Source organism: Oncorhynchus gorbuscha, linkage group LG10 (genome assembly GCF_021184085.1).
Source record: "Oncorhynchus gorbuscha isolate QuinsamMale2020 ecotype Even-year linkage group LG10, OgorEven_v1.0, whole genome shotgun sequence".
Classification (NCBI taxonomy): domain Eukaryota; kingdom Metazoa; phylum Chordata; class Actinopteri; order Salmoniformes; family Salmonidae; genus Oncorhynchus; species Oncorhynchus gorbuscha.
Genome location: NC_060182.1, coordinates 87059749 through 87120696, shown reverse-complemented (window position 1 = coordinate 87120696; position 60948 = coordinate 87059749). Strand labels below are relative to the sequence as shown.

The 60948-nt window shown below is 45.9% G+C and overlaps 2 protein-coding genes across 2 annotated transcripts in view; one reads left to right on the top strand and one right to left on the bottom strand.

The window, feature by feature from the left end:
* The first annotated feature begins 11143 nt into the window (after nucleotides 1-11143).
* Nucleotides 11144-34689, top strand: LOC124046674 (cysteine-rich protein 2-like). The gene is made up of 8 exons (XM_046367315.1): nucleotides 11144-11312; nucleotides 28196-28290; nucleotides 30090-30147; nucleotides 30425-30556; nucleotides 31642-31710; nucleotides 31902-31996; nucleotides 32517-32574; nucleotides 32902-34689. The coding sequence occupies exons 1-8, from the start codon at nucleotides 11270-11272 to the stop codon at nucleotides 32967-32969; spliced, it is 618 nt and encodes a 205-aa protein (XP_046223271.1). The 5' UTR covers nucleotides 11144-11269; the 3' UTR covers nucleotides 32970-34689.
* Nucleotides 34690-51305: 16616 nt separating this feature from the next.
* Nucleotides 51306-60948, bottom strand: part of LOC124046672 (cysteine-rich protein 1-like) — a 21343-nt gene continuing 11700 nt past the window's right edge. The window contains exons 2-5 of the mRNA XM_046367314.1: nucleotides 54038-54132; nucleotides 53152-53209; nucleotides 52049-52102; nucleotides 51306-51601 (exon numbers count right to left, since the gene is read on the bottom strand). Coding sequence (XP_046223270.1) covers nucleotides 52059-52102; nucleotides 53152-53209; nucleotides 54038-54132 — 197 coding nt within the window. The 3' untranslated portion in view covers nucleotides 51306-51601; nucleotides 52049-52058. The remainder of the gene's footprint in view (nucleotides 51602-52048; nucleotides 52103-53151; nucleotides 53210-54037; nucleotides 54133-60948) is intronic.

Genomic DNA, 60948 nt, shown 5'->3' with positions numbered 1-60948 from the left:
TCTGTCCCGAGCTGCCCCTCAGTCACGAGCTGCCCCTCAGTCCAGTGGGGATCTGGGTGAGGACTATTAGGCCATGGTCGGCGGAGAGGGTGGATTATCCCAGGACGCGAAGGGGAGGAACAAGGACATTAATGGAGTGGGGTCCACGTCCCGAGCCGGAGCCGCCACCATGGACAGACGCCCACCCGGACCCTCCCTATGGTTTTGATGTGCGTCCGGGAGTCCGCACCTTAGGGGAGGGGGTTCTGTCACACCTTGGTCATATTATTTTGTGTTTTTGTTATATGTTTGGGTAGGCCAGGGTGTGACATGGGTTTATATGTTGTTTTCGTATTGGGGTTTGTATTATTTGGGATCGCGGCTGATTAGGGGTGTTGTATAGGTTTGGCTGCCTGAGGCGATTCTCAATCAGAGTCAGGTGATTCTCGTTGTCTCTGATTGGGAACAGTATTTAGGGAGCCATAGTTTCGCTTTGTATTTCGTGGGTGATTGTTCCTGTCTTTGTGTAGTGTTCACCAAATAGGCTGTAATAAGTTTCACGTTCCGTTTGTTGTTTTTGTATTTAGTATCAGTTATTTCATGTACCGCGTTTCTTTCATTAAAGTCATGAGTAACCAACACGCTGCATTTCGGTCCGACTCTCTTCCTTCAACAGACGAACGCCGTTACAAGGATGAACCAGACTTGTGGAGGTCTACCATTTTTTTCTGAGGTCTTGGCTGATTTCGTTTGATTTTCCCATGTTGAGGCACTCAATTCATGTTGAGTTTGAAGGTAGGCCTTGAAATACATTCACAGGTACATCTCCAATTGACTCAAATGATGTCAATTAGCCTATCAGAAGCTTCTAAAGCCTTGACATAATTTTCTGGAATTTTCCAAGCTGATTAAAGCACAGTCAACTTCGTGTATGGAAACTCCTGACCTACTGGAATTGTGATATAGTGAATTATAAGTTAAATAATCTGTCTGTAAACAATTGTTGGAAATGACTTGTGTCATGCACAAAGTAGACGTCCTAACCAGACTTACCACAACTATAGTTTGTTAAAAATACATTTGTAAAAACGAGTTTTATTGACTCCAATCTAAGTGTATGTAAACTTCTGACTTCAACTGTATCAAACCAGTTGCCATGATAAAAGTGTTTTGTTGTTGTGCAGTTTCCTCAAACAATAACATGGTCTTTTTTCTGTAATAGCTCATGTAAGTTGGACACTGCAGTTTAGATTAACAACAATTTGAGCTTTCTGCCCATATAAGACATGTCTATGTCCCGGAAAGTTAGCTGTTGTATACAACGTTTCTAGTCACATTATTGCATATTGAGCAACAACCAGTTTTTGGTTACTCCATGAGGATGGTGTTATTTAATAGTTTTGACGTCTTCACTATTATTCTAAAGTGTATAAAATATTAAAAATAAAGAAAAACCCTTGAAAACCCTTGAGTAGGTGTGTCCAAACTTTTGACTGGTACTGTATTTATTGAATATTATATGAATCCTATAAATTGAAAAAGCCAATTTATGTGCAATCAAATAGCCTAATCAAATAATATTTCAACAAAATAATTTAAATCATATTTCTTGTGCTTTTTGAGATGGAACAACTATCCTTCAGAAACCCTTTCATCAGTTTCAAGAAAAGATACATAGGGATTAACCAACTTGCATATGTCACTGATATTGATATTGAATTGACCATGGCATAGAGCATTATAAAATTCATAGACTGGGTGGGGACTGGACTTGTGAAACCGGATGAATGTGTCTATGTAAAGTCTGGCTCTTAAGATTAGGTGGGGACTGACAGACTGGGAGAATGATGGAGACAGTGAAATATTTGGCAAAAGGAAATTGCCCCTCCCCCTCCCTCTCCCTTTCAGTTGCCCAGTAGACAAGGACACACACACACCCCAGCTGCTTCGGTAGCCAAGGACCACCATCTTCATCTGCCCTTCCCTGCAGGGGAATCCACCCCCTGCCCAGTCCCCCTCCTCTCCACCTTCCAGCCTTCACAGGAGGAAGACATGTGCCAAGTACACTAGACAGGAGCAGCCTGGACTAGGACACACAGGCCTTCCATGTCTTTTCTTTCTTTGTGGGTTGTAGTCTAATGCCTGTCTTTTCTGAGGGTGTATCTAATACATCTCCATGTTCTTCTACTGATCAGACAGTTGAAACCAAGGTCGACTGTCTCCATCTCCCCCTCCCTGCGGGGGAATCTACACACCCTCCACAGCACAGGAGGAACAACATGTGCCAAGAATACCAGGCAGTAGCCAACCAAGACCCGGACAAGTCCAGTTGGAGAGGCAACTGCTACAAACCTCCTCCAAGGGCTGCTCAGTCTTCACAGAGAAACCCAGACAGTTGGTGGGGGAGATGATGGTATGTGCGGTGTATGCTGAAAACTATGAAGTTGAGACCATGAAAACGGTATGAAATGCAATGGCACAGCTATCAATGGAATATGGAATTAGAGGCTCCAATATAGAATTGACAGTATCTTATTCCCGAATTCCACGTCTGTCTTTTTATTGGCCATCACCACACCACTAGCCTTCCAAAGCTGTGATACTTCAAAGTCTGGCATTTCTCTGCTACTTCCATGTCTTCTGGTTACACAGTACACACCCACACACATTTCAAGAGTTGCCAACCATTTTCATTGGATGTAGCTGGCCTCCTCCTAGTTCCGATGCTAAATGATGTAGTCACAGACTGTAGACTTATTTATTGTGTGCCCAGACTACCTATACTACAGCGTTTCACATGCATGTTTCCTTGCTTGTGTCAAGTGGAACAAAACTGTGAATAATACTAGAATGTGACTCGTCATCTAGTTTTACTGGGACCTAAACAGTGTAAAAACTAGGTTCTGTTTGATAATTGGAGAAACACAGCCTAGTCCTTGTTTAACCCTGGCTTTCTGGAAAATATCTGAAGCGTTTTTATTATTTCTATTAGAAAACTGTGTATTGCCATGGAAGGGCCTAGAGGGCGAGACCTCCTTGCTTAAGCAAAGCAGATATTGTTCCCGATTTAGCCTGGGAGTTCCCGGCAGCCGAAGATAGCTGACAGATTACCAGTATGTCAAACAGAGCAGACACTGAACTATCCTTTCTCTCTCTCTCTCTCTCTCTCTCTCTCTCTCTCTCTCTCTCTCTCTCTCTCTCTCTCTCTCTCTCTCTCTCTCTCTCTCTCTCTCTCTCTCTCTCTCTCTCTCTCTCTCTCTCTCTCTCTCTCTCTCTCTTCTCTCTCTCTTTTATTCTCTCTTTCTCTCTCTCTCTCTCTCTTTCTCTCTCTCTCTCTCTCTCTCTCTCTCTCTCTCTCTCTCTCTCTCTCTCTCTCTCTCTCTCTCTCTTTTTCTCTCTCTCTTTCTCTTTTTCTCTCTCTCTCTCTCTTTTTTTCTCTCTCTCACACACACACGCAGCCATGTCAAACAGAGCAGAGACTGTTTTGGTCAAAGCCTTTTTTCATGCTTTTTCATAATTTTTTTATTATGTTGGTCTGCTTTATACAGTCATTCTTGAACGATGTACGAGCAGCTTATTATATGAAGATTGTCCTCAATACGAGGTTCTGCATATTCCAGTCTATCTCAATCCAAAGGCAGCAGCTGCCTGCTGCCTTCCTGCCTGCTGCCTGCCTTCCTGCCTGCTGCCTGCCTTCCTGCCTGCTGCTGCCTTCCTGCCTGCTGCCTGCCTTCCTGCCTGCTGCCTGCCTTCCTGCCTGCTGCCTGCCTTCCTGCCTGCTGCCTGCCTTCCTGCCTGCTGCTGCCTTCCTGCCTTCCTGCCTGTTGCCTTCCTGCCTGCTGCCTGCCTTCCTGCCTGCTGCCTGCCTGCCTTCCTGCCTGCTGCTGCCTTCCTGCCTGCTGCCTAACCTGCCTTCCTGCCTGCTGCCTTCCTGCCTGCTGCTGCCTTCCTGCCTGCTGCCTGCCTTCCTGCCTGCTGCCCGCCTTCCTGCCTGCCTGCTGCCTGCCTACCTTCCTGCCTGCTGCTGACTTCCTGCCTGCTGCCTGCCTGCCTTCCTGCCTGCCTGCCTTCCTGCCTGCTGCTGACTTCCTGCCTGCTGCCTGCCTTCCTGCCTGCTGCCTGCCTTCCTGCCTGCTGCCTGCCTTCCTGCCTGCTTCTGCCTTCCTGCCTGCTGCTGCCTTCCTGCCTTCCTGCCTGCTGCCTTCCTGCCTGCTGCCTGCTGCCTGCCTGCCTTCCTGCCTGTTGCTGCCTGCCTTCCTGCCTTCCTGCCTGCTGCTGCCTTCCTGTCTGCTGCCTGCCTTCCTGCCTGCTGCCTGCCTTCCTGCCTGCCTGCTGCCTGCCTTCCTGCCTGCCTTCATGCCTGCTGCTGACTTCCTGCCTGCTGCCTGCCTGCCTTCCTGCCTGCTGCCTTCCTGCCTGCTGCTGCCTTCCTGCCTGCTGCCTGCCCGTTGCCTGCCTCAAAAGGCTGCATCCTTTTTGCCTGACGACTCAAACGGAATTCTTCCATTGCTCTATGTTCGCCACGTACTTCAGTCAGACTGACATCATTGAAGTTGTTTGTGTGGTGAAGTCAAAATGAGGGGTGTTGTACAAAACAAAGTCATCAGTGACTGGATCATCTACAGGTATAACCAATCAGAGTATCAAAGCCAATGATACATTTTCAAAACGCTGCTTTACCCACATGTGTTCTGGTTCTGTGCCAACCCATCAGTTTCTGGGTGTAACGGTCGTCCTCTTCCTCTCCTGAGGAGGAGTAGTAAGGATCAGAGGACAAATGCGCAGCGTGGTACGTGTTCATGCTCTTTATTACAACAAGCAAACACTGAAACAAAACAATAAACGACACGTGAAAATATCAACCGAAACAGTTCCGTGTGGAACACACAGACACAGAAAATAAACGCCCACGACACACAGGTGGAAAAAGGCTACCTAAGTATGATTCTCAATCAGAGACAACTAACGACACCTGCCTCTGATTGAGAACCATACCAGGACAAACTCAAAAACCAACATAGAAAAACGAACATAGACAACCCACCCAACTCACGCCCATACTAAAACAAAGACTTAAATAAAAGAACTATAAGGTCAAAACGTGACACTGGGATCATTCAGAATGGTTAGAATGTGTTTGTGTTCAAAATATCATGGGGGAGGTACTCTGATCCAGACTCATTGCGAAGAAGAAACTCACGTCCGTGGGCGTGGCGTAGCGTTTGGCCGGAGCAAGGAGTTTGGGTAGCCAGGCAAGTATCCTTGGATTGAGACAGATCCCTGCTGTATATCTGTGCATTTCGTTGCATCTGCAGCACCTGCTCTTGAGGATGCACTTGTGGCCGATGTGATTAGCTCTAACATGGTTCAATAATTATTTCATATAAGTGAGACCAACTGGGCTTCAAACCCAGGTATCCTCCTTCCCCCAACAAGCATGGTAGCTTGTCGACTAATGTCTCTTGGCACTACCTCTGGGAGCAAGCACAAGTCTTCAAGTTTCAGACAAGGTTACTCATCACGCCAGGGTAGTTCACCTGAACCACCTCCGTAACATAAGCATGTTAATGAAATGTTTTCCCACATACAAACTGGGGGAGTGGACGGAATATGTTAGCCGTCTGAGCTAAGGTTTAGGCACTAGTTTGGGAAGCTAACACACGTCTTTATGTCCTCCTCTGTTACATAAGCATGTTAATACCTAGGAAATGATGACAAATGAGCTTGTCTGAAGGTTTGTCAGTGTTGAATGAGCCCTCTGCTGAAGGGGGCAGTATAAAAAACCACATCACATGAAAGAATGGGACCCCCAGTGGAATGACCACTGACACTTCAGCCAAACCCTGTCAGAATGATGGATCACTGATCAATGTCCAAATAGTTACACTAAAGACACACAAGACAGTGAAGAAAGCTAAGTCTTTAATTCTGTTCATTCATAAAGACATCAGACGTTTGTATCGTCATTTACTAACAAACAAAGACACAGTGTTTCTAAGACTTGATCCCTACTGTAGACTGCATTCCTCAAATGTAGTATCTCAAAGCTGACGTATCCTATACAGTATATTATTGTATGTTATAATATAGTAACTTTATGTAATAGTATTTTAGTTATTGTTTGTAGTATAGCAACTTTATGTTGTAGTAGTTTAGTTTGTTTGTAATAGTATACTAACTTTATGTAATAGTGTTTTTGTTATTTTTTTAAATAGTTTAGTAACTTTATATAATAGTATTTCAGTTATTGTTTGTAATATAGTAACTTCATATAATTGTATATCAGTTATTATTTGTAATATATTAACTTTTATGTCAAAGTATGTTAGTTGTTGTTTGTAATATATTAACTTTATGTAATAGTATTTTTGTTATTGTTTGTAATAGTGTGTAATAACATAGCAATAGTAGCCTAGAGTGGGAGCTGATGGAGGGAAGGGATCACATAACCTACACTATGGTGGAAATGGGGCTGGGGATGGGATGGAGCTGGGACTGGAGATGGGGCTGGAGATGGGATGGAGCTGGGACTGGACATGATGCTGGAGATGGGGCTGGAGATGGGACTGGAGATGGGGATGGAGCTGGGACTGGAGATGGGGCTGGAGATGGGATGGAGCTGGGACTGGAGATGGGGCTGGAGATGGGATGGAGCTGGGACTGGAGATGGGGCTGGAGATGGGGATGGAGCTGGGACTGGAGATGGGGCTGGAGATGGGGATGGAGCTGGGACTGGAGATGGGGCTGGGACTGGAGATGGGGCTGGAGATGGGATGGAGCTGGGGCTGGAGATGGGATGGAGATGGGGCTGGAGATGGGATGGAGATGGGGCTGGAGATGGGATGGAGCTGGGACTGGAGATGGGGCTGGAGATGGGATGGAGCTGGGACTGGAGATGGGGCTGGAGATGGGGATGGAGCTGGGACTGGAGATGGGGCTGGGACTGGAGATGGGGCTGGAGATGGGATGGAGCTGGGACTGGAGATGGGGCTGGAGATGGGGATGGAGCTGGGACTGGAGATGGGGCTGGGACTGGAGATGGGGCTGGAGATGGGATGGAGCTGGGGCTGGAGATGGGATGGAGATGGGGCTGGAGATGGGATGGAGATGGGGCTGGGACTGGAGCTGGGACTGGAGATGGGGCTGGAGCTGGGACTGGAGATGGGGGTGGAGATGGGATGGAGCTAGGGCTGGAGATGGGATGGAGATGGGATGGAGTTGGGGCTGGAGCTGGGAATGGAGCTGGGGGTGAGATGGGTCTGCCTGCCTGCCTGCCTGCCTGCCTGCCTGCCTGCCTGCCTTGCCTGCCTGCCTGCCTGCCTGCCTGCCTGTCTGTCTGCCTGCCTGCTTGCTTGCTTGCTTAGGCCTACTGACTCGAATCTGTTCAACTCATCAGCGCAGTTTAAAGGGTTAAATGCTTCCCCTTGAACATAGTTGCATGTAATGACTGTTTAAATACTATCAATTATGTATTTTCCACTTGCACACAACACATACAACACACACACAGACAACACACACACACACACAGACAACACACACCCATAATTTTCTGTCTCCTAGGAGCATGTACTTTAATAGTGCCTACACTCCACACACTCTTCACAGTCCACACACTCCACACACTCCTCACTCTCCACACACTCCACACCCTCCACACACTCCCCACTCTCCACACCCTCCACACACTACACACACTCCCCACACTCCACACCTCCTCACACTCCACACACTCCTCACTCTCCACACACTCCACACCCTCCACACGTGCGTGCGTGTGTGTGTGTGCGTGTGGTTTGTGGGTGTGTGTGTGTGTGCAGAGAGGACATGACTTCATTACGAGTCTGTCAGTCTGTCTGCTGAGTGTCTGTCTCACATTGTGTGTGTGTGTGTGTGTGTGTGTGTGTGTGTGTGTGTGTGTGTGTGTGTGTGTGTGTGTGTGTGTGTGTGTGTGTGTGTGTGTGTGTGTGTGTGTGTGTGTGTGTGTGTGTGTGTGTGTGTGTGTGTGTGTGTGTGTGTGTGAGGCCATAGGCAGGGTAGAGTGTTCTGTGGGATGCCTTCAGGAAAAACTGGCTAGAGGATCACATGGCTCACGCCAAAGGGTTCTGACACCTGTTAGCCCTTGGGCCCTATGGATTATCAGTCTGATGGGTGTGTACACATGAAGAGTCTCTGGAGCAGGTGTGTGTGCTGCAGGAAGGAATATGAACATTAACAGACATCCCTGGTTCTGCTCACACCCCTGCCCTGGTTTATAGCTCTTGGCCTAGGCTATACCCCTGGACTGGTTGGTTGGTCTGATGGGCTGAGCGTGAGGAATCTCTGGAGCAGGTGTGTGTGGGTGCGTGTGCGTGTGTATGTGTTGCAGGTAGTAACAAACATATCTCTGCTTCACACACATGTTATCTCCATTTGGACTAACTTCAGTGTCAGTTGTATAGTAGCCTGGTCCCAGATTTGTTTGTGTCATATAGCCAACTCCTAGGCCATTGGCGATAACTTACAGCACAACCAAATCTGAGACCAGGCTAGTGGTGAGGCTGAGACCAGGCTATGTCCTGTCTAACTCTCTCATGATTGGAGAGGAACCTACTTTTTCCCTATGTTCTGTCTAACTCTCTGATGCTCAGAGAGGAACCTACTTTTTCCCTATGTCCTGTCTAACTCTCTCATGCTCGGTCAGTAACCTACTTTTTCCCTATGTTCTGTCTAACTCTCTCATGCTCGGTCAGTAACCTACTTTTCCCTATGTTCTGTCTAACTCTCTCATGCTCGGTCAGTAACCTACTTTTTCCCTATGTTCTGTCTAACTCTCTCATGCTCAGGTCAGTAACCTTTTTCCCTATGTTCTGTTTTCCCTATGTTCTGTCTAACTCTCTCATGCTCGGTCAGTAACCTACTTTTTCCCTATGTTCTGTCTAACTCTCTCATGCTCGGTCAGTAACCTACTTTTTCCCTATGTTCTGTCTAACTCTCTCATGCTCGGTCAGTAATCTACTTTTTCCCTATGTTCTGTCTAACTCTCTCATGCTCGGTCAGTAACCTACTTTTTTTCCTATCACATTGAAGTGTTATGGGGTATATGTTCCTTTCCCAGAAGCTGGGAGGCAAAAGCATCTATTTTAGATCACTAGTTAGTGAATACCCTTCGCCTCAATTTCCCTCCTGTCTTTCCCTTAATTCCAACTCTCTCCGAACCTTTCTGACAATCGTCCTGTTCCGAGCCAGAGCACCGAAGCTGAATGAGCTGAACACAGACCTGCAACCACAGCAACGTGATGGAGGGGACTGACGGACTCGTAATGAAGTCATGTCCTCTCTGGCACACACACGCACGCACATATACACACACACACACCCACCCACAAACCACACACACATGCACGCGCACACACACACACACACACACACACACACACACACACACACACACACACACACACACACACACACACACACACACACACACACACACACACACACACACACACACACACACACACACACACACACACACACACACACACACACACACACACAAAGTGAGACAGACACTCAGCAGACAGACTGACGGACTCGTACTGAAGTCATGTCCTCTCTGGCACACACACACACCCACAAACCACACACGCACGCACATATACACACACACCCACCCACAAACCACACACACATGCACGCGCACACACACACACACACACACACACACACACACACACACACACACACACACACACACACACACACACACACACACACACACACACACACACACACACACACACACACACACACAAAGTGAGACAGACACTCAGCAGACAGACTGACGGACTCGTACTGAAGTCATGTCCTCTCTGGCACACACACGCACGCACATATACAAACACACCCACCCACAAACCACACACACACGCACGCACACACACACACACACACACACACACACACACACACACACACACACACACACACACACACACACACACACACACACACACACACACACACACACACACACACACACACGCACCCACCCACATACCACACACACACACGCACACACATACACACATACACACACACACACACACACACACAAAAGTGAGACAGACACTCAGCAGACAGACTGACAGCCCGACGGTTAGAAAAACAGTAAGTGAGTTTGTAATGAGATAAGATGAAGTGGTCACAGGCTGAGGCCCGCTGCTATCATCTGGGAAACTCACAGGGCTCTGGGAAATAGCTTCCACTTGGAGAATGTGGGTGTTCTTGGGTTGGAACCTGCAGAATGTCACCAAGAGGCCAGGGCCTAGACATGACAGCACTGTGTGAATGGGTGAGCTAACTAACAGTCATGTCATGTAGCTCGGAAAGAAATACATGCACTTCCTCCTCTGGTGAAAGATAAAGGCAAACATGTTATGTAGTCAGAGAGGGGAGCATATGTGTTAATTCAACAGCTGCTTGTAGGCATACCATGTGAATACAGATAACATGACCCATGTTTGTATGGAGTTTACAGATTGAACAGTCAAATATCAGGGCACTGGTCATAAAATACATGTTATATTATTACTAAGCTTCCCTGAACTAGTAAAACAAATATCTCAGCTATTATCCCCATCTTTCTGACTCAGATCAACCATTAATTCATTGTGCCAGCACAATGATTTCATACGTAGAATGTATGCACACATGACTGTAAGTCGCTTTGGATAAAAGCGTCTGCTAAATGGCATATATTATTATTATTATATGTCAACATCTACCATCACCATGCATGCCCTAAAAAAAAGCTAAAAGTCTCCAGTGAAAGAGCGCATTGTGGTTCAACCAACCACTGCCTACTCGCCGGGTGGAAAAAAGAAAAGTGGAACGTGGGCGTGTGGAAAGACGGAGTGCTCCAGACCGAGTGCTCCAACCGAGTGCTCCAGACCGAGTGCTCCAACCGAGTGCTCCAGACCGAGTGCTCCAACCGAGTGCTCCAACCGAGTGCTCCAGACCGAGTGCTCCAACCGAGTGCTCCAGACCGAGTGCTCCAGACGGAGTGCTCCAGACCGAATCCGAGTCCTTTGACATCACTGCCCGGCGGGCGCTCCTGTTCTCCCGCCCTGTCTGTGACTGACGGCGAGCCGGACCAAAGAGCTGCAAGAGGCGGGGGTTATGCAAATGTAGCGCGGTGATGTGAAAGAGATGCTCTCAACGAACAGAGCAGCACTTACGCTTGAATGAGATACAAGGACAACGTGGGCACAGAACTCTGCTTTTTCGTCGATAAAACCATCGCAACATGGCTTCAAAGTGTCCCAAATGTGACAAGACAGTGTATTTTGGTAAGTAAACTTGATTTCCTGACTCTTATCTGACGTTATTTTCTGGTGCACATGGTTAGCTGAGATTTATTAGTGAAATAACACCCGTGGGAAATGATGCAAAGAGTCAGTGCAACCTGCTACATTTAGGTTAGCCCGTTTTAGTTAGCTAAAGCGGGGTGTTGTATACAAAGAATCATGTAGAAAACATCCATACCCAAAATCACAACATTTGTGGGCACAATTTGTCATTGTTTACAAAAGCTAGCTGCAAAGTGTCTGTTCATTATCAAGGATGGCCAACATGAATAAACAGAAGTCTGCATTATAGCTGGTGGTTTTAATAGCTAATTGGATTTGGAAATGTACTCAATTATATTATTTTTCTAAACCCTTATGGTCCTATAGTATTCAGCCTGTCACGTTCCTGACATTCCTAAAACAAGAGTAACCAATTTTTAGAACAACCGTTTTAATGGACTAATACGTTGCACTGTAATTACGTTAGTCGCAATGGAGGATAAGACTAGTGCCTGAAACACAGTATGTATGTATGTATGTATGTATGTATGTATGTATGTATGTATGTATGTATGTATGTATGTATGTATGTATGTATGTATGTATGTATGTATGTATGTATGTATGTATGTATGTATTCATTCAAATTGTTTAAAATTCCCAAAATATTGGATTAATCTCTGACACTGAACTATGACATAGCCTAGTAAATGTGTTGTACTTGGCATTTGGCTTTGGAGGTTGCTGCACAGTCAGTCCTTGCTGACTCGGTCAGTGCCAAGTATGTGATCATGCCAAATGTTCAATATGAAGGGAGGCAGTGTGGCCTTATGTTCTAGTCAAACTGGGTCAGTTCCAAACCTGCTGTTCCATCTCAACCATATGCCCAGATCACAAACAAAGATACCAAACATCTGCTTGGGCAGTGTAGAGACTTGATTTATTATCACACACAGGGACACACACATGCATCATATATAAGTTGATGTCATGATAAAATCAGTCACCCGATTGCTAGGTGTACTGTGTGTGTGTGTGTGTGTCCGTGTGTGTCCGTGTGTGTCCGTGTGTGTCCGTGTGTGTCCGTGTGTGTCCGTGTGTGTCCGTGTGTGTTGTTTTTGCTGTCAGCATGGAACAAACAATTATTCCTGGCTAGTTCTCATCCTGTCACGAACTAACTACATCTCACACACATCACCACCTAACAGTGCATGAAGCTTCCATGAGGTCCAAATCAATTTAGGGAGTGGAAGTGTCTGTCATATTGTAACAGCAAAATAGGCTGTGCACATCACAGCTGCTGCTCATCCTATGGGCCAATGCCAGAGTCCCTCAAGTCAGGCAATTGTTTGCATACAGCAGGCAAATAAGATTTCAGATGAGCACCAAATACCATTATATGACATACTGTATAACACTGCCTCTTTTACTCAGTTAGCTGTTCTTTGGTGAGTCATGTCATTGCCCCTAATTAATTAATTTTTATGTAACACACAGGGCAGTAACATAGACATGGGTGGCGTGCTCAGAGGGAGGGAAACAAGTCATGTTTTACTGAGACTGCGTGTGGTGTGGTGAAGTTTTCACATCACAGTTGGGTGGAGTGCTGCCTGGGGCACCATGTTTATCTGTAGTGCTGTATGGGGCATCATGTTGATGCTGTATGGGGTTGATGCTGGGGATACTGTAGCTGTATGGGGTTGATGATGTATGGGGTTGATACTGTATGGGGTTGATGCTGTATGGGGTTGATGCTGGGGATAATGTAGCAGTATGGGGTTGATGCTGGGGATACTGTAGCTGTATGGGGTTGATGCTGGGGATACTGTAGCTGTATGTGGTTGATGCTGGGAATACTGTAGCTGTATGGGGTCGATGCTGGGGATACTGTAGCTGTATGGGGTCGATGCTGGGGATACTGTAGCTGTATGGGGTCGATGCTGGGGATACTGTAGCTGTTTGGGGTTGATACTGTATGGGGTTGATGCTGTATGGGGTCGATGCTGGGGATACTGTAGCTGTATGGGGTTGATGCTGTATGGGGTCGATGCTGTATGGGGTTGATGCTGTATGGGGTTGATGCTGGGGATACTGTAGCTGTATGGGGTCGATGCTGTTTGGGGTTGATGCTGGGGCTCCTGTAGCTGTATGGGGTCGATGCTGTTTGGGGTTGATGCTGGGGATACTGTAGCTGTATGGGGTTGATGCTGTATGGGGTTGATGCTGGGGATACTGTAGCTGTATGGGGTTGATGCTGTATGGGGTTGATGCTGTATGGGGTTGATGCTGTATGGGGTTGATACTGTATGGGGTTGATGCTGTATGGGGTTGATGCTGGGGATAATGTAGCAGTATGGGGTTGATGCTGGGGATACTGTAGCTGTATGGGGTTGATGCTGGGGATACTGTAGCTGTATGTGGTTGATGCTGGGAATACTGTAGCTGTATGGGGTTGATGCTGGGGATACTGTAGCTGTATGGGGTTGATGCTGGGGATACTGTAGCTGTTTGGGGTTGATACTGTATGGGGTTGATGCTGTATGGGGTCGATGCTGGGGATACTGTAGCTGTATGGGGTCGATGCTGTATGGGGTCGATGCTGTATGGGGTCGATGCTGTATGGGGTTGATGCTGGGGCTCCTGTAGCTGTATGGGGTCGATGCTGTTTGGGGTTGATGCTGGGGATACTGTAGCTGTATGGGGTCGATGCTGTTTGGGGTTGATGCTGGGGATACTGTAGCTGTATGGGGTTGATGCTGTATGGGGTTGATGCTGTATGGGGTTGATGCTGTATGGGGTTGATGCTGGGGATACTGTAGCTGTATGGGGTTGATACTGTAGCTATAACTGACAACAGTCAGTGACTAGTCTAGATCAAAATCAATCAATCAAATGTATTTTATAAAGCTCTTTTTACATCAGCAGTTGGCACAAAGTGTTATACAGAAACCCAGCCTGAAACCCCAAAGAGCAAAGCAATGCAGATGTAGAAGCACAGAACCTAGGAAGAAACCTAGAGAGGAACCAGGCTCTGAGGATTGGCCAGTCCTCTTCTGTCTGTACTGGGTTTCGGGACGTTCAAACGTTCATAGATGGCCAGATAATGCACATGATGGCTATAGAGCAAGAGTCTCCAACTGTCTTTTCTAGCAGGAGCGCTACTTATTTAAAAAATGAAACAATAGTGCGAGCTACAATTATAATTTTTTTACAACTCTACCACGGGTCCTTGGTGTACAAGAGAAAGTAGTACCCAATGTTTTCTGTCAATATACCTGGTAAAATATTGGTTAATAAGCAATTCTAAGGTGGGGCCTATAAAAACTGTGATGTTTTCTCTGTTGTATTTTTCCTGGTTTTTAGATTTTTGTTTGTAACCACGTCACCGCCACATCCAGCTTCTTCACCTGTGTGATCGTCTGTGGAGGGAGGGGGAGCTGAGGAGTATTTATTTCTGTAATAAATTCATTCTGATTGGCTGGGCCCGGCTCCCAAGTGGGTGGGTCTATGCCCACCCATGGCTGCACCCCTGCCCAGTCATGTGAAATCCATAGATTTGGGCCAAATTAATTTATTTAAATTGTTTAATTTCTTTCTATGAACTGTAACTCAGTAAAATCTTTGAAATTGTTGCTTTACTGCATTGATATATTTCTACAGTACAACTATAGTAACAGTTTTACTGGGAATATCCTAGTTGATTATAGGGCTGGCCCTGAGAGAACAGTCAGTGAAAAACCCACACAGGTCTCGTCTGCATTATAAGTGATTATTGAAGAGTGAGTGAGTAACTAAGTATAATAACAGTTTTGGTGCAGGAAGTGATGAGGTCTGGTCTGGTACTGTTCTTGGCTATGCTGCCCTCTGTTTAGTTGGAACTTGGAACATAAGGGTGATGTCACTCAGGAGTTCTAGAATGCTACTCAAATGAAGGAGCTGGGCTTGCTGCCTTACTACAATATCACCTCCACAACTCTCTTTAACCACCTGACCTAACACCCTTCAGCTGGGAGAAAGTGTTGCTACTGGATGTGCTACATGGATTCAAGCAGCATGGTGGTTGACATGTGCCATATAGCTCAAGCCCGCTATGCACCGTGCCCCCTACTGTGGAGAATGGCTATGCCAAAGCAAAAGATAATGCATCTTAAAATAATTTTAGAATTTGATGTAGATATTACTTGAGCTATGTTTGCCAGTATGGTTTGCCTTTGCCATCTGTAGAGAAGGAACCTCCCTGTCTGCGCCCAACCTAGTCCTCCAGCAGCTGGCAATGCCCAATATTGGAACAGTGGGTGTTTTATCCCTACCTCTCTTTATGGAGTCTGTCATGTGAAACCCTTTATGGTGCCACTGTCTGGAATGGAAACGTAGTCTTTTAGAGGTAATGTTTTATTATTTTCCATTTCTTCATTATTGGGCTGCTTTTAGCAGATGGTGATATTTAGTCTCCTAATTTAAGGCAAATGTTGACTGTATTAGAGGCGTTTCAAGCGATTGCAATCATCTTATTTGTTTTATTTTCTGTGTTAAATCTCTATTTAGCCTGTCTTTACTTATTCATAGCTTTCTATTCCATGTAGAGAATCTGGACCAGATTAAATCATCAATAATATCAAGTAGGTGGGATGTGTAACCTATAATCAAGATTATCATGGATTTAGGCAAATTTCATGAAATCCAAAAATAAAACCTTAGCCTAAGTGTTGGCAGAGAAAGAATGCAGAATGTCCCCTTCGGTTGTTGACATGAACTCTAACTCCCAGAGTGCATGGCTGCACATTTGTTAGATGAATGTTCTAGTGTTCCAAGTTTCAACTGCTGCAGCTTCACAGATGTGAAACTGTATTGGAAATTAAATGCACATGGACTATTGATTGACATATGACCAGGACAGATACCCAGAGGGGTGTGTGTGGTGGCATGGCTCAGTAAACCAAAGTTGAACCCGAAAAGGCCTAAGGGGACCAATATAATGGGAGGCAGCATCTCCTGTGCACATCATGGTAACTAGGAAGATAATGATGATGTGCTGCTATGATACTCTTCTATGTTGAATCTTCTCTCACTCTTTTTATCCTACTTTGTCTTTCTAGCCCCAGGTCTTGAATTCCTCTCCTGATTTTAAGTGTGTGTGTGGGGGGGGGGGGGGCATGGCCTTGTCTTTGTCTTTATTTAAAGCGAGACACACAAGGCTCTGTCTGTCTTTGTCTGTATAGTAGCTATACTTGTGTTCTTTCTGGGTTCGAGAATACTTTTGTCCTCCTCTTAAACAGGCTGTGTCAGGGCTGAAGAGAAGAACACCCTATTTTCCACTCAGTACACTATACACTCCTTTATCCCACGTGTACACACACACACACACAGCAGGGTTTTCATTTTTTTTTTAAAGTATTTTATTTAACCTTTATTGAACCAGGTAGACTAGTTGAGAACAAGTTCTCATTTACAATTGCGACCTGGCCAAGATAAAGCAAAGCAGTTCGACACATACAACAACACAGAGTAACACATGGAGTAAAACAAACATACAGTCAATAATACAGTAGAAAAATAAGTCTATATACAATGTGAGGTGAGATAAGGGAGGTAAAGGCAAAAAAAGGCCATGGTGGCGAAGTAAATACAATATAGCAAGTAAAACACTGGAATGGTAGATTTGCAGTGGAAGAATGTGCAAAGTAGAGAGAAATAATGGGGTGCAAAGGAGCAACATAAATAATACAGTAGGGAAAGAGGTAGTTGTTTGGGCTAAATTATAGATGGGCTATGTACAGGTGCAGTAATCTGTGAGCTGCTCTGACAGCTGGTGCTTAAAGCTAGTGAGGGAGATAAGTGTTTCCAGTTTCAGAGATTTTTGTAGTTCGTTCCAGTCATTGGCAGCAGAGAACTGGAAGGAGAGGAGGCCAAAGGAAGAATTGGTTTTGGGGGTGACCAGAGAGATATACCTGCTGGAGAGTGTGCTACAGGTGGGTGCTGCTATGGTGACCAGCGAGCTAAGGGGGAACTTTACCTAGCCGGGTCTTGTAGATGACCTGGAACCAGTGGGTTTGACGATGAGTATGAAGCGAAGGCCAGCCAACAGGTTGCAGTTGTGGGTAGTATATGGGGCTTTGGTGACAACGAATGGCACTGTGATAGACTGCATCCAATTTATTGAGTAGGGTATTGGAGGCTATTTTGTAAATGACAGCTGAAGTCGAGGATTGGTAGGATGATCAGTTTTACAAGGGTATGAGTGAAGCATGCTTTGTTGCGAAATAGGAAGCCAATTCTAGATTTAACTTTGGATTGGAGATGTTTGATGTGAGTCTGGAAGGAGAGTTTAGTTTAACCAGACACCTAGGTATTTGTAGTTGTCCACATATTCTAAGTCAGAGCCGTCCAGAGTAGTGATGTTGGACAGGCGGGCAGGTGCAGGCAGCGATCGGTCGAAGAGCATGCATTTAGTTTTACTTGTATTTAAGAGCAATTGGAGGCCACAGACAAAGAGTTGTTTGACATTGAAGCTAGCTGGTAAAAGCTTTTTTTTTTCACTTTTATTACCATTTCCACACTGCCACACAGGTCTGCATGATATGGGCAAAACATCTAGGCCTAGTTAATTGGTGAACTGTTTTAGCTAGCTACGTTTGCTCTCTGATTCTTGTACATTTAGCAAGCTAGCTAGCCAACTAACTAGTGATTCGCATTAGCGGCTAACACAATTTATTTTAGCAACAACTTGCTAAGAAAAGACAAACTAGCAGACAGTAGTTTGCAGGCTGTAAGCTACACAAACTAAAAGTGAAATTATATGCTGCTTTCCACAAGCGTTCTGTCACCAACATCTTGTTGCATCTATCTGATCATGCAAGAAAGTGCTTGTGACTACATGGTCGAGGAACTGCTCTCCTTGAGTGACAGTGGGCCGGGCTTGGTATAGTTAGTGGCATGCAGCAGGATAAAGATGACTCAAGTAGAAAACTGAGTAAACTATTAAAAACTGACAGTGCATTATAGTTGTAAGGACAGACGCTGGAGACATGAAGCAAGTACAGAGAGTGACCATTTTAATGAAACACTTACTGGAACAGAATACGAACAGCGTCTGGACAGGGGAAAACAAAACGACAATAATGCTGACACAGGGATCTAACTGAGGAACAGACAGATATAGAGGGGCAATCAACAAAGTCCAGGTGAGTCCAATGAGTGCAGATGCGCGTAATGATGGTGACAGGTGTGCGTAATGAAGGGCCGCCTGGCGCCCTTGGAGCGCCAGAGAGAAGGAGCGGGAGCAGGCATTTCCTATTCATTGATTGAAACACCAGTCGATGTAAATATATTTGACCGGTCATGCTTATAGTTCTATAGGTTAATTTGCATAATTTAGTGGAATTAAATTGGCTCGTGTGTATTTTCATGAGTCTTTATGATTATCACACCTGCACAGCATGATACAGAGCTTATGAGCTTCTTAAACAGCTCATTCGTTGCTGCTGGAGTGAAGCATGCTTTTTAAGACCAGTCATTGCACAACAAATCGAAATGCAATCACGTGTTAAATGTTTTAAATTAAATTTAAAAAAAGTTCATGGCCACGAATAAAAAGGGCTACAAATCTTATTCCTCAAATGGTAAATTGCATAATAAGCATGCTTCCCATTCGCCAAGTGCCTAGAGGCAACAGTAGGCTTCAGCGCATCACACACCACTTTGCAATGAGCTGGAGGCAGTATGCATTTTGAAAACCTTCTTGATACTTAATTGATTCAAACCTGAAGGTTTTATGAGACACAACTTAACTTCATTCAAAGTAAGATGTGACCATAGAACTGTAGAGGCAATTATTTTCTAAAGACTTCCATATACTATTGAAACCATGTAGCCTATTTCTCTCATGTTCTATTGGTTTTCAAATCAACATTCTTTCATTGTCCAGTAGCCAAAGGCACAGTCATAGTCCTATTAGTAACCCATGCTAGTTTTTGCATCTTTACTCCCCTCTTTGTAAATCTCTGATGGATATTTGTTGCTGTCACGTTAAACCGTTTGCATGTGCGGTGTGACAAGTCTTTTCCTGCTAATTTCATTATGGAATGAACATGCCCGCATAGCAGAAAACACATGGAATAGAAGCCTGAACACCGATCCTGTGTAAACTCTGCTCTGAGAGATGAACTGCCCTCATAGCAGAAAACACATGGAATAGAAGCCTGAACACTGATCCTGTGTAAACTCTGCTCTGAGAGATGAACTGCCCTCATAGCAGAAAACACATGGAATAGAAGCCTGAACACTGATCCTGTGTAAACTCTGCTCTGAGAGATGAACTGCCCTCATAGCAGAAAACACATGGAATAGAAGCCTGAACACTGATCCTGTGTAAACTCTGCTCTGAGAGATTAACTGCCCTCATAGCAGAAAACACATGGAATAGAAGCCTGAACACTGATCCTGTGTAAACTCTGCTCTGAGAGATGAACTGCCCTCATAGCAGAAAACACATGGAATAGAAGCCTGAACACTGATCCTGTGTAAACTCTGCTCTGAGAGATGAACTGCCCTCATAGCAGAAAACACATGGAATAGAAGCCTGAACACTGATCCTGTGTAAACTCTGCTCTGAGAGATGAACTGCACTCATCGCTCTGACCTGCAGGTGGTTGACTCGAAATGGTTTCTTACATAAGAGAGATGATCTTTAAATAGATTTGACATTAAGGTGTAATTTGGTTTTCATCTAGCTGCAGAACATCATTAATAATTTACTCCACCCAAATGGTTACTGGGAAATGGCCTTTTTTTATTAGACATTTTGTAAAGGATGTCTTCCTGAGCCTTCAATATTCAGCTGAACAGGGTGAACTAAAGCCACTTTATTTAATGCACTGACTGCTCTCTCTGTGACTAAAGATTATGTGAATTTCAAATAGCATTTGGTTTCACCACTAAACGACAACCAGACCACAGGTGTAAAGTAATCCCACATAGAGTATTATAGGTTGTCTACAAAGTTTCATCTGCCACGTGGTCTATGGATGTGTCCCAAATAGCACCCTTTGTTCCCTAAATAGTGCACTACTTTTCACCAGATCCCTGGTCACAGGTAGTGCACTTTAAGAATAGGGTGCCATTAGCAGTCACACAGTCCTGATTCCATTGTAACATGCCAGCACAGTAGTTGTCTGGAATAGAGCCATGTTGGCCCATATGTAGACTCTCCAGTTCAGAACACAAAGTCCTGACTGGTTAGTGTTTAGTGCACATGAGTTAGGATTGAGGGTGAGATGCTGGGGTGAGAGAGGGGGGGGGAGCGCAAAGGTGAACTAAGCAGGGCAGAGTGTCAAAAAAAATGTGTGCTTTGCTTGAGGCTCCTCTCTCTGTTTTTGACCAGTACAGACAGGAAGACAGTTATTTCACTGCTTCAATGCGCTCCAGGAGAGCGGTAGAGAGAGGGGGAAGGAAGGGGGAGAGAGGGAAAGAGAGCGAGAACCTGGCCTTGATTGAGGCGACAGGCGACCTCCAAAGCTAGGGGAAGTTAGGTTGTGTCCCTATGGACCCTGGTCAAAAGTAGTGCACTACATAGGGAATATAGGTTGCCATTTGGAACATAGTTTATTTTGCACTTGTATCAGCCAGCCGGAGGGAAGAGGTGCTTGTTCTGATCTGAACACACATCCTACAGAGGGAAACGTCTAATGCTGAATCACAAACCAACCCCTTACTCTTGAGCCACTTCTGTAGATCTGAGAGGATTAGATGGGTGTATATACGACCTGTCCACCCAGCCCATCAGAAGGCATACAGATAAAGCTTTAAGCTACAGTATTACCATAATGCCTATGGTCTTGGGGCTAATTAGAAGTTCAGATTTTAGAGGGCCTCCCGAGTGACGCAGCGGTCTAAGGCACTGCATCACTACAGATCTTGGTTCGATCACAAGCTGTGTCGCAGCCGGCCGTGACCGGGAGACCGATGAAGCCACGTACAATTGGCCCAGCATCGTCCAGGTTAGGGGAGGGTTTGTCAGGCCGTGTTGTCCTTGTCCCATCGCTCTGTAGCGACTCCTGTGGCAAGGCCAGTTGTACGGTGTTTCCTCCGACACATTGATGCTGCTGGCTTCCAGGTTAAGTGAGCAGTGTGTCAAGAAGCAGTGCAGCCTGGCGGGGTCGTGTTTTGAAGGACGCACGGTTCTCGACCTTAGCCTCTCCCGAGTCCGTACGGGAGTTACAGTCTTGTCCCATCGCTGCAGGTACAAATTGGATATTAGAAAATAAATAAAAATCAGATTGTAGTGAGCTGGATGCTGGAAATCAGTTGAAATGTAATGTATGTAGCCTTCATAGTTTGAGAGAGTTTTATCCTAGTGTTCAATTGGATGTAACTGGTACCTCATTAAATCAAACCACATTCAAAGCCAGGGTCAGGTAAAGAATGTCAGATTTAGGCTACAATGTCAACCTTTGCCATGGGACTGTGTACATGTTGAATAGCCATTGTCTTAAACACAGCAAACGTCATTTGGCCTCGGAAGGTGTGTGTGTATTTTTACCACCATTGTATTTAAAAGGGCAGATTGGGGAGAGGATGCAGAGGGGAACACGTGCTGAATGTTGTTCCTTCCTGTCTGCTGCTGGAGAGGAGAGGATACTCTTTTCGCCCCCTGCACCTGGTCACCAACCCTATAGGCCTCCCAGTCCTCAGGAGTCAGGTGCATGGTGGGTACTGGGACATTCCGTTATCAGAGGAGGGTTGGACCAGTCAGAGGAGGGCTGGACCAGTGCGGTCGTCCGAGGAGGGCTGGACCAGTGCGGTCGTCCGAGGAGGGCTGGACCAGTGCGGTCGTCCGAAGAGGGCTGGACCAGTGCGGTCGTCCGAGGAGGGCTGGACCAGTGCGGTCGTCCGAGGAGGGCTGGACCAGTGCGGTCGTCCGAGGAGGGCTGGACCAGTGCGGTCGTCCGAGGAGGGCTGGACCAGTGCGGTCGTCCGAGGAGGGCTGGACCAGTGCGGTCGTCCGAGGAGGGCTGGACCAGTGCGGTCGTCCGAGGAGGGCTGGACCAGTGCGGTCGTCCGAGGAGGGCTGGACCAGTGCGGTCGTCCGAGGAGGGCTGGACCAGTGCGGTCGTCCGAGGAGGGCTGGACCAGTGCGGTCGTCAGACGAGGGCTGGACCAGTGCGGTCGTCAGACGAGGGCTGGACCAGTGCGGTCGTCAGACGAGGGCTGGACCAGTGCAAACGCCTGCTTGGACTCAGCTGGAGAGGATTGAGGAGAGAAGTAGGGAGAGAGGGAAGGTGGGGTTGGGACATAAAGGGAGAGGGGGGCTGAAGAACAGACAGGTCCACATTAATGATGGCTGATGTAGGAGTCCAACCAACTGTACTTTGGACATATTTAGCCTATAGTACACTTGTACACATGTAAATAGCATCATACTGTTCATTCAACGAAAAACAGAACACTTATATTCTGTATTCAGCATTGGGGTCAATTCCATCTCATTTGTTCTGTTCAACACTTCTCATACTCGGAGACTGGTGTTAGCTACCAGCTAGATCTGGTGCAGTGCTCCACTTCTCATACTCATGAGACTGGTGTTTTGTTTCCCAAATAAATAAAATAGACTTAATTTAAATGGATGGAATCCCTTGTTGTAAGCTATTAATTCGATATTTGTCACAAGAGGAATGTTCTTCATCCAGGGCTTGTAGTGTTTTAAAATAGACCTTCTCCAGAAGCTGGTGGGAAAGAATGTAGCCTGAGAGATGGAGTGATGGGTGAACTCTAACGAAAGGAGGAAGTGGAAACGGATCACTGGTCAGTTGCACGACCCCAACAACCCCTCTGAATCAGAGCCGTGCGGGAGGCTGCCTTAATGGACATCCACGTCATCGGCGCCCGGGGAGCAGGCGTTGGGGTTTAACCGCCTTGATCACTTCATATGATGGAGGGCTATAGGTAGTAGAATACTGTTCTCACATCTAGCCAACTGTGGAAATGCTGGAGCTGTTAATGATCTTTGTGGCTATTGTAGAACTACATGCATGACACCTAGAATGAAACACACACACACACACACACACACACACACACACACACACACACACACACACACACACACACACACACACACACACACACGTATCAGATATGAGTGGGCGGAGGTCATACGGTGTCATCCTGCTGATTTTGATTTGAGTGAAATTGTAATCCAGTTTTCAAGTCATTTGATAAGAAGGTATCACTATCCCATTGACATTCCTCCCTGTTCCTGCTGCTGTAGTGTTGCATGTAGTTCAGCTGTGCCATTGTTGTTCAAGGCAGAGTAGTCTAGTCATGATTTGCCTGTGATGACTTGTTAAACCTTGTTTAACAGATGCAGAGATCCAAGCTCAGCTCAGCTCATCCACTTGGCCTGGGTTGTGTGTCTGTGCGTTTGCACGTGCGTGTGTGAGACTGTGTGTTTGCGTGACTGTGTGATGTGTGTGTGAATTTGCTTCTGGCTCGTTAGTGTTGATAATTAAGCAGTTGTTTGGAACACTATCTCGTTAGAGATAAGCACAATATTTTCAGTTATGCTGTCATCAAACTCACAGCTGTCCTGTAGGACTTTCCACATCCTCAGCAGTGTTTACCTTGTTAACCAGCATATCCTGAGGATTTCCCTCTGAGCTCCGCTGTGTTTGTTTACACTAGTGTTCACTCATTACCATAACGAGGCAGGGGTGATGGTGGTGACCTTTCATTAACGGGTCAACATGGAGCCTTGTAAAAATGTAGAACTTTTACTCGTGTGTGTGTGTGTGTGTGTGTGTGTGTGTGTGTGTGTGTGTGTGTGTGTGTGTGTGTGTGTGTGTGTGTGTGTGTGTGTGTGTGTGTGTGTGTGTGTGTGTGTGTGTGTGTGTGTGTGTGTGTGTGTGTGTGTGTGTTAGGATACCCGGATAACCGTGTCCCTAACGGACGTCAGTATTTGGTTTCTTGAGTTGTGTTCATATTTTAAAAAATATATAAATCGTCCTATTTTGACAATGAAAAAGCTTTGTTATAAATTAAATGAGATGATCCTTGTGACATTGTTCGCTTCAAGGATATACTATGATGCATTTGAAATAATTTAATAAAAGTTTTCAGAACCATGCGTTGAGCAGCACATTTATCCATCCAGGCTGCCCTGACATCGGTATGCTATTTGCCCTACTTTAACTAGCAATGACTGGGGGACACCTAACAGAGTTTCCACAAGACTTGACACAGATCAACTTTTTGTAACACAGTTCTATCATGGCAAAAATCACTGTTGCTTTTAGAGAAAGACTATAGAGAAAAGAAGCCTGTTAGTTTTAGAGAAAGACTACAGAGAAAAGAAGCCTGTTAGTTTTAGAGAAAGACTACAGAGAAAAGAAGCCTGTTAGTTTTAGAGAAAGACAGAAAAGCAGCCTGTTGGTTTTAGAGAAAGACTACAGAGAAAAGCAGCCTGTCAGCTGCCATGTGCATTTGCATCATTCTGATTGGTCAAGAGATTGAAGAGATGTTTATTTAAATTTTATATTATCCGGATATCTGAAAAAATGGTATGATATTATTAGAATAGTGAAATAATGTCCAAATGTCCATTCCTAGTGTGTGTGTGTGTGCGCACGCAGCATCGTATAGGAGAAATGGTTGTTTGGAGGACAGCCAGGGGATAGACAGCTGGGTATCCTTCTCTTCTACTAACACACACACACACACACATATCCCAGACAGCCCTTTCACAACCTCTCTCCTCTAACAATAACAGCAACCCTTTAAACTGAAGAGCTGTTTTAACTGGCCTGTTTATCATCTAGCTAACCTGTCCCTCAGACAATGACAGGGGACTGTCTGGCTGACTGGTATAGGCTTCCATCCCGTCTCACTCATACATCTGTTAGCTGGCCTGTTTATCATCTAGCTAACCTGTCCCTCACACAATGACAGAGTGTTGACTGACATAGCCGTGTGTCCCATCCTACTCATAGGCCTACATTGTCTGTAATCGCTCCCATTTGATAAGAAATCATTGATCTAGGCTAATCTGTGATTTGGTTAGATTACACTACTGTCACTGTGCTGTTCTGTTTGTGGGAGGTCCATCAACTCTAGCCGTTATCCTCCACCACTCTTAGGTTATTCTTTTGTGCAGTTAACAGTGAAATCAAAATCAAATTTTATTTGTCACATACACATGGTTAGCAGATGTTAATGCGAGTGTAGCGAAATGCTTGTGCTTCTAGTTCCAACAATGCAGTAATAACCAACAAGTAATCTAACTAACAATTCCAAAACTACTGTCTTATACACAGTGTAAGGGGATAAAGAATATGTACATACGGATATATGAATGAGTGATGGTACAGGGCAGCATACAGTAGATGGTATCGAGTACAGTATATACATATGAGATGAGTATGTAGACAAAGTAAACAAAGTGGCATAGTGATACATGTATTACATAAGGATGCAGTCGATGATATAGAGTACAGTATATACGTATGCATATGAGATGAATAATGTAGGGTAAGTAACATTATATAAGGTAGCATTGTTTAAAGTGGCTAGTGATATATTTACATAATTTCCCATCAATTCCCATTATTAAAGTGGCTGGAGTTGAGTCAGTGTCAGTGTGTTGGCAGCAGCCACTCAATGTTAGTGGTGGCTGTTTAACAGTCTGATGGCCTTGAGATAGAAGCTGTTTTTCAGTCTCTCGGTCCTAGCTTTGATGCACCTGTACTGACCTCGCCTTCTGGATGATAGCGGGGTGAACAGGCAGTAGCTCGGGTGGTTGATGTCCTTGATGATCTTTATGGCCTTCCTGTAACATCGGGTGGTGTAGGTGTCCTGGAGGGCAGGTAGTTTGCCCCCGGTGATGTGTTGTGCAGACCTCACTACCCTCTGGAGAGCCTTACGGTTGTGGGCGGAGCAGTTGCCGTACCAGGCGGTGATACAGCCCGCCAGGATGCTCTCGATTGTGCATCTGTAGAAGTTTGAGTGCTTTTGGTGACAAGCCAAATTTCTTCAGCCTCCTGAGGTTGAAGAGGCGCTACTGCGCCTTCTTCATGATGCTGTCTGTGTGAGTGGACCAATTCAGTTTGTCTGTGATGTGTATGCCGAGGAACTTAACTTGCTACCCTCTCCACTACTGTTCCATCGATGTGGAGAGGGGGGTGTTCCCTCTGCTGTTTCCTGAAGTCCACAATCATCTCCTTTGTTTTGTTGACGTTGAGTGTGAGGTTATTTTCCTGACACCACACTCCAAGGGCCCTCACCTCCTCCCTGTAGGCCGTCTCGTCGTTGAGATGTGATGACACTGATTGGGCAGTTTATGTTCTCTTTCCAATTTGGGAGTTGCTGACAATCCTTCTAACAATCCTTCTAAAATAATCCTCTGTCTCCAAGCGGGAAGAGAGGAGGAGAGAGAAAGGGGAGGAGAGAGGTGTAGGAAATGGGGTCTGGCCTAACTTCCGACTGATCGTGTCCTGCCATTGTAAGAGAAGGTGTTTCCTGTAGGGAGCTTAGCTGGTCATGCGGACCTCTGGACCATTGTCTGGAGGGGAGGGGGGGAGAGAGGGCAGGTGGGAGGGGGAGAGAGGGCAGGTGGGAGGGAGAGAAGAGGGAGGGTTGTAAAATTGGAAAGGGTGTGGGGAGAGGGAGGAGAAGGGGGATGTGGGGACAGGGATATAAAGGGATTTGGGTTAGCTGCTGTTGAGACCCTGCTGTCCAGCCATACCCTTCCTGATGACCTCACAGCAGCATTGCATTTGGTTCACTTCAAGCACGCTCAGGATCATAATACCCACTTCTCGATTTGCCTAATAGACTACCAAATAGGAATCAGTGGAACACAGAAAATCATTATACTAACCACAGTGTAAAGCACTGAGGAGCTCCATTCTCCCTCTAGTGTCATCTACTGTAGAGGAGTGACAGTTACAATGGGTTATACAGAGGTGTATAAAGACCTTAAGAAGACTACAGATCAAATCAAATGTATTTATATAGCCCTGCTTACATCAGCTGATATCTCAAAGTGCTGTACAGAAACCCAGCCTAAAACCCCAAACAGCAAGCAATGCAGGTGTAGAAGCACGGTGGCTAGGAAAAACTCCCGAGAAAGGCCAAGACCTAGGAAGAAACCTAGAGAGGAACTAGGCTATGACGGGTGGCCAGTCCTCTTCTGGCTGTGCCGGGTGGAGATTATAACAGAACATGGCCAAGATGTTCAAATGTTCATAAATGACCAGCATGGTCAAATAATAATAATCACAGTAGTTGCCGAGGGTGCAGAAAGTCAGCACCTCAGGAGTAAATGCCAGTTGGCTTTTCATAGCCGATCATTAAGAGTATCTCTACCGCTCCTGCTGTCTCTAGAGAGTTGAAAACAGCAGGTCTGGGATAAGGTGGCACGTCCGGTGAACAGGTCAGTGTTCCATAGCCGCAGGCAGAACAGTTGAAACTGGAGCAGCAGCACAGCCAGGTGGACTGGGGACAGCAAGGAGTCATCATGTCAGGTAGTCCTGAGGCATGGTCCTAGGACTCAGGTCCTCCGAGAGAGAGAAAGAAAGAAAGAGAGAGAGAATTAGAGAGAGCATACTTAAATTCACCAGGACACCAGGACACCAGATGGGACAGGAGAAGTACTCCAGACATAACAGACCCTAGCCCCTGGGTTATACAGAGGTATATAAAGACCTTAAGAAGACTACAGTTAAAATGGGTTATACAGAGGTATATAAAGACCTTAAGAAGACCGATAAAAGGAAGTGAATTTGTTGATTTCAATCAAAGGAGGAAGTGCTGCTTTATTCAAATGTTTTCTCTAATAATCTTCTTCCCCCGCCCTTTCCCTATCTCTCTTTCTCCTTTTTGTCTCTCTCTAGCTGAGAAGGTGTCATCACTGGGGAAGGACTGGCATAAGTTCTGTCTGAAGTGTGGCCGCTGTAGCAAAACCCTGAACGCAGGAGGACATGCTGAGGTGAGTGATGAACAATGACATCAACTTCTGTGGGTCTGTAGGCTCACACAGGATCAGTCTCTATACAGATGTAGGATCTTAATTTGATCTGTTTCTCACAGCAGGAAAATAATCCTGCAGCAACAGCAAATGTATATTATGTGTATTATAATTTATGAACATTTTTGTAGGGGTTGATACATATAATGGAAAATCAAGCCTGCAATTTCTAAGTGGAAATTACAAAGTTAAGATGCAACATCTGTAGATCCACCTGGTATAGTTTATGGTAAAACCCATGTTTTATTTAACAAGGCAAGTCAGTTAAGAACCGATTCTTATTTACAATGACGGCGTACACCGGCCAAACCCGGATGACGCTGGGCCAATCGTGTGCCGCCCTATGGGGCTCCCAATCATGGCCGGTTGTGATACAGCCTAGATTCGAACCAGGGTGTTTGTAGTGACGCCTCAAGCACTGAGATGCAGTGTCTTAGACCGCTGCACCACTCGGGAGCCCCCAATGCAGGCCTCAATTTTGTATTGACTATTTGACACATGCTCACTCTCTCTCACACACACACACACACACACACACACACACACACACACACACACACACACACACACACACACACACACACACACACACACACACACACACACACACACACACACACACACACACACACACACACACACACAGATGGATCAGCAGCTCTCAGAATATCACTGAAACATGACCATCACTGTACTAGACCCTGATCCTCGTACTGACTGACTGGCTGACTGGATGTCTGCTCTCGAGTCTAGACCCTGATCCTCCTACTGACTGACTGGCTGACTGGATCTCTGCTCTCTGGTCTAGACCCTGATCCTCCTACTGACTGACTGGATGTCTGCTCTCGGGTCTAGACCCTGATCCTCCGACTGACTGACTGGCTGACTGGATCTCTGCTCTCTGGTCTAGACCCTGATCCTCCTACTGACTGGATGTCTGCTCTCTGGTCTAGACCCTGATCCTCCTACTGACTGACTGGCTGACTGGATCTCTGCTCTCTGGTCTAGACCCTGATGATCCTCCTACTGACTGACTAGCTGACTGGATGTCTGCTCTCTGGTCTAGACCCTGATCCTCCTACTGACTGACTGACTGGATGTCTGCTCTCTGGTCTAGACCCTGATGATCCTCCTACTGACTAGCTGACTGGATGTCTGCTCTCTGGTCTAGACCCTGATGGTCCTCCTACTGACTGGCTGACTGGATGTCTGCTCTCTGGTCTAGACCCTGATGATCCCCCGACTGGCTGACTGGCTGACCTAGGCCACTCTGTTGTTACATCACCACTATCTCCTCTTCTCTTCTGGACGATGGTCTGGTATCTGTCCCAGGCCCTGATCCCTCTGCTGCCTGGCTGCCTGTTACATGACTGTTTGATTTGACCACTGACAACTATTACATGACCACCAATCCATAATCCTCCAACCAAAACCATTCTCCTGAACAGGACCTGAATGTGATGCGTTTGGTTTGATCCCCACTTTCCATTCTCCCATGTCTGTGTGTTGCATCTACACCGTATGTCCAAACGTTGTCGTTGTAACCAGGATACCGGTACTGTTGATTTATCAGACTCTTTCTCAGGATGCTGTGGTGCTTTTTATCTCTGTCTCAGCCCCTCTCTCACTCTCACACTCACACAATGCATGAGTCTGGCTAGAAAAAGGAAATTGCCAAGATATGGTTGTTAGTCTTGTGTTTTAGACTTGTTATTTACTCCCGGTCTGTCATTCTCCTCTTCTTTATTCCCTTTACACAGCATGATGGGAAGCCCTTCTGCCACAAACCCTGCTATGCTGCCCTCTTCGGACCAAAAGGTGCAGTACACTTGTATGTCTGTCCAAAGCCCAGTGGTTAAAACTATCTGAAGATCTTCAAACTGACTTCCTAATAACTTCAAGTTTGATTGTACTGTTTAGAAACACACTGTTGTGTAGTAAAGCAGATGGGCTGAACCACAGCCATATGTTATGATTGCTAAATGTTTGGAAATATGTTCTATGAAATAATATGTATCTTAGATAGATAGATAGATAGATAGATAGATAGATAGATAGATGGCTCTGGGTTGAACCTGACCTATGACCTCTGTAGGTGTCAACATCGGTGGAGCAGGGTCCTATGTGTATGAAGCCCCCCTCAACAATAGCCCGACCCCTACTGATGTGGACGCCCCCCCCAAACCTGAGGAGAAGGCGGCGTTGGCACCCAGAGCTCCTGTCAAAGGTACATGCTACATGTGCGCGTTCTGTCACGCATGTTTACATGTGTCCATGTGTGTAACTGATGACATGTGAAATATTGGAAGTAGCTGCCTCTGTTAGAAAGGATTAGCAGACTGTGTGTGTTGTCTTCCTGCTGACTCAAACCCTACTATACAGGCCCTACTACACAGGCCCTACTACACAGGCCCTACTACACAGGCCCTACTACACAGGCCCTACTACACAGGCCCTACTACACAGGCCCTACTATACAGGCCCTACTATACAGGCCCTACCATACAGGCCCTACCATACAGGCCCTACCATACAGGCCCTACTATACAGGCCCTACTATACAGGGCCTACTATACAGGGCCTACTATACAGGGCCTACTATACAGGCCCTACTACACAGGCCCTACTACACAGGCCCTACTACACAGGCCCTACTACACAGGCCCTACTATACAGGCCCTACTATACAGGCCCTACTATACAGGCCCTACTACACAGGCCCTACTACACAGGCCCTACTACACAGGCCCTACTATACAGGCCCTACTATACAGGCCCTACTATACAGGCCCTACTACACAGGCCCTGCTATACACGCCCTACTATACAGGCCCTACTACACAGGCCCTACTACACAGGCCCTACTATACAGGCCCTACTATACAGGCCCTACTATACAGGCCCTACTATACAGGCCCTACTATACAGGCCCTACTATACAGGCCCTACTATACAGGCCCTACTATACAGGCCCTACTATACAGGCCCTACTACACAGGCCCTACTATACAGGCCCAGGTTAACACCAGGCTCACTCCAGGTGTAAAGCTAACATCAGGCTAACTCCAGGTGTAAGGCTAACATCAGGCTAACTCCAGGTGTAAGGCTAACATCAGGCTAACTCCAGGTGTAAGGCTAACATCAGGTTAACACTAGGCTCACTCCAGGTGTAAGGCTAACACCAGGTTAACACTAGGCTCACTCCAGGGACAATCACAGGGTAGTTTATTTAGCTGTTCACACTGGGGTTTTGCACCATTGTAGGCCGTAGGCCATATTACTGTGTGTGTGTGTGTGTGTGTGTGTGTACAGCTTCCAGCATCACTACCTTCTCTGGTGAGGCCAACCTGTGTCCCAGGTGTAACAAGAAGGTCTACTTTGGTAAGTAGCCATTATATTAAGTACCTATCACACACTACCAGGGTGAGAATGAACTGTTGTGCAGTTGCCATGGTATTGTGTGCTCCTGTGTGTCATTCCTTTGAATTACGTTTCAAACATATCTGAGGCACCTGCTGTAGCAACCCTGAGATGAATGCATCTCATTTCTAAGGTGTGTGTGTGTGTGACAGCTGAGAAGGTGACTTCCCTGGGGAAGGACTGGCATCGGCCCTGTCTCCGCTGTGAGAGATGCAGCAAGACCCTGGCCGCCGGCAGCCATGCAGAGGTAGGAGAGAGAGGGGGATGTATAGGATGGGAGGTGATGGAGAAAGAAGGGATGAGGATGGGGTGAAAGGGCTATTTTAACAGGAAGGGGCCAGCTATTCAAAGACTGTGTTCAAAGGAGTTGGCCTGAACAAGGCCCTGACTGCACAAAATCACTGATCTACAAATAAGCTTGCATCCTAAATAACTAGTAATTATTAATATCAGGGAATCTACACAACACCTTGTTAAGGCTGGTCTTCTTGAATGTACCTAAATATGATTTTTATTTTACTAGGCAAGTCCGTTAAGAACAAATTCTTATTTTCAATGACGGCCTAGGAACAGTGGGTTAACTGCCTTGTTCAGGGGCAGAATTACAGATTTTTACTTTGTCAGCACTGGGATTCAATCTTGCAACCTTTCGGTTACAAGTCCAACGCTCTAACCACTAGGCTACCTGCCGCCCCATAAATGTGTTCTAGTATGGATATTCTCAATGAATACGTGGTATGGTTACGTTGTTTTATATTTCTTTACAGCATGATGGCCAACCATACTGCCACAAGCCATGCTATGCTTGTCTCTTCGGACCCAAAGGTAGGCGTGTCGCTTGTCTTCTTTATTCAACCACCAGGTGGTGGTGTTGTCTGACATGTATTAGCTGTACTGTAACAGTAGTCTATGCAGTGTAGAATTGCTTTTTAAAGAACCCACTCATATTGCTCTTCCGACACAAAGGTGATGCAACTCACTCAGACTGCTTCAAACCACCAACTGAAAATTAATTATTTGTTATACTGCAATACATTTTCCGCATGTGATCCTCCCTAGACGTCTGAAAATGTCTGCACTCACCACTGTAAGTCGCTCTGGATCAGATCGCCTGCTAAATGACTCAAATGTAAAACGTGTTCTTGTCTCCAGGGGTGAACACTGGTGGTGTAGGCAGCTACATCTACGAGAAGGATGTCTGCACAGATGCCCAGCCCTGAGCTGCTGCTGTCTGCCCCGTCCAGTCCCCAGCTTCCGAGACCAACCTGACTTCTCCAATACTACTTCCACGATCCAACACAGTGTTATTATCACTAGGCTCGCCTCTATAGCTCGTTCTATAAGCAGCCCAGAGACCAGAGACCCCGCCACTAGCCTCTATTTCCTCCCCTTCAAACCCTGAAACCTGTACCACCTGGCTATGCCCACCTCAGCCTCCTAGCACAGCGACCTTCTAAATGACATTTTATTTACACGTACAATATATATATTTATTGAAAGCAATTTAACCCTCAGTGGGTCCGTAGTGAAACCAAAAGCACCACATTAGTGTATGTGAATATCATTCTCTCTCCCCACTAAAGCATAAGGGCCAAGAAGCCCATTCTTCACTTTTATGAGTTCATGATCAGTTTGTCATGTTTATGTATATTTACGAGTGTGGATATATACGCATTACAACCCCACATAAAATGTCACTTTAAGAACTGCCATAAAACATGTTTTATTTTCATTTTATTTCTCTTTCAGTACCTTTTTAACAGGAGAGTTCAGCATAGATCTGTTGAGGGGTAGTTTAGAGACCGGGTTAAAAGTTAAAAATAATCCCTCTCTGTAAACATAACACATTTTAGTCTTTCCTCAGAGTAGTGATACATGGTGTTTTAAAGGAAGGTGCTGCGTTGTCACGGTAACATGCTGACAGGCCAGGGGTAGGGATCTATCTCACCTGGGAGAGAGGGAGTAGTCTGGCTACAGGTGCAGATGGTGCTGATCAGGACAGGAGCACTACTACAAAGACCCAGATTTCTACTGTTTTGGTCGTCCAACTACATTCCTGATCAAGTGGATGATATTAAACACTCTGTCTGTGGGGTTTAGGTTTCAGAAAGAGTCTGGATGGTGTTAAGATGTGTTATTTTAGGGTGGTGGGTTTTTGAGGGTAGCCTGGTTCCAGATTCCTGTTTTTCCAATGGATACCATAAGAGTTTGCTATACAGAACAAACACATCTGGACCCAGGCTATTCTGAGGGTCCTGTTACTGGTTGGCAGGGTAAATTGTGTATGTACAGTACTGTATAGAGTTCAGGCATAAAATAAGTTTTTAAATTGGTTTGATTGACACAGGATGTATTTATTGATTGGTTAAGAATATACCAGTAAAATTGCATAAGGAAATTGCATTGTACTACAGCTACCCCCATGGGACAAATGAAGGAAGGAAGGAAACTGAACATAAGCTGTTCAGTGACGAAACATAAACTTGTAGAATATAGACCATCCAAAAGCTGTACATTTCCATATGGTCAAAATGTTAGTGTAGTGAGGAACCCTGATGTATTCCTCACTGGCATTACTATGAGCTGAAGTATTATAGTTGGAAGTAGCATATAGAACCTTTTGTGTGTCTGAAATAGCACCTTCTTCCCTATATAGTGGCCTGGTCAAAAGGAAACAACTACAGGGAATAGGGTCTGATTTTGGACGCACACAGAATAACTGGCAGACACTACAGACAAAGCATTCTGTTGGAATGTGCCTTAGTATTATATATAATATGACTTTTAATGATTATGATGATCAGTAGTTATCTGTTTTGTGTAGTAAGGCTTTAAAACACTTCATGACTTGCTGTTTGTAAAGAAAAAAGAAAATGGCTACACTTCTTCAGTCCTGTTGCTTCTATCTTTTGAATCCATGAATTAAACTTTCTATCTATACTTTTGGTCTGATCTCTGGTTTGACCTGTGTGTGAGCCATTCTATACACATATTTACATGTGTGTGTGTGTATGTGTGCATGGCTGTGGTTTGTCCCAGGCTGACCTCATAAAACCCATGTGGTTTTCTCCTACAGTCCTCTTATAATAAACACATGTCATGGAATTGGTTTTCCTTCTACTGTTGACATAATCTGGCATGTATTTTAAACTACTTAAGAACACACATGAACACATACAGTAAACACTCAAAATGGGTACTTATGCAAAACGGTTATCGGTATTAACATGATTAATAGTTGTTTGCTTGCCTGTATCATGTAACCCAGAGCCGTAGATATGACTGGTGTAAAACCATGCAGTCAATACAACAGACCTTGTAGCTCACAGTCATAATAACGACCTTGGGCTGACCCCACCCTGTTGTCTGAGCAGAGCTCAACCCATCCTAACTCTGTTCACTACAAGGCCAACCCTGCCTCTTTATTTATAATACACGCCATTAAGAATGCCTTGTGGGCTGTTTGTTGGGTGGTTGTCACAATACACACACAGACACACAGCCGATTCACTGCTCCTTTACCACAGGAATCCGTTTCTGTCTGTCAACAATAGAAAGATACACAGAGTTTACAAAACATTAAGAACTCTTTCCATGACATAAACTGACCAGGTGAATGTTATGATCCCGTATTGATGTCACTTGTTAAATCCACTTCAATCAGTGTAGATGAAGGGGAGGAGGCAGGTTAAAGACAGATTTTTAAGCCTTGAGACAATTGAGACATGTCTTATGTATGTGTGCCATTCAGAAGATATATGGGCAAGACAAAAGATGAAAGTGCCTTTGAACGGGGTATGGTAGTAGCTGCCAGGTGCACCGGTTTGTGTCAAGGGCTGAAATGCTGCTGGGTTTTTCATGCTCAACAATTTCCCATTTTTATCAAGAATGGTCCACCACCCAAAGGACATCCAGCTGACTTGACACAACTGTGGGAAGCATTGGAGTCAACATGGCCAGCATCCCTGTGGAAGCATTGGAGTCAACATGGCCAGCATCCCTGTGGAAGCATTGGAGTCAACATGGCCAGCATCCCTGTGGAAGCATTGGCGTCAACATGGCCAGCATCCCTGTGGAAGCATTGGAGTCAACATGGCCAGCATCCCTGTGGAAGCATTGGAGTCAACATGGCCAGCATCCCTGTGGAAGCATTGGAGTCAACATGGCCAGCATCCCTGCGGAACGCATTCAACACCTTGTAGAGTCCATGCCCTGAGAGTCCATCTGCTGTCAAAAATAACAATGTTATTGTGTGTAAGGTTTACTGACTTAGTATTCATGGGCTGGGCTGGGCTGGTTCTGATGATTTACAGCCATAATGTTTTTAGTTATAAATGAACACTAATACCCCATTTTCAAGCCTAGACACACAGACACGCATATCCGCAGGATATTCCCAAACATGAAGTCAGAGAGCCAGGCTCATACCGAGTTCTCTCTGTGTGAGGGCAGGGGACTCCCCTCAGCTTCTCAGGGCAGGGGAGCTCTGTCTGTCTGTCTGTCCGCACTGAGGTGTACACTATGTCAGGTTTGGCCATCTGGTCCAGAACAATCCACCACAGGGCAGAGTTTCTGTTTGAGTAGCTACACTCCTAGTTTGCAACATAATGATATTAACTACAGAATATAGAGAGGGATGTAAAAGTGTTTAAATATCATGTTATTTTGCTAGTCCAGGATTTAATTGGTCCTCATTAAAACCTATAGGAGCCTGACAGGGTTCAAATAGTATCTGTTTTCTTTTCAAAATACTTTGAACATTTGAACTGAGCCTGCCTGGAATGGCAGATGGGAGAGACTATTCTGTTGGTCATTTTTTTGCCAAAGCTTTTTTTTTATCAAGCGCCACCCAACCATGTTGATGGAAAACTTATCCTATTTGACCCCAGGTTTGGAGTGTAGTTTGTATAGTTTGGCTAGTGTCAGCCAGGCTATAGTCTGGTGAAGACAGGAAGTCTTACAGCCAACCAATCATCATCATGCTGCTGCATCCTGGAGCCAGAGACTTCCTCCATGTACGATTTCATGAATCCCTCAGAGTGGAGGAGTTAAGGAGTGCTGCTGGCTGCCTGACACAGTGATGAATCCCTCAGAGTGGAGTAGTTAAGGAGTGCTGCTGGCTGCCTGACACAGTGATGAATCCGGAGGGAGGGAGGGAGGGAGGGAACGGAGGGAACGGAGGGATGAGAGGTGTGGGAATATCTGAAACTGCCATGCATATTCAATTACTGAAACCTGGTCCAGTTTTGCCTGTAACTGCCATTACTCTCATCCATCCCTGCAACACAAGCTTTGCGAAACCACACACACACACACACACACACACACACACACACACACACACACACACACACACACACACACACACACACACACACACACACACACACACACACACACACACACACACACACACACACACACACACACACACACACACACACACTCCTCCCTCCAACGCGGGCCTGGTGAATCCACAGTGAATGAATGGATCACTGTTGAAGACAGTCTTGTCTTTACACACAATTTACACGTTAAAGATATCTCATAGATCCAAGTTCAAGCAAAGCACTTTCTGAGTTGCCATTCCACTCAATTATTTATTGTTTAACAAGAGGTTTGAACGGGTTGCGGAAGTGGTGTAGTCAGTGTTCTGTGAAAAGCGTGATTTAACACCAAGCATGTACAGTTCAGTCCAGATGGAGAGATAATTATTATTCCTCCTGGGAAATGCAGCCTCTGTACAGAAATGGACCATCATTGCAATTTTAAGTAGGATGTCCAAGTGACATGGTAGCTGCTAGCATCTGGTATTGAAGTCATTAAATACATAATAATAATCTGTTCCATACGCTGTCACAGCAATTTCATACTGTACAGAGGGAAAATGACCATACAGTTTATTTTCTCCTAGCCAATCCTTGGACAAACTGACAACATTATACATAAAAGCCTAAATTATGGTACCCATAATTGAGTCATTATATTTAATGCATGTGAAGTGGAAAAAGTTAGACAAATCCAACTCTGGCCTTCATGTTTAGAGTCAGTACTGTAATGAGTCTTTATCCCACCACTTCAGGAGTTGGCTGGAGAGAGTGAAACGCATAGGGTTGCTTTCCTGTGCATCTACAACATACTGTGACATCACAGCAGCACTTCAGTTACCAGACACTACCAGACACTACAACTACAGAGCCTGGAAACTCTGAGTGACATGCAAAACACACTATATGAAACTCCTCCGTTCTCTCCACTGGCTTCCAGTTGAAGCTCGCATCCGCTACAAGACCATGGTGCTTGCCTACGGAGCTGTGAGGGGAACGGCACCTCAGTACCTCCAGGCTCTGATCAGGCCCTACACCCAAACAAGGGCACTGCGTTCATCCACCTCTGGCCTGCTCGCCTCCCTACCACTGAGGAAGTACAGCTCCCACTCAGCCCAGTCAAAACTGTTCGCTGCTCTGGCACCCCAATGGTGGAACAAACTCCCTCACGACGCCAGGACAGCGGAGTCAATCACCACCTTCCGGAGACACCTGAAACCCCACCTCTTTAAGGAATACCTAGGATAGGATAAGTAATCCCTCTCACCCCCCCAACACACTTTAATTTAGATGCACTATTGTAAAGTGACTGTTCCACTGGATGTCATAAGGTGAATGCACCAATTTGTAAGTCGCTCTGGATAAGAGCATCTGCTAAATGACTCAAATGTATGAGTGACATGCAACACACTATATGAAACTCTGAGTGACATGCAACACACTGTATGAAACTCTGAGTGACATGCAACACACTATATGAAACTCTGAGTGACATGCAACACACTGTATGAAACTGAGTGACATGCAACACACTATATTAAACTCTGAGTGACATGCAACACACTGTATGAAACTCTGAGTGACATGCAACACACTGTATGAAACTCTGAGTGACATGCAACACACTGTATGAAACTCTGAGTGACATGCAACACACTGAAATGAAACTCTGAGTGACATGCAACACACTATGAAACTCTGAGTGACATGCAACACACTATATGAAACTCTGAGTGACATGCAACACACTGTATGAAACTCTGAGTGACATGCAACACACTGTATGAAACTCTGAGTGACATGCAACACTTACTGTATGAAACTCTGAGTGACATGCAACACTTACTGTATGAACTTCACTAACAACTCCAAAATGATTTACAGCAAAAATAAACAGTCTTGCACACAAGAGATGCTGGAAAAGGTGTGTGTGTGTGTCTCAGTGGGCGACATATCTGTGGAATATCTCAGTGGGCGACAGATCTGTGGAATATCTCAGTGGGCGAGAGATCTGTGGAATATCTCAGTGGGCGACGGATCTGTGGAATATCTCAGTGGGCGACAAATCTGTGGAATATCTCAGTGGGCGACAGATCTGTGGAATATCTCAGTGGCCGACAGATTTACATTTACATTTAAGTCATTTAGCAGACGCTCTTATCCAGAGCGACTTACAAATTGGTGCATTCACCTTATGACATCCAGTGGAGCAGTCACTTTACAATAGTGCATCTAAAACTTAAGGGGGGGGTGAGAGGGATTACTTATCCTATCCTAGGTATTCCTTAAAGAGGTGGGGTTTCAGGTGTCTCCGGAAGGTGATGATTGACTCCGCTGTCCTGGTGTCGTGAGGGAGTTTGTTCCACCATTGGGGGGCCAGGACAGCGAACAGTTTTGACTGGGCTGAGCGGGAGCTGTACTTCCTCAGTGGTAGGGAGGCGAGCAGGCCAGAGGTGGATGAACGCAGTGCCCTTGTTTGGGTGTAGGGCCTGATCAGAGCCTGGAGGTACTGAGGTGCCGTTCCCCTCATAGCTCCGTAGGCAAGCACCATGGTCTTGTAGCGGATGCGAGCTTCAACTGGAAGCCAGTGGAGAGAGCAGAGGAGCGGGGTGACGTGAGAGAACTTGGGAAGGTTGAACACCAGACGGGCTGCGGCGTTCTGGATGAGTTGAAGGGGTTTAATGGCACAGGCAGGGAGCCCAGCCAACAGCGAGTTGCAGTAATCCAGACAGGAGATGACAAGTGCCTGGATTAGGACCTGCGCCGCTTCCTGTGTGAGGCAGGGTCGTACTCTGCGGATGTTGTAGAGCATGAACCTACAGGAACGGGCCACCGCCTTGATGTTGGTTGAGAACGACAGGGTGTTGTCCAGGATCACGCCAAGGTTCTTGGCGCTCTGGGAGGAGGACACAATGGAGTTGTCAACCGTGATGGCGAGATCATGGAACGGGCAGTCCTTCCCCGGGAGGAAGAGCAGCTCCGTCTTGCCGAGGTTCAGCTTGAGGTGGTGATCCGTCATCCACACTGATATGTCTGCCAGACATGCAGAGATGCGATTCGCCACCTGGTCATCAGAAGGGGGAAAGGAGAAGATTAATTGTGTGTCGTCTGCATAGCAATGATAAGAGAGACCATGTGAGGTTATGACAGAGCCAAGTGACTTGGTGTATAGCGAGAATAGGAGAGGGCCAAGAACAGAGCCCTGGGGGACACCAGTGGTGAGAGCGCGTGGTGAGGAGACAGATTCTCGCCACGCCACCTGGTAGGAGCGACCTGTCAGGTAGGACGCAATCCAAGCGTGGGCCGCGCCGGAGATGCCCAACTCGGAGAGGGTGGAGAGGAGGATCTGATGGTTCACAGTATCGAAGGCAGCCGATAGATCTAGAAGGATGAGAGCAGAGGAGAGAGAGTTAGCTTTAGCAGTGCGGAGCGCCTCCGTGATACAGAGGAGAACAGTCTCAGTTGAATGACTAGTCTTGAAACCTGACTGATTTGGATCAAGAAGGTCATTCAGAGAGAGATAGCGGGAGAGCTGGCCAAGGACGGCACGTTCAAGAGAGAAAAGAAAGAAGGGATACTGGTCTGTAATTGTTGACATCGGAGGGATCGAGTGTAGGTTTTTTCAGAAGGGGTGCAACTCTCGCTCTCTTGAAGACGGAAGGGACGTAGCCAGCGGTCAGGGATGAGTTGATGAGCGAGGTGAGGTAAGGGAGGAGGTCTCCGGAAATGGTCTGGAGAAGAGAGGAGGGGATAGGGTCAAGCGGGCAGGTTGTTGGGCGGCCGGCCGTCACAAGACGCGAGATTTCATCTGGAGAGAGAGGGGAGAAAGAGGTCAGAGCACAGGGTAGGGCAGTGTGAGCAGAACCAGCGGTGTCGTTTGACTTAGCAAACGAGGATCGGATGTCGTCGACCTTCTTTTCAAAATGGTTGACGAAGTCATCTGCAGAGAGGGAGGAGGGGGGGGAGGGGGAGGAGGATTCAGGAGGGAGGAGAAGGTCTGCAAAGAGCTTCCTAGGGTTAGAGACAGATGCTTGGAATTTAGCGTGGTAGAAAGTGGCTTTAGCAGCAGAGACAGAGGAGGAAAATGTAGAGAGGAGACAGATCTGTGGAATATCTCAGTGGGCGACAGATCTGTGGAATATCTCAGTGGGCGACAGATCTGTGGAATATCTCAGTGGGCGACAGATCTGTGGAATGTCTCTGTGGGCGACAGGAAATGTAGCAATAATACAGCTGCATTTCCCAACATTATGTTTATTACAGAACCTTTAGAATTGGCCAGGTCCACTTCTTTTATGTGAATTCCGTGACTCGGATACCATCTTAAAGAATTCTGTGGGACGCTGGAGGAAAGAAAATAAACTTCCTTTCTTTTCAATGGTATTGTGTTTTCCCTGTTAATGTCTGTTTTACTGAGGGGATTTTTTTTTAAATATCCTGCCATAAAACAGTTAAGTTAAAAAGCACAGCCTCTGAGCCTTAATCGACCTTCTGTTGTAATCTTGCTGAGTTGTGGAGTTCAGGGGGCCTCAAGCTCTTTCTTACTCAAAAGCGCAGTTGGCACTAGAACAATGCCATAGCACATAGGATGGCAATAGACATTGATGGTAGAACAGTAGGCTTCTTAGCAAGTAATCCAAACAGATGTGTGTGGCCCCACACACCACCTCACTCTACACACAATATAAACGCCGTATATGAGATTTCCACTTAAAACACTCATCTGCATTTCTGTATATTATCCAGTATGGGTTTACAGTATACACTGAGTGCACAAAACATTAGGAACATTTTCCTAATAATTACATGCATCCCCTTTTGCCCTCAGAACAGCCTCAGTCTGTCAGGGCATGGACTCTACAAGGTGTTGAAAGGGTTCCACAGGGATGCTGACCCATGTTGACTCCAATGCTTCCCACAGTTGTGTTAAGTTGGCTGGATGTCCTTTGGGTGGTGGACCATTCTAGATACACACGGGAAACGGGTGAGCATAAAAAACTCAGCAGTGTTGCAGCTCTTGACACAAACCGGTGCTCCTGGCACCTACTACCATACCATGTTCAAAGTCACTTAAATATTTTGCCTTGCCAATTCACCCTCTGAATGGCACATATACACAATCCATGTCTCAATTGTCTCATGGCTTAAAAAATTATTCTTTAATCAAACAAGCTAAGCGTCAGTATAGAGACAAAGTAGAGTCGCAATTCAACGGCTCAGACACGAGACGTATGTGACAGGGTCTACAGTCAATCACAGATTACATAATGAAAACCAGCCCCGTTGTGGACACCGATGTCTTGCTCCCAGACAAAATAAACAACTTCTTTGCCCGCTTTGAGGACAATACAGTGCCACTGACACGGCCCGCTACCAAAACCTGCGGGCTCTCCTTCACCACAGCCAACGTGATTAAAACATTTAAACGTGTTAACCCTCGCAAGGCTGCCGGCCCAGAAGGCATCCCTAGCTGCGTCCTCAGAGCATGCGCAAACCAGCTGGCTGGTGTGTTTACGGACATATTCAATCAATCCCTATCCCATTCTGCTGTTCCCACATGCTTGAAGAGGGCCACCATTGTTCCTGTTCCCAAGAAAGCTAAGGTAACTGAGCTAAATGACTACCGCCCCGTAGCACTCACTTCCGTCATCATGAAGTGCTTTGAGTCAAGGACCATATCACCTCCACCCTACCTGACACCCTAGACCCACTCCAATTTGCTTACCGCCCCGATAGGTCCACAGACGATGCAATCGCAACCACACTGCACACTGCCCTAACCCATCTGAACAAGAGGAATACCTATGTGAGAATGCTGACTACAGCTCAGCATTTAACACCATAGTACCCTCCAAACTCGTCATCAAGCTCGAGACCTTGGGACCTTGAGACCTTGGGTCTCGACCCCACCCTGTGCAACTGGGTCCTGGACTTTCTGACGAGACACCCCCAGGGTGTGAGGGTAGGAAACAACATCTCCACCCCGCTGATCCTCAACACTGGGGCCCCACAAGGGTGCTTTCTCAGCCCTCTCCTGTACTCCCTGTTCACCCATGACTGCGTGGCCATGCACGCCTCCAACTCAATCATCAAGTTTGCAGACTACACTACAGTGGTAGGCTTGATTACCAGTAACGACGAGACGGCCTACAGGGAGAAGGTGAGAGCCCTCAGAGTGTGGTGTCAGGAAAATAACCTCACACTCAACGTCAACAAAACTAAGGAGATGATTGTGGACTTCAGGAAAGAGCAGAGGGAACACCCCCCTATCCACATCGATGGGACAGTAATGGAGAAGGTGGATAGTTTTAAGTTCCTCGGCGTACATATCACGGACAAATTGAATTGGTCCACCCACACAGACAGCGTTGTGAAGAAGGCGCAACATCGCCTCTTCAATCTCAGGAGGCTGGAGAAAAAAGCACTCACAAACTTTTACAGATGCACAATCGAGAGCATCTTGTCGGGCTGTATCACCGCCTGGTACGGCAACTGCTCCGCCCACAACCGTAAGGCTCTCCAGAGGGTAGTGAGGTCTGCACAACGTATCACCGGGGGAAAACTCCCTGCCCTCCAGGACACCTACACCACCCGATGTCACAGGAAGGTCAAAAAGATCATCAAGGACAACAACCACCCGAGTCCCTGCCTGTTCACCCCTCTATCATCCAGAAGGCGAGGTCAGTACAGTTGCATCAAAGCTGGGACCGAGAGACTGAAAAACAGCTTCTATCTCAAGGCCATCAGACTGTTAAACAGCCATCACTAACATTGAGTGGCTGCTGCCAACATACTGACTCAAATCTCTAGCCACTTTAATAATTAATAATTGGATGGAATAAATGTATCACAAATAACTTAAACACTTTATATAATGTTTACATACCCTACTCATCTCATATGTATATACTGTACCCTATACCATCTACTGCATCTTGCCTATGCCGTTCGGCCATCGCTCATCCATGTATTTATATGGACATATTCTTAATCATTCCTTTACACTTGTGTGTACAAGTTAGCTGTTCTGAAATTGTTAGATTACTTGTTAGATATTACTGCACTGTCGGAACTAGAAGCATAAGCATTAAAACATCCCCCCAACAGCCCTTTTGTTAGGCTTCAGTTATGACCACTTGATCATTAAGAAATGCAGCAGCCATGACTAAAGCCAAATGAGAGTTGTCTTGGGGGGATGTTTTAATGTGGGTGTCTCTTGTGTGCGCTTTCACAGTGTGGGTGTCTCTTGTGCACGCTTTCACAGTGTGGGTGTCTCTTGTGCACGCTTTCACAGTGTGGGTGTCTCTTGTGCACGCTTTCGCAGTGTGGGTGTCTCTTGTGCGTGCTTTCGCAGTGTGGGTGTCTCTTGTGCACGCTTTCGCAGTGTGGGTGTCTCTTGTGCACGCTTTCGCAGTGTGGGTGTCTCTTGTGCTCGCTTTCGCACGTGTGAAGCGTTTGTAAATTCACTCTGCCAAAACAGTACCCAGTTACAGTCACTCACTCAAAAAACAAGGCCAAATCAGGAAGTTCATCCCCCCTTTAAGGTCTGTCCTTCCAGTGTTAAACGATAATTGTCATGGAAAGAGAGAGGGGGGAGAGAGAGAACACAATCTTCTGCCACGAAATTGCAGAACAAAAAAAATCATTTTCACGGACCCTGTAAAAAAACAGAATACTGACCCACATTTTTCATGTTGATATATTTCTTATATTTTTCTATGCTACCCCCTTTCTATCCCCCTCACAGATAGATGTTGTCCCCCTTTCTATCCCCCTCACAGATAGATGTTGTCCCCCTTTCTATCCCCCTCACAGATAGATGTTGTCCCCCTTTCTATCCCCCTCACAGATATATGTTGTCCCCCTTTCTATCCCCCTCACAGATAGATGTTGTCCCCCTTTCTATCCCCCTCACAGATAGATGTTGTCCCCCTTTCTATCCCCCTCACAGATAGATGTTGTCCCCCATTCTATCCCCCTCACAGATAGATGTTGTCCCCCTTTCTAGCCCCCTCACAGATAGATGTTGTCCCCCTTTCTAGCCCCCTCACAGATAGATGTTGTCCCCCTTTCTATCCCCCTCACAGATAGATGTTGTCCCCCTTTCTATCCCCCTCACAGATAGATGTTGTCCCCCTTTCTAGCCCCTTCACAGATAGATGTTGTCCCCCTTTCTAGCCCCCTCACAGATAGATGTTGTCCCCCTTTCTAGCCCCCTCACAGATATATGTTGTCCCCCTTTCTAGCCCCCTCACAGATAGATGTTGCCCCCTTTCTAGCCCCCTCACAGATATATGTTGTCCCCCTTTCTAGCCCCCTCACAGATAGATGTTGTCCCCCTTTCTAGCCCCCTCACAGATAGATGTTGTCCCCCTTTCTAGCCCCTTCACAGATATATGTTGTCCCCCTTTCTAGCCCCCTCACAGATAGATGTTGTCCCCCTTTCTAGCCCCCTCACAGATAGATGTTGTCCCCCTTTCTATCCCCCTCACAGATAGATGTTGTCCCCCTTTCTAGCCCCCTCACAGATAGATGTTGTCCCCCTTTCTAGCCCCTTCACAGATAGATGTTGTCCCCCTTTCTAGCCCCCTCACAGATAGATGTTGTCCCCCTTTCTAGCCCCCTCACAGATATATGTTGTCCCCCTTTCTAGCCCCCTCACAGATAGATGTTGCCCCCTTTCTAGCCCCCTCACAGATATATGTTGTCCCCCTTTCTAGCCCCCTCACAGATAGATGTTGTCCCCCTTTCTAGCCCCCTCACAGATAGATGTTGTCCCCCTTTCTAGCCCCTTCACAGATATATGTTGTCCCCCTTTCTAGCCCCCTCACAGATAGATGTTGTCCCCCATTATTCCAAAAATGTTTAGAAAGAACTATTTTGTCTTTTGTTATCCTGTGGAACTTGACAGGTTCTAATGACATGGTTGGCACTGAGCGTATAAGTATGTCAAAAATACTCCAACCACAACTGAAGTCAATTTGTATATTTCTTCTCTGAGTGTGCTATGCAATGGATTTGTTTATTTACTTTATATTCTCTTTTCATTCTAGTTAGGGGAAGATAACAGATAAGAAAAGAGTTGGGAGATAAATGCACTTTTCACAGATGCTATTACTAATCCCCCCCCCCCCCTCGCTCTGTGGCCTCATCAGTTGGGCATACCACCCTGTCTGTGGTATGGCTTGGTGGACTTCTGTGTGACACTGGATGTCTTTGTTCAAAGAGGAATGCATGTGGGTGGGAGGGAGGGAGGGAGGGAGAGAGTGAGAGAGAGAGAGAGAGAGGTGTCTGGGTTGTCAGGTGGCTGTTGGGTCTTGTTTGTGTCTATTACCGTGGTAACAGTGGGCGGTGGGTCGGCCTGGTGACAGCTGAGGGGAGGAAGGTTAGTGAGGTGGCTGCCAGCCAGTTGCTGGGTGACGGAGGGCGGATGGGCGGCTGGTCGTAAACTCAGAGCTCAAGGCAATGTCCTCGGAACAGGGTGTGGCTGTGGAAGCCACAAAGGTCACGAAGGAGGATCTGGCCTTCCCTTCTTCCCTGTCCTTCTTCCCTGCCCTTCTGGCTTTTCCTTCTGGACTTCCCTTCTGGCTTTTCCTTCTGGACTTCCCTTCTGGACTTCCCTTCTGGACTTCCCTTCTGGACTTCCCTTCTGGCTTTTCCTTCTGGACTTCCCTTCTGGACTTCCCTTCTGGCTTTTCCTTCTGGACTTCCCTTCTGGACTTCCCTTCTGGACTTCCCTTCTGGCTTTTCCTTCTGGACTTCCCTTCTGGACTTCCCTTCTGGCTTTTCCTTCTGGACTTCCCTTCTGGCTTTTCCTTCTGGACTTCCCTTCTGGCTTTTCCTTCTGGACTTCCCTTCTGGCTTTTCCTTCTGGACTTCCCTTCTGGCTTGTCCTTCTGGACATCCCTTCTGGCCTGCCCTTCTGGACTTCCCTTCTGGCTTTTCCTTCTGGACTTCCCTTCTGGCCTGCCCTTCTGGACTTCCCTTCTGGCTTTCCCTTCTGGCTTTCCCTTCTGGACTTCCCTTCTGGCCTGTCCTTCTGGCCTGTCCTTCTGGACTTCCCTTCTGGACTTCCCTTCTGGCTTTCCTTTCTGGACTTCCCTTCTGGACTTCCCTTCTGGCCTGCCCTTCTGGACTTCTCTTCTGGACTTCCCTTCTGGCTTTTCCTTCTGGACTTCCCTTCTGGCTTTCCCTTCTGGACTTCCCTTCTGGACTTCCCTTCTGGCTTTTCCTTCTGGACTTCCCTTCTGGCTTTCCCTTCTGGACTTCCCTTCTGGCTTTCCCTTCTGGACTTCCCTTCTGGACTTCCCTTCTGGCCTGCCCTTCTGGACTTCCCTTCTGGACTTCCCTTCTGGCTTTCCCTTCTGGACTTCCCTTCTGGCATTTCCTTCTGGACTTCCCTTCTGGCCTGCCCTTCTGGACTTCCCTTCTGGCCTGCCCTTCTGGACTTCCCTTCTTGCCTGCCCTTCTGGACTTCCCTTCTGGCCTGCCCTCTGGCTTTCCCTTCTGACTTTCCCTTCTGGACTTCGCTTCTGGCCTGTCCTTCTGGCCTGCCCTTCTGGCCTGTCCTTCTGGCCTGCCCTTCTGGACATCCCTTCTGGCTTGTCCTTCTGGCTTTCCCTTCTGGCTTTCCCTTCTGGACTTCCCTTCTTCCCTGCCCTTTTGAACTTCCCTTCTGGCCTGCCCTTCTGGACTTCCCTTCTTCTCTGCCCTCTGGCTTTCCCTTCTGGCTTTCCCTTTCTGACTTCCCTTCTGGCCTGTCCTTCTGGCCATGTCCTTCTGGCCTGTCCTTCTGGACTTCCCTTCTGGCCTGCCCTTCTGGACTTCCCTTCTGGCCTGCCCTTCTGGACTTCCCTTTTGGACTTCCCTTCTGGCCTGTCCTTCTGGCCTGTCCTTCTGGACTTCCCTTCTGGCCGGCCCTTCTGGACTTCCCTTCTGGCCTGCCCTTCTGGACTTCCCTTCTGGACTTCCCTTCTGGCCTGTCCTTCTGGCCTGCCATTCTGGCCTGTCCTTCTGGCCTGCCCTTCTGGCCTGTCCTTCTGGCCAGCTCTTCTGGCCTGTCCTTCTGGACTTCCCTTCTGGCCTGTCCTTCTGGCCTGCCCTTCTGGCCTGTCCTTCCGGCCTGCCCTTCTGGCCTGTCCTTCTGGCCTGCCCTTCTGGCCTGTCCTTCTGGACTTCCCTTCTGGCCTGTCCTTCTGGCCTGCCCTTCAGGACATCCCTTCTGGACTTCCTTTCTGGACTTCCCTTCTGGACTTCCCTTCTGGACTTCCCTTCTGGCCATGGGATAGTTTGGGAAAAATCCCAGACCCTCCTTTCCCTTCATCTCCCTTTAGGACTCTAGAATAGCCTGGCCTCCCATGCTCACTCCCCTCCCTCCATCTCTCCCGCCCTCCCTACATCCCTCCCTCCCTCAATCCCTCCCTCCCCTAACCTCCCTACCTTCAAGACAGGTCCAGCTGTTTAGTGGACAGAGTGGGTGGGTGTGAGAAGGAGTAGAGGGATGTGTCCCCTGAATCATGTCTCTAATAGTGGATGGGGCTGTCCAAGGGAAGTGGATAGAGACTTATTCTGAAGGATAATGTCATAATGTTTGTATCGTGGAAGTGGATAGAGACTTATTCTGAAGGATAATGTCATAATGTTTGTATCGTGGAAGTGGATAGGGACTTAGTCTGAAGGATAATGTCATAATGTTTGTATCGTGGAAGTGGATAGAGACTTATTCTGAAGGATAATGTCATAATGTTTGTATCGTAGAAGTGGATAGAGACTTATTCTGAAGGATAATGTCATAATGTTTGTATCGTGGAAGTGGATAGGGACTTATTCTGAAGGATAATGTCATAATGTTTGTATCGTGGAAGTGGATAGAGACTTATTCTGAAGGATAATGTCATAATGTTTGTATCGTGGAAGTGGACAGGGACTTATTCTGAAGGATAATGTCATAATGTTTGTATCGTGGAAGTGGATAGAGACTTATTCTGAAGGATAATGTCATAATGTTTGTATCGTGGAAGTGGATAGGGACTTAGTCTGAAGGATAATGTCATAATGTTTGTATCGTGGAAGTGGATAGGGACTTATTCTGAAGGATAATGTCATAAGGTTTGTATCGTGGAAGTGGATAGAGACTTAGTCTGAAGGATAATGTCATAAGGTTTGTATCGTGGAAGTGGATAGAGACTTAGTCTGAAGGATAATGTCATAAGGTTTGTATCGTGGAGGTGGATAGGGACTTATTCTGAAGGATAATGTCATAAGGTTTGTATCGTGGAAGTGGATAGGGACTTATTCTGAAGGGTAATGTCATAAGGTTTGTATCGTGGAAGTGGATAGAGACTTAGTCTGAAGGATAATGTCATAATGTTTGTATCGTGGAAGTGGACAGGGACGTATTCAGAACGATAATGTCATAATGTTTGTATCGTGGAAGTGGATAGGGACTTATTCTGAAGGATAATGTCATAATGTTTGTATCGTGGAAGTGGATAGAGACTTATTCAGAAGGGTAATGTCATAATGCTTGTATCGTGGAAGTAGATAGGGACTTATTCAGAAGGGTAATGTCATAATGTTTGTATCGTGGAAGTAGATAGGGACTTATTCTGAAGGATAATGTCATAATGTTTGTATCGTGGAAGTGGATAGAGACTTATTCTGAAGGATAATGTCATAATGTTTGTATCGTGGAAGTGGATAGGGACTTATTCAGAAGGATAATGTCATAATGCTTGTTTCATGGAAGTAGATAGGGACTTATTCAGAAGGATAATGTCATAATGCTTGTTTCATGGAAGTAGATAGGGACTTATTCAGAAGGATAATGTCATAATGCTTGTTTCATGGAAGTAAATAGGGACTTATTCAGAAGGATAATGTCATAATGCTTGTTTCATGGAAGTAGATAGGGACTTATTCAGAAGGATAATGTCATAATGCTTGTTTCATGGAAGTAGATAGGGACTTATTCAGAAGGATAATGTCATAATGCTTGTTTCATGGAAGTAGATAGGGACTTATTCAGAAGGACAATGTCATAATATTGATCTATGTTGCTCTCATTAGCAAAAATGTTAACTTTAGTTTATGTGTGAGGTTACAAACCCACGGTAGACTAGAGAGGATGACAGTTTCAAGAGTCCATCCTCATCAATAGCTGGAATTTTCATCAAGGTAGATTACCCATGTATTTACTGCAATGTTGAAGGAAAGCTTTCTATTCCTGCTCACATACATAGTTCTGTGTCCAGATCCTAATCGAATTAGATTACTGATTGAGTTAGTGATTGTGCCAACTGCCAAGGAATGTGGACAATAAGTATTATCTATGGCTGGCCTGATGCCAATGTGATGTGTTCTGTTTTTCTTCTTGCAGATATGGAAACTGTGGAAATAGTGAACACAGTGGAAATAGTGGACACAGTGGACACAGTGGACATAGTGGGCATAGTGGGCATAGTGGGCATAGTGGACATAGTGGGCATAGTGGGCATAGTGGACATAGTGGGCATAGTGGGCATAGTGGGCATAGTGGACATAATGGGCATAGTGGACATAGTGGGCATAGTGGGCATAGTGGACATAATGGACATAGTGGGCACAGTGGACATAGTGGGCACAGTGGACATAGTGGGCATAGTGGGCATAATGGACATAGTGGACATAGTGGGCATAGTGGGCATAGTGTGCATAGTGGACATAATGGACATAGTGGGCATAGTGGACATAGTGGACATAATGGACATAATGGACATAGTGTACATAGTGGACATAGTGGACATAGTGTACATAGTGGACATAATGGACATAGTGTACATAGTGGACATAATGGACATAGTGTACATAGTGGACATAATGGACATAGTGGGCATAGTGGACATAGTGGACATAATGGACATAGTGTACATAGTGGACATAATGGACATAATGGACATAGTGTACATAGTGGACATAATGGACATAGTGTACATAGTGGACATAATGGACATAGTGGGCATAGTGGACATAGTGGACATAATGGACATAGTGTACATAGTGGACATAGTGGGCATAGTGGACATGTCCAAGTTTCCATAGATTGTAGCAAGTAGAAGTCACAGAAATATTGTCATATTGCTCTGTATGTATCTGTCAAGTGTATTAATGAGGAAACGTCTAAATGAGACGTAATATAAAAACAATACTGATCTGAGTAAGCCAATGAGGAATGAATGAATAAGAGAGAAAAACATTTTGAAAAAGACTGTTTAATTAGAATTTTAAAAACATGTACCGGAACAGAGAGGATATTGTATAACCCTCCGATCCACTAGCAGGACTATAGTAAACATCTCACTATAGCCAATTAAAATGTGTATTAAGACTGATTCCTCTAGACAACACAAAGACAGAAAATAACACAAAATGCTGGTTCCAAAAAGGAGCCTTTTTGGTTGTTTGTTTTTGTTTTAGCATAGTATGGAGGATGGTATAGAACGCTGAGTTGCCTTCTTCTTCAAACCCATCTGGTGTGGTGGAAGAACCTGTAAACAAAGGAGAAAACATGTTAGATTTGTATTTTGTATAACGAAACAACAATCTTTCATGTTTGTAGCGTTTGTAAGGTTGTGAGATTGGTGGTGAAGGTGTATATTTCTCTCCATATATTTGCTTTGATTCTGGTGTGGCAGGTAGCCTCGAGGTTAGAGCGTTGGGAAAGGAATCAAAAGTTCACTGGTTCAAGTACCGAACCTTACAAGGTGAAACATCTGTCGCTGTACCCTTGAGCAAGGCTCTTAACCCTCATTTCTCTGGTGGTGCTGGAATATGGTCACCCTGCAGGTGTCTTAGGAGGAGTTGGGATGTGCAAGAAACACAGTTGTGTGTAACAGGACAAATATCTTATTATCATTGAGATCTAGTTGAATGTGACTTAAATGAACGGTGTTGGTCTATATTTGAAGGAGTACACTGAATGGCCTGTACTGTACCTGAGTTGGTCTACTTAGTGAATGTGTGGCTTTCAGCTCCCCCACGTCCAAATCCTTTGGGAGAGAGAAAAAGAGAGCACGAGAGACAGAGAGAAAGAGCGAGAGGGAGAGAGACAGAGAGAAAGAGAGAGAGTGAGAGAGACAGTGAGAAAGAGCGAGAGGGAGAGAGGGAGAGAGGGAGAGACAGAGAGAAAGAGCGAGAGGGAGAGAGGGAGAGACAGAGAGAAAGAGCGAGAGGGAGAGAGGGAGAGACAGAGAGAAAGAGCGAGAGGGAGAGAGGGAGAGACAGAGAGAAAGAGCGAGAGGGGGAGAGACAGAGAAAGAGAGAGAGGGGGAGAGGGAAGAGACAGAGAGGGAGGAGGGAGCGAGAGAGAAAGACAGAGTAGAGTGTTGGGTCAGGGGACTGCACACTGTACGTCGACAAAACATTCTGGGATTATGTTTCAGGTGGCAGTGGAACAGCGGAACCACAATCATGGAAACTCCTGTGGTCCCTGACCCCTTTCCACAACAGCTCTTCTAGAACCACCACACGGAACCAACATGACCATTGCTATGACTACCGCTGTTCCAATTCCAGCAGAACATTCCAACTATTTCTTGCGTTCAGGATATCTGTCAATGGAAGGGGTTCGACTAGCCCACTTTTCAGACACAGTGACTGTATTTTGAGGAGAGAGTTTCTAGGTTATCAGTAGATAAAATATAAAATATATTGATTGATAAGATGTTAATGACCCCAATGTTCTTTGTGGAAGCGTGGACCTTACCCACTGAGATTTACAATGAACAGGACTTTCCATACAGGATGTTATGGTCAGGAATACCCGATAGTGAGGTTCTCCTCCCAAAGATTACAGAGTGGAGCTGTATCAGGGTACGTATATATACACACGGCTCCCATATCAATGAACTCAACTTATATATCAACTGTTACCTTCTTACATTGACATGTACTTTCAACCAAAAACATATAACAACCCTAGGTAATATGGTTTACGATAATAGGGTTGTGATCTCTCTCAATTATGATATCCTCATCAAGATAGACTGTTAAGGCACCTTTCACCTCTACTGTAGGATCATTGTAAATAGGAACTCACCTTTAGGCCCAAACAGTGCAGAGTAGCAGGGGCTGTTACAGTAAGGCTTGCCATCGTGCTAGAGAGAGGGAGAGGGAGAGAGAGACAGAGAGACAGAGAGAGAGAGAGAGAGAGAGAGAGAGAGAGAGAGAGAGAGAGAGAGAGAGAGAGAGAGAGAGAGAGAGAGAGAGAGAGAGAGAGAGAGAGAGAGACAGAGAGAGACAGAGAGAGACAGAGAGAGAGAGAGAGAGAGAGAGAGAGAGAGAGAGGGAGAGAGAGAGAGACAGAGAGACAGAGAGAGAGAGAGAGAGAGAAAGACAGAGAGACAGAGAGAGAGAGGGAGAGGGAGAGAGAGAGAGCCAGAGAGACAGAGAGAAAGAGAGAGAGAGGGAGAGGCAGAGAGAGAGAGACAGAGAGACAGAGAGAGAGAGAGAGAAAGACAGAGAGACAGAGAGAGAGAGAGAGAGAGAGAGAGACAGAGAGAGACAGAGAGAGACAGAGAGAGACAGAGAGAGAGAGAGTGTACAGGCTGTATTAGTACCAGCCTGGCTGACTGAAAATACCAGCATGTGAATGTATTCAGATGGAAAGCCAAACAATATCATGAAAGATTAATGGACCAGAATGTGGGCTTAATTGTAGTTTATGACCAATACGATCTATGACAAGAAAACACATATCATAAATAAATTATTCCAATATCCTTAATTCATTCCTTAAAATATTTCTCAAATAATAATTAATTGTGTGTGTGTGTGTGTGTGTGTGTGTGTGTGTGTGTGTGTGTGTGTGTGTGTGTGTGTGTGTGTGTGTGTGTGTGTGTGTGTGTGTGTGTGTGTGTGTGTGTGTGTGTGTGTGTGTGTGTGTGTGTGTGTGTGTGTGTGTGTGTGTGTGTGTTTCGGCTGACCTCTGCGTGTGATCCGGCCGACAGCGTCTTGTTACACTTCTCACACTTCAGACAGGGTCTGTGCCAGTCTTTCCCCAGTGATGTCACTCTCTCCGCTGTGAGACAAAGAGATAAAAGGACACATTTAGCTAATGGACAATGGCCCACTCACAATGACACCTCCCCACACCACCCTGAGAAGGGCACTGTAGTCTGGTGACGATACTGTCTGGATGTTAGACTGTAGTCTGGTGAGGATACTGTCTGGATGTTAGACTGTAGTCTGGTGAGGATACTGTCTGGATGTCAGACTGTAGTCTGGTGAGGATACTGTCTGGATGTCAGACTGTAGTCTGGTGAGGATACTGTCTGGATGTTAGACTGTAGTCTGGTGAGGATACTGTCTGGATGTCAGACTGTAGTCTGGTGAGGATACTGTCTTGATGTCAGACTGTAGTCTGGTGAGGATACTGTCTTGTCAGACTGTCAGACTGTCTGGATGTCTGTAGTCTGAGGATACTGTCTTGATGTCAGACTGTAGTCTGGTGAGGATACTGTCTGGTCTGGTGATGTTGGAGACTGTAGTCTGGTGAGGATACTGTCTGGATGTTAGACTGTAGTCTGGTGAGGATACTGTCTGGATGTTAGACTGTAGTCTGGTGAGGATACTGTCTGGATGTTAGACTGTAGTCTGGTGAGGATACTGTCTGGTCATAGTCTGGTGAGATACTGTAGTCTGTCTGGTGAGGATACTGTCTGGATGTTAGACTGTAGTCTGGTGAGGATACTGTCTGGATGTTAGACTGTAGTCTGTAGTCTGGTGAGGATACTGTCTGGATATCAGACTGTAGTCTGGTGAGGATACTGTCTGGATGTTAGACTGTAGTCTGGTGAGAATACTGTCTGGATATCAGACTGTAGTCTGGTGTAGTCTGGTGAGGATACTGTGGGATGTCAGACTGTAGTCTGATGAGGATACTGTCTGGATGTTAGACTGTAGTCTGGTGAGGATACTGTCTGGATGTCAGAATGTAGTCTGGTGAGGATACTGTCTGGGTGTTAGACTGTAGTCTGGTGAGGATACTGTCTGGATGTTAGACTGTAGTCTGGTGAGGATACTGTCTGGATGTTAGACTCTGTAGTCTGGATGAGGATAGGATACTGTGTGTTAGACTGGTCTGGTGATGTCTAGACTGTAGTCTGGTGAGGATACTGTCTGGGTGTTAGACTGTAGTCTGGTGAGGATACTGTCTGGATGTTAGACTGTAGTCTGGTGAGGATACTGTCTGGATGTCAGACTGTAGTCTGGTGAGGATACTGTCTGGATATCAGACTGTATCAGACTGTGTTAGTCTGGTGTCTGTCTGGTCTGGTGAGGATACTGTCTGGATGTTAGACTGTAGTCTGGTGAGGATACTGTCTGGATGTTAGACTGTAGTCTGGTGAGGATACTGTCTGGATGTTAGACTGTAGTCTGGTGAGGATACTGTCTTGATGTCAGACTGTAGTCTGGTGAGGATACTGTCTGGGTGTTAGACTGTAGTCTGGTGAGGATACTGTCTGGATGTTAGACTGTAGTCTGGTGAGGATACTGTCTGGATGTCAGACTGTAGTCTGGTGAGGATACTGTCTGGATATCAGACTGTAGTCTGGTGTAGTCTGGTGAGGATACTGTCTGGATGTTAGACTGTAGTCTGGTGAGGATACTGTCTGGATGTTAGACTGTAGTCTGGTGAGGATACTGTCTGGATGTTAGACTGTAGTCTGGTGAGGATACTGTCTTGATGTCAGACTGTAGTCTGGTGAGGATACTGTCTGGATGTTAGACTGTAGTCTGGTGAGGATACTGTCTTGATGTCAGACTGTAGTCTGGTGAGGATACTGTCTTGATGTCAGACTGTAGTCTGGTGAGGATACTGTCTTGATGTCAGACTGTAGTCTGGTGAGGATACTGTCTGGATGTTAGACTGTAGTCTGGTGAGGATACTGTCTGGATGTTAGACTGTAGTCTGGTGAGGATACTGTCTGGATATCAGACTGTAGTCTGGTGTAGTCTGGTGAGGATACTGTCTGGGTGTCAGACTGTAGTCTGGTGTAGTCTGGTGAGGATACTGTCTGGATGTTAGACTGTAGTCTGGTGAGGATACTGTCTGGATATCAGACTGTAGTCTGGTGTAGTCTGGTGAGGATACTGTCTGGGTGTTAGACTGTAGTCTGGTGAGGATACTGTCTGGATGTCAGACTGTAGTCTGGTGAGGATACTGTCTTGATGTCAGACTGTAGTCTGGTGAGGATACTGTCTTGATGTCAGACTGTAGTCTGGTGAGGATACTGTCTTGATGTCAGACTGTGGTCTGGTGAGGATACTGTCTGGATGTTAGACTGTAGTCTGGTGAGGATACTGTCTGGATGTTAGACTGTAGTCTGGTGAGGATACTGTCTGGATGTTAGACTGTAGTCTGGTGAGGATACTGTCTGGTCTGGTGAGGATGAGACTGATGGTGAGTCTGGATGTTAGACTGTAGTCTGGTGAGGATACTGTCTGGATGTCAGACTGTAGTCTGGTGAGGATACTGTCTGGATATCAGACTGTAGTCTGGTGAGGATACTGTCTGGATGTTAGACTGTAGTCTGGTGAGGATACTGTCTGGATGTTAGACTGTAGTCTGGTGAGGATACTGTCTGGATATCAGACTGTAGTCTGGTGAGGATACTGTCTGGATGTTAGACTGTAGTCTGGTGAGGATACTGTCTGGATGTTAGACTGTAGTCTGGTGAGGATACTGTCTGGATGTTAGACTGTAGTCTGGTGAGGATACTGTCTGGATATCAGACTGTAGTCTGGTGAGGATACTGTCTGGATGTTAGACTGTAGTCTGGTGAGAATACTGTCTGGATATCAGACTGTAGTCTGGTGTAGTCTGGTGAGGATACTGTCTGGATGTCAGACTGTAGTCTGATGAGGATACTGTCTGGATGTTAGACTGTAGTCTGGTGAGGATACTGTCTGGATGTCAGAATGTAGTCTGGTGAGGATACTGTCTGGATGTTAGACTGTTCTGGTGAGACTGTAGTCTGGTGAGGATACTGTCTGGATGTTAGACTGTAGTCTGGTGAGGATACTGTCTGGATGTTAGACTGTAGTCTGGTGAGGATACTGTCTGGATGTTAGACTGTAGTCTGGTGAGGATACTGTCTGGGACTGTTCTGGTGAGACTGTAGTCTGTGTAGTCTGGTGAGGATACTGTCTGGATGTCAGACTGTAGTCTGGTGAGGATACTGTCTGGATATCAGTGTAGTCTGGTGAGGATACTGTCTGGAGTCTGTAGTCTGGTGAGGATACTGTCTGGTCAGACTGTTAGACTGTAGTCTGGTGAGGATACTGTCTGGATGTCAGACTGTAGTCTGGTGAGGATACTGTCTGGATATCAGATTGTAGTCTGGTGAGGATACTGTCTGGATGTTAGACTGTAGTCTGGTGAGGATACTGTCTGGATGTTAGACTGTAGTCTGGTGAGGATACTGTCTGGATATCAGACTGTAGTCTGGTGTAGTCTGGTGAGGATACTGTCTGGATGTTAGACTGTAGTCTGGTGAGGATACTGTCTGGATGTTAGACTGTAGTCTGGTGAGGATACTGTCTGGATGTTAGACTGTAGTCTGGTGAGGATACTGTCTTGTTATGTCAGGACTGTAGTCTGGTGAGGATACTGTCTGGATGTTAGACTGTAGTCTGGTGAGGATACTGTCTGGATGTCAGACTGTAGTCTGGTGAGGATACTGTCTTGATGTCAGACTGTAGTCTGGTGAGGATACTGTCTTGATGTCAGACTGTAGTCTGGGTGAGGATACTGTCTGGATGTTAGACTGTAGTCTGGTGAGGATACTGTCTGGATGTTAGACTGTAGTCTGGTGAGGATACTGTCTGGATATCAGACTGTAGTCTGGGATGTAGTCTGGTGAGGATACTGTCTGGGTGTCAGACTGTAGTCTGGTGTAGTCTGGTGAGGATACTGTCTGGATGTTAGACTGTAGTCTGGTGAGGATACTGTCTGGATATCAGACTGTAGTCTGGTGTAGTCTGGTGAGGATACTGTCTGGGTGTTAGACTGTAGTCTGGTGAGGATACTGTCTGGATGTCAGACTGTAGTCTGGTGAGGATACTGTCTTGATGTCAGACTGTAGTCTGGTGAGGATACTGTCTTGATGTCAGACTGTAGTCTGGTGAGGATACTGTCTTGATGTCAGACTGTGGTCTGGTGAGGATACTGTCTGGATGTTAGACTGTAGTCTGGTGAGGATACTGTCTGGATGTTAGACTGTAGTCTGGTGAGGATACTGTCTGGATGTTAGACTGTAGTCTGGTGAGGATACTGTCTGGATGTTAGACTGTAGTCTGGTGAGGATACTGTCTGGATGTCAGACTGTAGTCTGGTGAGGATACTGTCTGGATATCAGACTGTAGTCTGGTGAGGATACTGTCTGGATGTTAGACTGTAGTCTGGTGAGGATACTGTCTGGATGTTAGACTGTAGTCTGGTGAGGATACTGTCTGGATATCAGACTGTAGTCTGGTGAGGATACTGTCTGGATGTTAGACTGTAGTCTGGTGAGGATACTGTCTGGATGTTAGACTGTAGTCTGGTGAGGATACTGTCTGGATGTTAGACTGTAGTCTGGTGAGGATACTGTCTGGATATCAGACTGTAGTCTGGTGAGGATACTGTCTGGATGTTAGACTGTAGTCTGGTGAGAATACTGTCTGGATATCAGACTGTAGTCTGGTGTAGTCTGGTGAGGATACTGTCTGGATGTCAGACTGTAGTCTGATGAGGATACTGTCTGGATGTTAGACTGTAGTCTGGTGAGGATACTGTCTGGATGTCAGAATGTAGTCTGGTGAGGATACTGTCTGGGTGTTAGACTGTAGTCTGGTGAGGATACTGTCTGGATGTTAGACTGTAGTCTGGTGAGGATACTGTCTGGATGTTAGACTGTAGTCTGGTGAGGATACTGTCTAGATGTTAGACTGTAGTCTGGTGAGGATACTGTCTGGATGTTAGACTGTAGTCTGGTGAGGATACTGTCTGGATATCAGACTGTAGTCTGGTGAGGATACTGTCTGGATGTTAGACTGTAGTCTGGTGTGGATACTGTCTGGATGTTAGACTGTAGTCTGGTGAGGATACTGTCTGGATGTTAGACTGTAGTCTGGTGAGGATACTGTCTGGATGTTAGACTGTAGTCTGGTGAGGATACTGCTCGTGAGCTCCATGATGTAACGTTTACAGGCCTCGTTTAGACCAGCACACAGATAACACTTTAGTCACAAGAATATTGGGAGGGTGTGGTGCTTGGCTGAGTGTCTGAGGAGAGAGAGAGTGGAGACTCCCTGAGGAATATGTCCTCTCTTCCCTCCCTATTTCCCCTCCTCCCTTGGAAATATAAAAACCTGATAAAGAGAGTATTTATCTTTGGGCTGAGCTGTGAGGAACGATTTGCAACAAACAGCCATCATGGAGACGGTCGTTAAACTGGGGGGTTAGCCATAGTCATGGGTTTTATGGGTTTTATGAGCAGAAATGTTCAAGCTCGGAGGGCTGTCTGCTGAGACCTATCCCATGATGCAATGGGAGAGAGGGCCAACTAAGCATCTGCTGTGTCTGATGGGAGCCAAATGCTGTAAAGTTCAAACATAAGGGCAGGAGGTGCTGAACGCAAAACGACATTCTAATACATTTTGGTCATAAATAAAGTAGAGAAAATTCAGAACACACTGGAGCATAACATGATCACTACCATCTATGGATATGAACGAGTGTCCTGCTAAAGTCTCACTCAATACACGACTTAAAGGAAGTGTTTAACCAATAGATGACAGATCCCTCATGTGAACTCTTACTTCATATTTGGAATTACTGTAAATGATTCTGTAAGTCTCTACATATTGTAGAATTGCATTTGCCTATACTGTATTACTGTGTTCATGCACAGTAGTTATTTGTCAGTGGTGGAAAAAGTACCCAATTGTCATATTTGAGTAAAAGTTAGAGACCTTAATAGAAAATGACTCAAGTAAAAGTGAAAGTCACCCAGTAAAATTCTATTTGAGTAAAAGTCCAAAAGTATTTGGTTTGAAATATACTTAAGTATCAAAAGTAAAAGTACAAGTATAAATCGTTTCCAATTCTATTATATTGAGCAAACCAAACAGCACAATGTTCTTGTTTTTTAAATTTACAGATAGCCAGGGGCACACTCCAACACTCAGACATCATTTACAGATAGTCTGGGGCACACTCCAACACTCAGACATCATTTACAAATAGTCTGGGGCACACTCCAACACTCAGACATCATTTACAGATAGCCAGGGGCACACTCCAACACTCAGACATCATTTACAAACAAAGCATTTGTGTTTAGTGAGTCCGCCAGATCAGCTGCAATAGGGATGACCAGGGGTTTTCTCTTTAAATGCGTGAACTAGACCATTTTCCTGTCCTGCTAAAGCTTTCATAATGTAGCAAGTACTTTTAGGAGTCAGGTAAAATGTATGGAGTTGAAAGTACATTATCTTTTTTAGGAATGTAGTGGAGTAAAATTAAAAGTTGTCAAAAATATAAATAGTAAAGTAAAGTACAGAAACCCCCAAAAATGTATTTGTCACGTTAGTGATTTAGGACTCGATCCAATCCGCTGAAGATCCGCACTGTAGAGCAAACTCAATGTAAAGATCAATTCCAGATTGAGCCGACATATGCCGCATGTACCGTGAATCCAGTGTCTGTGAACTCAGGAACATTGCCTTTACATTTCTATGGAGCTGTAGCACAATTCTTCAGCGCTACGGATTAAATCGAGCCCCTAGTGTGAGTATGGATCCATTCTGGCAACTGCTGTCAGATTATTGTTTCCAGTGTCTCCGTACA

What these genes read in the sequence shown, in the direction of transcription:
- LOC124046674 (XM_046367315.1), top strand. Translation starts at nt 11,270, where the DNA reads ATGGCTTCAAAGTGTCCCAAATGTGACAAGACAGTGTATTTTG. An exon ending in TGCCCTCTTCGGACCAAAAG is followed by an intron (nt 30,148 to 30,424) that starts GTGCAGTACACT and finishes TGACCTCTGTAG; the next exon opens with GTGTCAACATCGGTGGAGCA. An exon ending in ACCCAGAGCTCCTGTCAAAG is followed by an intron (nt 30,557 to 31,641) that starts GTACATGCTACA and finishes GTGTGTGTACAG; the next exon opens with CTTCCAGCATCACTACCTTC.